This window comes from Phaseolus vulgaris, chromosome 1 (assembly GCF_051622355.1).
Source record: "Phaseolus vulgaris cultivar YP4 chromosome 1, ASM5162235v1, whole genome shotgun sequence".
NCBI classification, from domain to species: domain Eukaryota; kingdom Viridiplantae; phylum Streptophyta; class Magnoliopsida; order Fabales; family Fabaceae; genus Phaseolus; species Phaseolus vulgaris.
In genome coordinates, this window is record NC_143498.1 from 34,912,676 (window position 1) to 34,984,764 (window position 72,089).

Below are 72,089 nucleotides of genomic sequence, written 5' to 3' on the forward strand. Positions count from 1 at the left end.
AAAAAAAAGTGTGAAAATTCAAAATGCAATGGGTTTGAAAATGGCGCCTAAATGAAGTCACATTGCAAGCATGACCTAGGTGTGCTTCATGTGACTAATTTAGGTCTAAATGACCGGTCTAGGTTAATTAGGAGTCTTAATGAAACCCTAATTTAACCTAGGTTGATTTTTAGATGCCTAATTTCAACCCTAATTCAAATAAGAAAAATTACAACTAAATTTCCTACTTTACTTGAGCAAGACAAATAAATTCTACTCTAGAGAAACTACACTAGGTTATGGCATTTTTTAATACATATAAAAAGGTTTCTTTGCCATCAGTAGCAGAGTCTCAACCTTCTTGAATCCTCCTTTCCATTGACCTACTGGTTGGTCCTGAGCTAGACCTTCTGATCAAGCACGAGCAACGCAAATTGTGTGGGCCAGACCGACATAAAAGCGACATAATATCATCGACTTATGTGTGGGCCAAATCGACGCAAATGTAATGCATATGCGTCAGTTTGGCCAACGAAGAACTGAAAAAAAAAATGGCATCAGATTTGGCATCGGCCAGGTCGGCTCATAACTTGAGAAAAAAAATTAAAAAAAACTTGTGTGAGCTTGGGCGATGCATTAATGGTTTAAAAAAACATTTTTTTTCTAGCAATTTTTACCTATAACAGTTACATAATAGAAAATCTCAATCAAATTCACAATTCAAAATAACAAATGCCCATCATCCCCACCACATTCACAATAGACAAATCATCCAGGTAAACAAAGCCATTTAAATAATTTCATCCATCCAAATCATTCAAATTGAATAATAATACATAAAATAGAACTTAGAATTAAAATAAACCATAAAATAAAATTGTACTTTAGAAATAAACTAAAAGTACTAGAACTTAAAATATTCAATAATACAATTACATAAAAAGAGTGCAAATGAAATATAAAATGCATCCCATGAAGTAGAAATAGTAGTGATGTGATCTGTAAAAACCTGTAAAAAAATACAAACAATGTGAATAACTAAAATATTTAGTATATAATAAAAATGTGAAATAATTAAACTTACATTCTGGGATGCACTTTAAGGAAGGGGTTGCTCATCATGGGCTAGATCATACTACACTACAAGAAAATCATGAAATAGAAACCATTTTTTAGAGACCAAAAAATAATTAGTTGCTATAGTGACTAAATTAGAAACCATTTTAGAGACTAAAAAAAATTTGGTTTCTAAATTAGTTTTTATTATTGTTAAATGGTTTCTAAATTGGTACCTAATTAGCAACCAAGGTTTTTGCTACCAAATTTAGAAACTAAATAATTGGTAGCTAAAACCTTAATAGCTAATTAGATACCAATTTAGAAACCATTTAACAATAATAGAAATTAGTTTAGAAACCATTTTTTTTTAGTTTCTAAAATGGTCTCATTAACTAATTATTTTTTGTCTCTAAAATTGGTTTCTATTTCATTTTTTTCTTGTAGTGCTAGTGGTGGAATTGACTTGTGCTAGTGAAAGCATTGTCATGTTGCAACACTGAGACAAGTTGTTCCTTTATGACCTTCATTTCGTCCTCTAAGTGTGCATACTTTTGACCCCATATATTAAGTTATGTGCAAAGTTGTTGATTTTCATACAATTGATTAGATTCTGAAGCCGAAAGCAGAGCGTTGAGTGAGGGAAGAGACTTCTTGGTAGAAGTTACCAACCAAATTTGTCGTACCATACACTCGACCTCTACTCTTTCCTCTGGCAGCTTCCTTCCAAGTTTGAAGCGTTGTTGTTGGATCAACTTAATGGACATCAATTCTAGAGTCTTGAGAGCTATTTACTTGAAGGGTCCTCAAGCGCTCATGATAGCTTTCCTACATAGGTCATTAAGAGATGGAAATGCTACGAAATTAAAAAAAAAAAAAAAAAACTTATAACAATAACTTAAATAAGTTTCACGAGCACGAGTATCAGCCCAATCACCCTTTTTGTTTGTGTGGGTGACATAAATAGTTCATCAAGTTCATGGGAACGACCATATTGACGTTCCTAATAATGTTGTACAATTAGAAGCAGTATATGTTGCAAATGTAAAATGAATTCCATGTAAGACAGTGACGAATACTTACCAAGGTCACTACAATATCTGAGTGTGATTTTTGACTTGTGGAGTGCAATGCTCCACCATGAGCAGAAGCCCTATTCACTTTATTCTGAGTTGATTTTGTTAGAAAAGATGGCTTTAAACTAGAGGGGGTGAATTTTTTAAAGGGGTTTTCGCAAACTTTTCAAAGCTAGAATGAACTTATTTCAGAAACCAATTGATTCAGCAATTCAGTTAGCCAAAACAGCAAGCAAAACTGTAATACTAGAAAAAAACAATCGGTTGTTTCTTCGAAACAATCGGTTGTTTATACCAACAAACAACAAACAAACTGAATTTAAAGAGATAGGGATAGAGAGATTGTACACAGTTGTTTATACTGGTTCACTCCAAACTAGAGCTACATCCAGTCTTCTCAGAAACCCTGAGGATATCCACTAAGCAATCACACCTTGATCACTTACACCACAACCAAGAGAATGACCTTGAAAACCTCAAGACACACACTCTCTTTGGCCAACACTAAGATTGCTGATCTTGAACACCTCAAGAACACAGCCAATCTCAGCAGCACATACAAACGAATTGTTCAGCAGTTTACAAATATTACACTTGTTATAGATGAAAATCTGAAATCAATACAAGTAGAATCCTATTCAACACCTTGATCAATCTCTCAACTCTTTTGCAATCTCAGAACACTTTGAAAAACTCTTAGATTAAAAACTTTGTTTCAAGATTCTTGAAACTTAAAAACAGTTTTTCAGAATATATCTAAGAATATAGTTTGTTATCAAATCTTAACAAACTCTTAATTGCATTTAAAATAGATTGGTCAAAGCATTTAATGACTGGAGCGTATTCAGTTAAAGCATTTAAAGCTCAGTCAAAGAAAACAGTTTTTCTATTATGGTTTTAAAACAAACAATCGATTGTTTCCTCGAATCAATCGGTTGTTTTGTTACTTAACAAAATACACCATTCAAAAACAGTTTTCAAACTTTCTCAAAACATCTAAGTGTAAACAATCGGTTGTTTCGACAAAACAATCGGTTGTTTCAACTTAGTTTGAAAAACATTTTGCTTTGTTAAAAAAGAGATGCTAATTGCTTTGAGATTTAATCTAAGGGTTGATTACAACATTAACTACCCCAGAACAAAGCTTAAACCAGCACAGCAGCATCAAGCAAAGCAGAGGCTTCATCATCCTTCAAGGGATTTAGATTCTTCAAAACATTGAACACCACTTGGTTCAACAATTTCCCCCTATTTGATGAAGACAAATCCCTGATGCTTCTGTTGTTCTTGATTAAATCTGAAGCAGTTCCTGCAATAGAACTTTGAACAATACATTGAACTTCTGATATTCTGTTAGTATACAGATAAACAATTAAAGCTTAAAACATCTAATATCAGAACCAAATAACATCACCCAAACAGTTTTTAACAATATGAAAAACAGAAACTTAAAACAAATTGAAAACACAACATATATCTCCCCCTATTTGTCTTCACAAATAGACAAAGATAAGAGATAAAATAAGACATTGTTCCCATTACATCAGAATAAACCAGCAACAGCAGAAGGAAAGAAATTTTAAAACCAGAAAAGAGAACAGTAAAAAACAATCGATTGTTTCGATGACCAATCGGTTGTTTTTCTCTCAATCTTCTTCATCAGCAAACTGAAGATCAAATATTTGATTCTGGACAGCTTCAATCTATTCGTCCAGAGTCATAAACCTTGCATCCATGTTGTCAAACCTTGTGTCAATCCTCTGAAAGTTGCTAACACACAGATCATGAAGGCTTCTTTGATTTTCAGCAAAGCTATCTAGCCTATTCACCATGAGTCTTTCAAAAGGAGACATGGTTTGCATTCTTTCTCCTTGATGTTTAGCATCAGCACTAGGTCCTGCATCTTGAAAATCTTCAGCTGGATCTTCATGTTGAACATCCATGTCAGCAGGTTCATCTTGTTCAAGATGAGCAGCACCACTTGATGAGGCACCATGATCACCATCCTTACTTAACCATTTTCCACCTATTTTTGTAAAGCCCATCTTGCTGAGTGATCCATTGTTCAACTTTTGAGTTGACTTGACCAGCTCAGAAGTTTCATCTTCAAGATTAACTTCAAAATAGAGTAGAAACTTAGATATTAAAACAGCATAGGGATAGTGGTAATCGCCTAACCTCATGGCTTTTTGCATATGTTCCTTGATTATGTGAATCCAATTGATCTTCACTTTCTTGGTGATGCATAAGATGTAAACCAGATCTTCTTCAGTCAACACAGAGTGATTACTCCCCCTTGGAGTTAGGATCCAAGTTACAATGAGAGCAAACAACCTCTCATCAAGCTTCAAGCCTCCAACCGAGCAAGTGCTAACTTGAGATTGATTATTCTTCAAGCAACTTTTGTAGAACTGGATTTTGTTGAAATCTTCTACCACACCAAGGTTTCCTTTGTTGATTCTTAATCCAAAGAACTTAAGTCCAGCTACAGCAGCCCAAACCTCATGGGTTATCTCCATCTCCACACCTTTCACATGAGAGACTAAGTTGTTTCCCTCAAACTTCAAGTTGGTGTAGAAAACCCTCACCAAATCTGGATATATGTTCCCTTTGAGCTCCAGAAACTTTCTGAGTGATTGGTCCTTGAGAAGCCTCCTCACTTTGTCAAGCTTTTGACTTTTCAGCCAGTCAAAGCACACAACCTTGGGGTTGTTTATTTTCTTGACACTTGTTTCATATCTATACTTCTCAATGAGATCGGTGTCACCAGAAAACCAGTTTTCAAGCCTTCCTCCAGACCTTACAGCTCTGGTTTTGACTCTTTTAGAGGTGGGAGGGGTTGATTCCATGACAGCAGAGACGAAAACTCACTGATTTTCAGAGAGAGGACTTGACTCTGTTCTGCACTGAAAATGTCAGAAAAAGCTGAAAATCACATGGTCTTCACATGTGATCTTTGACTAGTCATTAAGGCTCTTGAATTTCCAAGATTTTGGAATATATTCCTTTATGACTGTTGTGACTTCTTTCTGAACGTGATCAGCTTTCAACACAGATCCTTTGACCAAGATTCTCCCTTTGAAAAATATCTGCAACGGCTAGAAATTCAAAAATCAGTTAAATCAATTTCTTCACAGTGCTGTCAGACTCAAAACAATCGGTTGTTTCGAAGAAACAATCGGTTGTTTTTCTGCAGCAGTTAAAAACTTGATTTTGTAATTTTTAACCATAAACAGAAACAGATTAAAGCACATGACATTGATTAAAAGACAATTAATCATAAGAAAGAACTTTGAAACAGAAATTGAGAACAAATAAAAGGAGGGTCTTATCCTTGTGTTGTTTCTTCAATGAGCCAATTGCTTGTTGATCAAGAAAACTTCTTTTCACTGTTTTGATCTTTTGCATAGCATTGATCCAGCTTCAATGACTTCATTTTTCTTCAACAGCTTGATCAGATGGCTCAATTCTTCCTTTTCTCTTCATTTTTCCTGCATAAACAAATTCAAGTTGCAAGATTTGGTCCCCTTACAAATTTGGGTCCATTTGGCTTTTCTTTGCAGTTAGAAACATCACATCCCTTTGGAATCCATTTCATAAGACCTTTAGGAACATAATATTTTCTAATTTTGCAAAATCTAACAGAGTGGCCTTTCTTCATGCAGTAAAAGCATGTAACAACCGGATGTTTCGTCTTAACAATCGGTTGTTTTTCTGATTTTCTCAAAAAGCTTTTTGAAAACCTATCTTGCTTGTTCTGTGGATTGAAGCCTAAACCAGCCTTTCCAAAAACACAGCTTTGAGATGCTAGGACATTCTCAAAGTTTGACTTTCCTTTTGAAAGCTTGTCCACAGTTTCAACAAGATAGTGAACCTTTTTCTCAAGATTTTCACAATTTGTGCAATTGAGAGTATCACACTTGCAAGAGGCATTTTTGAAATCTTTTTCCAATTGTTCAAAATCACTTTTTGCTTTTCTCAGTTCCTCTTCAAGTGATTTAACTTTCTTTTCAAGCCCATTGTTAAGATCTTTCAATCGGTTGTTTGAAAGAACCAATCTATTAGCTTCATCATGTGTTTCTTGAAAAGCTTCAAGCAATTCACTATAGTTTTGTTCATTTAAGGAAGCACATGAACTTACCTCACTTGAACTGCAAGAATCATCATCATCATCCTCAGCAACTAAGCATATGTTGGCTTTTTCATCTTCACTTGATGATGATACTTCATTTTCATCCCAAGCAATGTAGGCTCTTTTTGTCTTGCCTTTCTTCTCCTTGTAGCTTGTCTTTTTCTCTTTGCTCTTGTTGGGACAATCAGCCTTTATGTGACCTTGCTCACCACAACCAAAACAAGTATAGTTATTTGAATTAAATTCATTGGGTTTCTTGTTTCCATACCTATTCTTGTTGTTGTCTTTGTTGCGGTTTCTCTTTAAGAATTTGCTGAATTTTCTTGACAGCAAACTAAGATTTTCCTCATCACTTGAATCTTGCTTTCCCTTATGTTTGGATGCTTTCAAGGCTATGCTCCTTGTGTGCTTATCTTCACTCTCTTGAACATTGAGTCTATTCATCTCTAGCTCATGTTCCCTAAGCTTTCCAAACAAAGAGGCAACACTTAATGATGTTAGATCTTTAGATTCGGAAATAGCAGTTACCTTTGGTTGCCATGCTCTATCAAGACATTTTAAGATCTTGATGTTCAGCTCTTCTTTATCAAACGTCTTGTCTAGGCTCATAAGGTGATTGATGATGTGTGTAAACCTTTTCTGCACTTCAGCTATGGTTTCACCTTTAAGCATTCTAAACATCTCATACTCTTGGATGAGAGCATGCTTTCTAGCTCTTTTCACCTCATTTGTTCCTTCATGAGTGACTTCCAAAGTATCCCACATTTCTTTTGATGATTTGCATTGTGAGACCCTGAAAAACTCATCAGAATTTAAAGCAGAGATTATAATAGTTTTGGCAATGCAATCGAATTTGACCTTTTTACTTTCTGCATCAGTCCATTGAGACCATGGCTTCTCAATGACAGAACCATCTTTTTCAAACTTTGGGATAAAAGGGTCATTTTCAATTGCATCCCAAATTCCTTTATCAAGAGATTCCATAAATATTTTCATTCTAACTTTCTAAAATTGGTAATTCAAACCACAAAACAAGGGTGGTCTGTTTATTGAGGCACCTTCCCCAAACGGTAGTCTATCAGCCATTTTGAAAGATTTTAGGATCAACTTGAATGACTTTCAAGAACCAAGCTCTTTATGCCAATTGTTAGAAAAGATGGCTTTAAACTAGAGGGGGGTGAATTGTTTAAAGGGGTTTTCGCAAACTTTTCAAAGCTAGAATGAACTTATTTCAGAAACCAATTGATTCAGCAATTCAGTTAGCCAAAACAGCAAGCAAAACTGTAATACTAGAAAAAAACAATCGGTTGTTTATACCAACAAACAACAAACAAACTGAATTTAAAGAGATAGGGATAGAGAGATTGTACACAGTTGTTTATACTGGTTCACTCCAAACTAGAGCTACATCCAGTCTTCTCAGAAACCCTGAGGATATCCACTAAGCAATCACACCTTGATCACTTACACCACAACCAAGAGAATGACCTTGAAAACCTCAAGACACGCACTCTCATTGGCCAACACTAAGATTGCTGATCTTGAACACCTCAAGAACACACAGCCAATCTCAGCAACACATACAAACGAATTGTTCAGCAGTTTACAAAGATTACACTTGTTACAGATGAAAATCTGAAATCAATACAAGTAGAATCCTATTCAGCACCTTGATCAATCTCTCAACTCTTTTGCAATCTCAGAAAACTTTGAAAAACTCTTAGATTAAAAACTTTGTTTCAAGATTCTTGAAACTTAAAAACAGTTTTTCAGAATATATCTAAGAATATAGTTTGTTATCAAATCTTAACAAACTCTTAATTGCATTTAAAATAGATTGGTCAAAGCATTTAATGACTGGAGCGTATTCAGTTAAAGCATTTAAAGCTCAGTCAAAGAAAACAGTTTTTCTGTTATGGTTTTTAAACAAACAATCGATTGTTTCCTCGAATCAATCAGTTGTTTTGTTACTTAACAAAATACACCATTCAAAAACAGTTTTCAAACTTTCTCAAAACATCTAAGTGTAAACAATCGGTTGTTTCGACAAAACAATCGGTTGTTTCAACTTAGTTTGAAAAACATTTTGCTTTGTTAAAAAAGAGATGCTAATTGCTTTGAGATTTAATCTAAGGGTTGATTACAACATTAACTACCCCAGAACAAAGCTTAAACCAGCACAGCAACATCAAGCAAAGCAGAGGCTTCATCATCCTTCAAAGGATTTGGATTCTTCAAAACATTGAACACCATTTGGTTCAACAAATTTATCTTTGAAAATTTGTGTATCCTAAATAGTTCATAAGCTCAACGAATGTTTGCTCGCCTATCCAAGTAGGTCAGCCACCCTTTGCCCTGGATTTGGTCAACATGTCACAAATTCGTTTTATGAATTTAGACTCATAGACCTTTTTAATCTGTCACTCATCCTGAGGTGCCCAAGTGACTCTACTCTTTTAAAAAGAAGAAAATATTTCGTTTCAGTTTTCCCATTTTGGTTGATTTGTATGAAATTGTAATTAAAATATGTGTGTGATGAGGTGATATAGTGGGGTGTGGATAAGCATATTGAAATTGTCCATGGCTAGAGGAGGAGTGGGTGGAGGAAGACGGGCTAGAAGATGGTGTCAAGGAATGGGATGAAATATATGGACTACCAGCATCGGATGTTGGTTAAATACAAGAATAAAGGATGCTTCAAGGTCTATAGCTAGCTGACCGTGCATCCATGTAGAAACTCCACGTCTCAGCTGGCCACGCCTAACCATGGAACCATCCCTCCCTCTAGTCCTAACCATTTTTCCTAAAAAATTATTTGTTCATAATATTAGTATAATTATCTAATGATGATATGTTTGTTTATAATTTATTAAAAGTAATATATGTTAGTCATCATTGTTATCAAACTCTGAATCGATATTGTTTATGTGATGTTCCGAGTAATCTTCATTTAAAAGGTCAACATCTTCATCATCGTCATGATTATGTGCTTCAATATCATCATCATCATCATCGTGATTATGTGCTTCAATATCATCATCGTCATCAATTACTTCAACAATAGATGTGTCAGCTAAACATTGTAAATGTTCAATTCTTGTAACTGGTAACACATTAGATGTCTCATCAGCTTGATATGGCAATTCATTGTTGATGTTGTCAACTTGCACATATCCTTGGGGTTTTGTTTTAATTGGAACGCACTATCCACGAAGGTTTTTACATATGTTTGAGTAAGTGACATAATAAACTTGTTTGACCTTCTGTGGAATAATGAATGGATCATAGGGTCCATATCTTCCACTTAACTTGATTTCAACTAGATTATATTGTGCATGAAATCTAGTCCCAACATTAATTGTAGGGTCAAACCATTCACAGTAGAATAGTGGGATCTTCTTATTGAGAGCAACATACTTCAATTCATATATATAATGAATTGTTTCGTAAAAGTCGTCTTCTCCTCCGCCAGTGACACCTTTAACATACAACCCACTATTTGTTGTTTTCTTACCTAGGTCCCCAAGAAAGTTCCTTCAAGTTTGGGTTGATTACATTCCGTTCATCATGAACTTGTGTTGTAATGATAAGAAAATATTACATTTATTTATGATATTGCGATTTAATAAGAAACACGTATGGATTTAGGTTACACTTACATAACTCTTAAACCATTCAGGAAAATTAGCATGTATGACTGTCAAAGCATCTTCGTCATTGATTGAGTACACTTGTAAGAACAATCTTTGAATATTAATCGGAATTAGTTAGCGAATTACACAACCTACAGTAATTTAATTCAAAGTATGTACAATTAAACTTACTCAGAAATGGTTTGACCTCATCGCAAGTGATGAGGACATGAACATGGGAAAAACGGTGTTCTTTATCATTGAACCAATAGTCTTTGCTAGAACCACTTGGGCGTCCACATTTATTAAAAACTGTCAATGTGTATGGGTCTTCCTCATTTGTAAATGTTCGAGGATCATTTCTCAAACTTCTATTTGACAACAAGTTGAAACGTTTGAAATAATGAGAGCAAAAATATGTTATCTCTCAATATAGGTAGAATGCACATATTGATCCTTCTACTCGTGCCAAATTACCCACCGATTTCTTTTCATCTCCCGTCATCCTAAAGCAAAGCAGTAATTATTATAAGTTGCACACCTTCTTAAACATTAAAATAATTAACATAATGCTTACCTTTCAAAGGGATACATCCAATGATACTGAAGAGGACCACCAAGTATTGCTTACATAGGAAGATAAGTGACAAGGAGTTCCATTGAATCAAAGAAAGCTAGTGGAAATATTCGTTCTAACTTACATAAGATGATTAGTATGTTTTCTTTCATTCTGACAAAATCATTCATCCTCAATGTATTAGAATATAAGTCTTTAAAGAATTGACTTAAGTCAGCAAGGGCACTCTACACAAATTCTAGCAATAACCGAAAACATATTGGGAGTATGAAAACGTGACAGTTATGACTTTTCATGCCATGCATACTTCCTTATCTTGGTTTGCACACCTTGAAATGTTAGAGGCATAACCATCTAGCATCTTCAACTCGGTGATCCATTTGTAAATTGACTTAACATCTTTCTTTGAGAATGTGTAGTTGGCCTTTGGCTTTGCTATCTTTCCATTTTGTAATTGAACCAACTCCAAGTCTAATGTGAGTTGATTTTAAAATTGCACATTTTATGGGTGACACTTTGTTTATGAATTTTTGTTTTAAGCAGAATATGGTTTCAGTATTACCTTGTTGGCTATATGTAACTTTTTTTGTCACGCATTTCGCTAGCCTGATGCGCTAGAAACAGTTTTGTCACTGTTTACTTAACCTTGACATCATTTGCGTTCATGAACAATCTTGATTTCTACATTACAATTTTTAATCCCCGTAGCAAATAAAGCATATTCCTCAGGTTCATGCACAATAGATAAGAGGAGGAAGGATGATGATAAATAGATGTTTTAATAATTCAGAGTCACGCCAACTGAAATTGGAGTTGAAAATTGGATTTCTACAAAATTCCAAAACAAGAGTGTCATTGCTAAGGAAAATCGAGCTCTTGAGGATGGAGCATCAGCTTATTGTGGTGGTTCCATATCTACAACATCTCACTTTAAGAAAATGGTAATGTTATTATATTTTTATATTTTTTTCTATATTTAATATAAATACAATATATTAGACTTAGTTATTTAATTATATATTTTTCTTAAATTTATGTAAACTAAGGAGCTTGAACGACAACCAATCGTTTGGGAGGTTGTAGAGAGAACGAAGAAATTGAAGACTAGACAATGGATCAACGACAAGACCTGCAACCTTGCATTATATTTAAACTTTCAGTTATAATTTAATTTTTACTACATGTTTTCTTCACAATAATCAATTTGACTTCATTTTTAGGGGAAATATAAGCAATGCCAAGAATAAGCCAGCAACAACAAATGCTTAAAGACTCATCTTTGTAGAAATCTTATGTTACCTCCATTGATAACAATCTTATAACGTATTTATTTTTCTTAAATAATTATTAACTTATATTAAAAATCTAAAAATGCGTACTTTAAATATTATCAATATTTCTGGATATCTCTTTCATTAATAACTATATTTATAAATATTTATATTTTAGAAGTTTTTAAATAATTTTTCTAATGTTTATTATTTTTCTACATTTTAATAGATTACATAAAAAAATGGAAAATATAAGTGATAAAAGATTAACACTACAAAGACAAACTTGGAGACTGAATATTGCAAATAGAAGACGAAGAATGATCATTCAACTAAGGACAAATGAATTATCTACACTAAGAAGAATTTATATAAAAAGGATATTGACATGTATTCCACATTTGGGTCGATCAATAGTAAAATTAAAAAATTGAATACATAATAATAATAATAATAATAATAATAATAATAATAAAAATACAAATACACATTAATAACAAAAATAAAAAATCGGATTGATTAATTTATATTTTCTTAAGTTCATTCCTTTGTTTAAGATTAGGAGGTAATTCCTAAATGTATAAAATGAAATTTCATAATAAATATCTAAAACTCATTGTCAGGTAAATATCCACACTTTTTATTTTGATTATTATGTTGTGTATTATGTATTTATATTTATTTAAATAAAATATAGATAATATATTAATTTTTTTGGAACTATGAATAGTTATCCTCCATTAATATTATGATCAGATTAAATTATATCATAACCATAAATGTAATATTGATATATGATACCCAATAATATATATAGTTTAAAATTAGAATACACATAATTGTCCTGTAAATCTGTCTTCGAGAACCGTATATCTACATATACAAACACAACATAAGAAAAATTATGTTTATGAGAAATAATTGAATGAAGTTGTCCTTCATCCAATGTCTTCAAAAACAGTATATCCATAAATATAAACACAACATAAGTGAAAGATTTCATTTAAGAAATAATTGAATGAATGTGTCCTTCATCCAATGTCTTCTTCAAATCACTGGAGATCATTCTGACTCAGAGGAGTAAGACCATTCTCTGTTAAATACCATTGTATCCTATTTTTGTGTTCATTATTGAATCTTGAACTCATTGGTTTTAATTTACAAAGAAGTTTAGAGATGAGTTTTTATTAGTTGCTTTTTTATAAATTAAAAATATTTAAGACACCATAATATTTAAATTAATTATTGGAGCAAAATATTATTACATATTAATGCAAGTATGACAAATGAGTATCAAATTGGAAACAACTATGAAAAATGACTAAAAGAAAAGAATACCCAAAATTATTAAAAGAGAAGAAGACCTAGCATAAAAAATCAAGAATGTGATGTAAAAAACAATACATACGACATATATTAGTTTTAAAAAAATAGAAAATTAATTTTTTTTTAAAAAGCAACTTTCAAAACCAAATCTCATAAAAATTATAGGTTATTTAGTAATGGTTCAAAAAAAATGATGATATGACTGAAATGTCCAAGATAAAATACTAAAATAAATATTGATATAAGAGTTAAACCAAGAAGTATGTAAACCAAAAGAATAGTTAAGAGGATAATTATCTTTATACATAAGTATAGATGTCTAATTCTCATTTAATTAGGAATGAAAAATTCATGTTAGACAATCTAATGATAATTACATTCCTCATCTCATTGTGATGGTCTAACTCATGTGATTCAAAGTATGTTAAATAATAATTACTTTTTATCATATTTATGTATATAAAATCAATATTTAATATAATCTATTTTATTTATATAGCATAAATTATAAATTAACAATAATAAATTAAGTATGAAAATAAAATGTATTTTTTTTCATATTTTATTATAATGTAGTATGAAAAGGTTATATATTTTATTATTCCCATAAGAATCAAATTAAATAAATAATTAGGTTTTTTAAGACAATTAAATTTCATAAATATTTTTAATTTTATCATATTATTCATGCAAAAAATATGATTAGTTAGGTTACCATTCAACTTTATGTGAAATTCTTCTTCAATATATTACTATTTTAACATAATTCAAATATATATATATATAATAAAATGTTTTAATATTTAAAAATATTTATCTAAATTGCACATCTCTCACTCATCAAATCCATGTTTCTAATTATACTATTTCATATGACACATCACCAATAAAAAAATATATAAAAAATAATTTTTTTATTAAAATTTAAAAGTTATTATTTTTCAAAAACACACCAGTCTCATAAAATATCTCATTAATAAAAAAATCAATTTTTTTATATTTTTTTATCCTCCATCCAGTTTTATATTTTTTTTCCTAATAAACCAAAAATAAATAATATTTTACAGCCTTTATAAACTTATTATGGATTTAAATTTAGTTTAAAAATACATTTAACATTTAGCATAGTTAAACTTTCACAATCTTAATATTTTATCATTATTTGTATTTAACGTACACATTTATTATTTTTAAAACAAATTTAGTGTGGGCTTTATGTTTATTACATCCACGCTTGTTTTGATATTTCATTGTTTTTTTTAAAAACATGTTAGTGTGGACTAAACCTTCACAATATTAATATTTTATTATTATTTGTATTTAACGTACACATTTATTAATTTAAAAAAATTAGTGTGAGCTTTAAGTTTATTACATCTACGCTTGTTTTAGTATTTTATTGTTTTTTTAAAAATGCTAGTGTGGGCAAAATCTTCACAATCTTAATATTTTATTATTATTTGTATTTAACGTACACATTTATTAATTTTTAAAAAAAATTTAGTATGAGTTTTACGTTTATTACACCCACACTTGTTTTAGTATTTTATTGTTTTTTTTTAAATATTAGTGTGGGTTAAATCTTCACAATCTTAATATTTTATTATTATTTTTATTTAACGTACATATTTATTAATTTTTAAAAAAAAGTTAGTGTAAGTTTTACTTTATTACAACCACGTTTGTTTTGGTATTTTATTGTTTTTTTAAGAAAAATTGGTGTGGGTTAAAACCTTCACAATCCTAATATTTTATTATTATTTGTATTTAACGTACATATTTATTAACTTTTTTTTAAAATTTAGTGTGAGACGTTTAATACACCCACGCTTATTTTAGTATTTTATTGTTTTTAAAAAAAAATGTTAGTGTGGACTTAGTATGGGATAAACCTTCACAATCTTAATATTTTATTATTATTTGTATTTAACGTACATATTTATTATTTTTTTTAAAAAAAATTAGTGCTACGTTTATTACACTCACGCTTGTTTTGGTATTTTAGGGGTTAATGTGGGTTAAACTTCCACAATCCTTATATTTTATTATTATTTTTATTTTATGTGCGTATGTTTAGCGAATGCAATACATTATTTTTATTTTTATTTTAAATATCTAAGCTTTATATTTACTATACCCACACTAGTTTTAGTTATTTATTTATTTGTTAGAAAAACTTAGTGTATGCTTTACGTTAACTAAACTCATGCTATTTTATTTTTTTTTCTCTCTCTTCCATTTATGGAAGACTTGGCCTTAGTAGCTACTTCACAATTTATTAGCAGCTAATTCAAAACTTTCTTGCGGACTTGGTGTATTAAGCAAAAGGTTCAATAGTTTTACAAGTGCTCACTCTACTACAAGTCAAGCTCTAATAGACCATCAAATAAAATAAATGTGTGAGACTATTCAAAAGTTAAATGTTGAACTTATGGTAAAAGATACAAAGGAGCTGACACTAGAAGAAAAGATGCAGCAATTGATGAAAAAACATGAACAACAAAGTGAACACACGCACAAACAAGATAAGCATATGCGTAAACAAGATGAGCAGATGTAACTCATCTTACAACACATTCAAATGAATAATCACATGTCAAGCCCTTTAGATCCTACTACAAATGAACATCATAAAGGAAACCAAACTATAGATGATAGTGTAGAAGAAGATTAATTGTATCATGAATTACATAACAATCTTGACTCTTTTAACTTGTTTACAATAATTTTTTTTTGTGTAATATGGTTTACTTTTAATTTGTATACATTCTTTTCTTAAATTATGTATTGAAGTTCATTCCTGTTTAGCTTTATTGAATTTTGAATATTTATAAGTAGGTTTGGAAATTGTTTATAAATAAGTTGAAATACCATTTAAAAATAGGTATTAATAATACATACAAAAATAGCCACTGAAAATGATTTGATGGTTAAATCTACAAAGTCGTTGTTTAGCGATCGAAATCGGATCGGTCGCTGTAATTAAAAAAAACAATATTTAGCCATTGAAATTAATTTCGTCGCTATAGGTCTCCAATTTAGCCACCGAATTAGCTACCAAAATTTTTTTAATTAATTATTTCAATCCATTATCGACCGAAAACGATAGTCGCTATCACCTTTTACTTTAGTGACTGATTTAGTGACCAATTTGCCATAAAAAAATTAGTCGTTAATTTTGTCTCTTGGAAATTTGGGACCAAACTTTTTGCTACGGAATAACAACCAAAATTTCGATCGCGAATTTGTGACTAATTTATTATTTGTTAAATGCTTTGCGACTAGAATTTTCACTTTCATCTTTATTTGGTGGCTATTTTGGTCACAAATGTGCTTAGCAATCGATTTTAATGTTTTCGCAACTGATTTTTGTACTTGCTAAAAGTGATTTTTTTTTTTAGTGTTGTAGGTTTCAAGATTTGGTTTCTTGAGTTGTTTGCTTTGATTATTTTTGTTGTTTTTGTAAAATTATGAAATTATAGCATGAGCATAGCTGGTGTGATTAAAGAACTCGATGTAACTTTTATAATACAGTGAATCAATATTAAAATTTGTTGTATTGATTTCTTTCTCTCTCATTATCATTTAGTTTCTTGCTATAATTTAATCTTATTTATGTGCATACATTTTTGTAAGCAACTAAATCCTAAAATATATAAATTTAATAAAATTTCATAATAAATTGGTGATAGAAGTGAGTGCTTAAAACTAACAATAGTTAGTCAAATTCTTTCAATAAATTAAATATGTTCTCAAGAAAATTTTGATCACTTCAACTTGCTCACAATGTACACTTATTTATTTTTAAACCATATATTGTAACTCCAATTTTATTTTATTTTTTGCATGATCCTTACGTGGTTATGCTTCTACCCCCATGAATCTAACACTTATAAGTTGTAACTAGTGTTCAAAGGAAATTAAATAAGTAGATACAAAGTTTTGATTAGTCTAACTCGTTTATGAATGTTTATTTTTCTTAGAAAAAGTCATATCTTTCCAACTAAAATTCCCTTCTTCATGACTATTTATTTTAGACTCTCGTCAAACATCCAAGTTATATCTAAGTTAGCTCATATCACATTTTCACAACATCCAAAGTTGTGTTTAAATAGCAAGAAATAGAGGGATTAAAACCTGACCTATAAAATTGTAGGTTAGAAACTATTTTCCTTAGAATATTCATAACTTGAGTTTGATAATTCCTTTTTTCTGTGATTCTTATTGTTAGGTTCTGACAAAAAAAATCTATATCATATCAGATTTTAAGGTGCTCAAGTTGTGCTTTAAACCATAAGAACTCAAGTATAACAAATCTACTCATTTTTTTTCGCTTGCTACGGAATACTTTTTTATAAAAAAGTTGTATCTTGAATCTAGAATACATTTTTTTTTTCTTTGCATGATTCTTGTTTCATAATATTTTTAACACGTAGGTCTGTTTGTTTGTTTTTATATATGTACTACTCACGAGTAAGGATTTCAGGATACATCACTTATTTGTATTCATGATTTTGTGAAAATAAAAATGAAAAATAGATATACTCATAAACAATAAATATTTTTTCTCCTTGAAATGATAAGGTCATGAAAAGTCAGTTTGGTTTTCCAGTTTTTTTTTGTTTTGCATGCACATGACCACAATGCTTCTTTCTAGAAAACCATGCATGATTTTATATTTCTTTAAATGCATTTTTCACGTTTTTTTTACATTTTTCATTAATTAAAATTATACTTCATTACAAATATTAGTTATTACATAAATTTAACTAACACAAATATTTTAATAAAATAAAATAATAATAATTAATTATGAAATAAAAATTTTATACAAAATATATAGTTATTTATAATAAAAAATTATATAATAATAATTATTATTATAAATATAATAATACTATTTATATTTAATATAAAATTATTTTCTATTTATAATTTTTAAATTTATAAATATTTAAATTACTTATTTATATATAATAATTTACAATTTTTACATATATTCATAATTTTATATGTAAAATATTTTTCTTCCAGGAACTCGTATTTTTTTAACGAAATTAATTATTCAACTATATCAGAAATAACTTACATAATTTTAATTCATCAAAATTTACACAAAAATACGTAATATTTTATTAGTCTATTTTTTAAAGATAATGGTAAATTTGTAATGTTACATTTTATACCTTTAAAAAATCAAAATATTGTCATAACCATTATATCACTCACAAACTTTAATAAATTTCCTTTTAAATAGATTCTAACATATCTCAATCCAAACATATTAATTTTCTTCATATTTTTCTTTCAAATTCTCACACATTCCCTCCCTCGAATCTTCACTCTTTCACTCCCCAATCCAAACACAACCATTAGTATGGAATCACAACAAGAAACTATTTTTCTTCCCTCAAACTAAATTTGTTTAGCTTAGTGCAATTCCTCTACGTTCTTTACAACGGCCACTCTACCTCTACCTCTAGTGTGTTGCGCTCATCATCATAGCAAGGCTTGCCATGACACTCATCACTCCATAAGGAGAGGGTTAAGGTTCTAAGACAGAGTCAAGGTGATCAAGGACAAAACATTTGAAAGATTTGAAACAACCATGACTAGGTTAAGAGTTTGGAAAGTTAAGGAGTTCCTACAACAAAGGTGACAAAACCTACTAGGAGATAGGAGATGCTTCTAACTTTAAGGTTTCCGAGCTAAAATTAAGGAATTGTTTAAGCCTGATTGAAGGTACATAAAGAAGAAAATTCTACTTACCTTACTGTTTATTTTCTTAAATTTTGGGAAAATGGACAACTGATATATACTTTCTAATTCCTAAATTTTCTGCAACTTTATCTCTACCATTCAGCCCCATTTTCTTGGAAGTTATGGTGTTAGGATCCTAATTTTGAGCAACTGAATTCAACAAGACAACCCCTTAGAAGGTGCAAATAAGGTGGTAGGGGTAGCAGAGCAAGAAAAGATTTGGGAAAATGAGAGGTAGAGTTCATGACTGGGTTATTAGATTGAAAATCTAGAGTGAGTTGGGGATGTGCGAGGGGAATTTGGGTTGGGCCTATCAAGGTTAGAGGGTGTGTGGATAGAATTTGGGCTGCTTCTTCTTCCACCTCTATATGTTTTTTGACACCCCATAAATTTGATAATTTCACAAATGTCTTTTTGTAAGAAAACTAACTTTTTCAACACACCATCACAAACGCATTGCAAAATTTATGAAACTGTGTTAAGAACCACCAAGGTGAAAGAAGAAAAAAGAAAGAGTAAGGTGAAAACTGTGTAGAGTCTTAAATTTTTAATTATTTACTTAAAGATAAAATTGTAATTGCACAATTACTATGGGGTGCCAAAAACATATATGGGTTGCCGGAAGAAGCACCCTAGAATTGGGTTGGAAGTATTGTGGTAGAATTTGGGTTTGAAAAGAGGGTGTAAAAAAGACTTTCTTCCTGCACCTCCATACCTTCTTCTCTCATCTCCATAAATTTTCGAATTTCCAAAAATGCCCCTTTATAATATTCCAGATTACATAATCCGGAAGTCATTTTTCAAATTTGTAATTAGCTTATGGATTATATAATCCAAAAGCTTTTTCAGATGCATGATTACTTTTCGAATTACATAATCTGGAAGTCTTATTTAGCTCTGGATTTCCATAAGTCTTTTTTCAAATGAGTTTCTGGATTACATAATCCAGAAATTATTCTATGGGAGTGACATAAGAAGGATAAAAATGTACTTTCATGTTGTGTATGAAGATGGGAGAAGAAGATATGGAAGTGCAGGACAAAACAATTTGTAAAAAATTATAGTAATTATATTTATAGATTTACTAATATTATATATATATATATATTAGAAAACTATATTTAATTTATGGTTTATGAGAATTAAATAATATATATATATATAAATAATTAAATATCTTGAGATTGGATAATATTTGTCTAAAACTCATTATTAGATTAAAAGTTACTTTCGCATACATTATATATTCAAAACTTAAATAATGTTTTTATTTTAATATTTGTTCATATTTATGACCGAGTTTATAATTATATTATTTTCACTCAACACATTTTAATAATGAAATTAGTTAAAAAAATATATTTAATCAAATACCTATTAAAATGATATTCTTACCTACACTTTGCTACTTTTGCTATTTTATACACATTCTAAATATTAACAACATCACATTATAAACATATTTATATAAAATCACTTGTTTAGATTATATTTTATTATAATAATAAACAATATATATATATATATATATATATATTATAAAAGTCATAAAGCTGAAGAAAATATCATAAAATATATAACGAAAAGATTTTAAAAGAGATTTATCGATGAAAATATTAGTTCAAAAATTGATTTTTTTTAGGGATAAAAATCCTTCACAAGAAAAACCTTATTACTTAACAAATTACTTCTATTATTTATAAGTTGTAAGAGATTTTGTGATGAAAAAATTAAAAACGGTCACAAAACATTTCAAATTTATTTTGCACGAAAAAAATTAATAACAAATATTTTCTGTCACAAACTTCATTATTAATGATGTTTCTAATATTGTCTATAATGAACATTTAGTAGCGACTCACAAAATTTATCATAAATTAGCTTAATTAATCATTCATCACAAATGATGATTTCGTATGACAATCTCTATAGATATTATGACAGTATTTAGATTTAAAGCTTAAAAATACAATTAGCAAAATGTTAAGGATTTAAAGCCAATAAAAGGAAATGAATCATATTTACAGAGATTTAAAATATATTTAAACCAATAAATAAACTAAATCTATCATTTATCACATTTTGATATAATAAAAAATAGTATAACTAAAAACATCTAACAATAATAAAAATAATAAAATTGTATTCTAAATTCTAAATAATGTATTTTATATATTTCTAATTTTAGAATTTTTAAACAAAGTATATTTTAAACTCAAGAGGTTGAAAAATCTATGAATTATAGAATTTAAAAATAACACAAATACACTTTTATCGAAGGTAGTGCTGAAATTAAAATATTTATGGAGTTTCAGAAATAAACTATAGAGGTGAAAGAAGATTTTGCCAAAATATTATACGCAAATTCTCGGTAGCCTATATCAATTCCAATTACAACTCAATCTGCTATTAAAAATATAAAAATACTCTTACGAAATAATAAAAAAAACCTTAAATAAAAAAAACGTGTGGATAAAAAAAATTTAGAATTTTTTTTTAAAATATTATAAATTTGAATTTTCTGAACACATTTTTAAATTTAAAAAATTCGTATATTTTAATTTTGTGTTTTAGATTTTTTTTTCTAGTATTTTTTTAACTTTAAATTATATTTATTAAATTTCGGATTTTTAAATCTAAAATAAGAATAATTTTAAAAAGGCAAATGTTTCCTACACCCAATATTTTAAACCTGCACCGGACATATTTTTTTAATTTCCAAAAATGTCATTAATTTCATAAATTAAAATCTAAAATTGAAAATAATATATTTCAAAAAAATAAATCAAGAAGTGGTTATTGAGTTTCGGAAATAAAAATAAAAAAACAAAAATTAAAATTCTGTTTCGGATAAAAAAAATTCGAAATTGAAAATAAAACATTCTGAAAAAAAAATCTGAAAAAGAAATTATTGTGTTTTGGAAAATCCAGAAAAAAATGAAAACATTCCAGATAAAAAAAATCCGAAATATAAAATTTCGTTCTGGAAAAAAAAAATCCAGAACACATATTTCGGAAATCATTTTTAAAGACAGTTTCGTCTTTTCCGCTGGAATTGGGTGCAGGAAGCAATTGTCTTGATGAAACTCACCTAAGCCTGATGTAATATTGGGCCTTCAATTACGGACCCAATAAACTGACCTATTGCCCAAAGTTCAAACCCACCAATAACCGTCTCTCTCAGAGTCGTTCTTCTCCGTCCTCCGTCCGCACCGGCGCCACAAGCCCACTGCGCCACCGTACTTCTAAACACTCTTGTCTCTACTTCACGTCCGAACCAAACCATGGGTAACCCTATTCCCTTACAACCTCTCAAAATTTCTAATTTTTCACTTTTCCATTCAATTCTTAGCAACTTCAATTTTTTATTTTGTGTTTTTGAACAAACTACGTTTCAGATAAACAAAGCGCAGAAAAATCACGTCGGGAACGAAGGAAAGAGTCCCGCTTGGCAAAGAATGCATCAAGACACCAATCCTGGCTCCTCCACCAGGTAATTCTATACTACCATGTCTTTCTATTTTTTAGTTTTATGCCTTGTTTTCTTACCAGAACAATGAGAATTTTAATTTTAATTTGTTGTTTTATAGAAATCTAGAGCTACGAAAAAACATGGCAGTAATTCAGAGATGGAACCTAAAAGCACACCTGACACATCTGTTAGTCCTAGTGTCAAGGAAACACAAGTAGAGAAGTTAGAGTCTTACTCTAGGAAACATGAGATAGATGAAGAAAACATAGTGTCAGAGGAAGATCAGGGTGGTTCTGTTGCAAAGAAAATGAAGAAAATGAAGAAGGGTTCTGGCAAAGGTTCCAGGAAGAGCATGTTTGAGATGGGCATGCAGGATGTTTCTATAGCTGCTGAAAAGGATCTAGAACTGGAAAGGAAACTTTCCAAGAAGCTAAAGGTGAAGGAAGGAAAATTGAGGGGAATGGATGATGGGCTTAACATATTAATTGAAGGAATGTCTTCTTCTTTTGATTTTATGGGAGAGGGGGAGGTTCCTGGTATTGATGAATTGCCTGTGAAGAGATTGAAGAAGAGCTTGTCAAGTAAGAAGGACAAGTTGTCGAGGAAAAGAATGAAAGCGGAAGCAATGGATGATGTATCAGGGCATGTAGAAACTTCTAATGAAGATGTAGAATTGGATGGTGTTCCTGGCAGTGAGCCTTCAAGGAAGAAGCATAAGAAAAGGAAATTGTCAGGTCGGCAGCAGGAAGACAATGAAGAGGATGAAGCTATTGGCATGTCCAAGCCTGTGGAATCTTGTGGAATGGAGGGGAAATTGGGCGACACTCCATCTAAAGTTCCGGAAAAGAAAGCCAAAGAAAAATATATAGCGCCTCACTTGAGAGCTCGTGCTGGCAATGAACCTGAAGAGCATACTCAAATTCGAAGACGTGTGCGAGGTAGGGAGGTCTGGCTTGTTTTGCCTTTTGCATTTCTTACTATTTATCATTGATTATTTGAATTTCTACTTGAACTTGTTTCTTCAGGTCTTCTTAACAGGCTTTCTGAATCTAATGTTGAGTCAGTTACTGGGGAATTGTCCTTGATCTTTCAGGTATGTTACTCATAGGCATATAGTAGTCTTGAAATGAATGCTTGTTTGATTTCTTTTAACAAAATTCAAATGATTTTGTTTTAAAATGGATAAAAGAAGAGCTGGGAAAGAGAATGTAAATGATTCTAGGAAGTCTTCAAAAATAGTTTGTTTCCCCTTTTTGTTCCTATTAATATTTTTCATTTAACATTTTATAAATTAAAAGAGGATGTCTTTTAGTATCATATGACCCACCCATTTCTATAGATAAAGTGATTAATCTTATAAAAGAAATTTGACCTAGTTTGTCATTTCAAGTTTGAATTAGTTTGGAAGTAAAGTGCCAAGACCTTTTGTGAACATTAGGGCATAGATTGATAACTTTGATAAATTAGACCAAGTTTCATTTTTTTTATTTCTGAAAAATCTTGGTTGTCTTCTCCCACAGAAAAATGGTTATCATTTTGTGCTACTACTTTTCCCCTACTGTTTATGCTTTAAAATTGAACCCTATAGCATCATATTAACTAATGGGAACTGCTATGATAGTTACTTAACTAAGATATGTAATCTGTTGCAGTCTGTTGCTCGTAGTGTTGCTTCACAGATCATGACTGAGGAAGTTTTGGCATCCTGTTCTGGTGGTCCCCGTGGCAATCAACAGTTAAGGATTTTTGTCCTTCTATTTTAATCTTATTTCCCTCAGTGAAGTTGCTAAATCCTTGATTTTTTTGTTTTCTATGTTCGAAACAATTTTATCATCTCTATTTTGGTTATAGGAGAAGGTCAGGAAATAAATGAAGATATTCAATCAAATTTAGTTGAGGTATTAAATGATAGGATAAAACCTTAGATTCAGATGCTCCAATCAGAAAATGTGAAGACATACAAAAATAATGACATAGGAAAAGGAAGAGGCTTAGGATATTCTGTCAGATGAGAAGGGAAAACATGGTTGAAAATGCTTGTTTGACAATGATGTCTAAGATATGATTAGATACTCCTGTGCAGGACTCTGTAGTTTAGAATAATTAATCTCGGGTGTTGAGGTTGAGGCCATTGTTATTTTTGTAAAGAATGCATTGGGACTCTGAAAATATTTTTTGGTCTTTGGATATGTTAGATTTTTCCTCCTTGATCCTCCACTAAATACTGGTTGTCCCCTATGTCAATCTCAACTCCTGTAATTTTTCCTGGTGTTGTGTTCATTGTAACTGACATTTTTCCTTATGAAGGTATGCTGCTGTTTTTGCTTCATTTGTTGCTGGGATGGCATGTTTGGTTGGTGTTGACTTTGGTGCAAAGTTTATGGCTTCCTTTGCTAAATGCTTTGAGGTATACTCCAGATCATCTTTTGCTCTTATAAGTGTTTTAGAGATTACAAAAGTTATAATCTTCATATGTTTTCTGCCCAGGATGAGTACAATAAAGAAGACAATCTCTCCTTGCGGAATCTTACTCTTCTTTTATCCTATTTATGCATATTTGGAGTCTGTTCTAGGTTGGTAAACCGGACTGCACCAATCACTTGATATGAACTTATTTTAACTACATTTTTCTTAAAATGTATCTTGCAATGCTTTTCAGTGATTTAATATATGACTTTCTGCTTATGCTGAGCAAGCGTTTAACTGAGACAGATGTCTCAATCATTTTGGCATTGTTACAATGTAAGTGTTCTATCATTTTTAATTCCATATTTTTGGCGTGTACTTAGTTCTAGTTAGAATTTCCGTGTATGTAATGGTAGAGGTTTATAGAGAAGTTACTTAGTGATCCTTATCTCTAACAGACTGCTAGATCATTGTATTCTTAAGCATTTAAAGGAAGTACCACATTGAAGTGATTACTGGTGAAACAGACACCTTCCCCTTAAGCTTTTTGTGCTTTGCTGATACCATTTGCACTTTGTTGGTGTTGCATGGGACAACTTTGATATTGATGCATATATTATAAATGTCTAATTTTCAAGTCTAAATTTTAGCTTTTGACCTGCTCAAAAGCACTTGTGCATGTGGCTAACTTTTAATATTGTCCGATAGCTACAGTCATATAGTTCAATCTTTGGTTTGTTCATAGAGCTAACCAATCTTGACTGTGGTTTCTTCACACTGAGACTCTGAAGCATCGTCTGAGTTGTCTAGCTGACACCACCTAGTGGGAAAAAGGCTTTGGTGGTGGTTGTTGTAAATTTATGTGTTTTTTTACCTCTTTCCTCCTCTCTTTGCTCATACATTTATTTCCTTTATCTCCCTGTTATCTGTGAACTGATGATCCCATGCAATATACAGTAGCATGGCTACTTTTGGTATGACTTACATAGGAACTTGATCAATGAGTGAACCATATGACTTATTTTTATTTTATTTGTCTGAATAGGTTGTGGGATGAAAATAAGGGTTGATGATCCAGCTGCCATGAAAGATTTCATTCTTAGCGTTCAGAATACATCAAATAAGTTGAAGACTTCTTCTGGAGATGACAGTCAAAAGAAAAATAGCAAAAGAGTGAGCATGCTTTCTTTTATATAAATAGAAAAGAAAAGTACTTTTTTCCTACAATTAGTTCAACTCTGATTACTTGGTAATACTTGTAGATGGACTTCATGCTTGAAATTATATGTGACATCAAGAATAACAAAAGAAAGCCAAATGAGGACAGTGCACATCACACTCGGATTAAGAAGTGGTTACAGAAGGTCCCATTCTCTAATTTGTGTTTTGTGGCATTGTCTATAGTTGAAGTTTCTTTTTCCAAATATTACCTGTTATGTTCCATTTTTTTCTTTCAAACTAAAATAAACCCCTTTAATTTAATCCATAAAAAATAAAAAGAAAGCTAAGTTACATGTGGGCTGTGCTTTGCTTAGACAATCCTTTATTATTTTTCTGGATAGCTTACTTGGTCATCTCAGAAAGGTTGTTCCTGTGGCTGTGAGCATCCTTGCTGCAAAAAAATGCTAATGTTTCTAAGATCATTCTATGTACTTTCTTTTCTTTAGAACTATTCAAGCAAATATAATCGAAGATCCAAGCTTAGGTATTATGTGGTTTAGCGTCTATAACTGTTTAAAAAACTCTTGGCTTGTTGAAAGACAATGTTGAGTTTAATTCTTATGATGTTGGTAGTTTCAAAGCACATGATATTTTGTATAATTTTCAAAGGTGTTCAGTTTCTTCACAAGATCAGCCTCAAATTATTTTGCTCATTTTAAAGAGAAGATTCTTATTCTTGTTTACTAACTTTCCAGAGTAAATCTGCCTGGTAGCTCTTAAGTTGATCTGTGCTTCTTTTAGTTGTTGTCTTCTGCTCAGCATATATGCAACGGGAAAAAAATTGTGATATTCATTTGAATTTCTGTTATTCAAAAGGCACTCATACGTCCATCAAATTCTTAATTAAAATTTGTTTTCAGTTAAGGGTTGATGACATTTTGATTAGAGGGCTTAAATGGAGCAAGCTACTTGATCCTAACAAGAAGGGCCAGTGGTGGTTGTCTGGAGATGCGGCTTCTTCAACAGTTAATGTTGAAGAAGTTGCCGACAGAATAGACAAAAATGTTCTTGAAACCCAAAGAATGCTCCAGCTCGCTGCTGCTCAAAAGATGAACACAGATGCCAGAAGGGCAATCTTTTGTATAATAATGAGTGGAGAGGACTATATTGATGCATTTGAGAAGCTTCTAAGATTGGAATTACCAGGCAAGCAGGTAATGCAATCTTTTATTCCCTTCGTCCTTTCTTTTCAGCTTAGTAATGTGTCTCAATTATATGGCTTTTCCTTCTTGTGATGATATACAGGACAGAGATATCATGCGGGTTCTTGTGGAGTGTTGCTTGCAAGAGAAAGTTTTTAACAAGTATTATACAGTTCTGGCTTCCAAGTTATGCGAGCATGACAAAAATCACAAGTTCACTCTACAGGTATTGAATTTCTGCTTGATGTGGGATTGAGACTTGAACTAAATTGTAGAATTATGTAGTATTTGTCTCATGAATCAACTTTATAGCAATCTATGCTTAGGAAGTGGAATTTGAACCACTTTATTTTACTTGATGGCATTGTGATAATAGACTAATTACTATTATAATTTTATTAATACTGGTTTAACCTGGGTTGAATCATCGAATTTAAAAACATTGATGATAATGCATTAATACTCCTGTGTCTGTATCAATCTGACATTGTTTTCCTATGCATTTTTTTGCAGTTTTGCCTGTGGGATCAGCTTAAGGAGCTGGAGTCAATGCCACTAATGAGGTCAATGCACTTAGCAAAATTTGTGGCTGAAATGGTTGCCTCTTTCACTCTTTCCCTTACTGCTTTGAAGACTGTGGATCTGAATGATATCACCTTGTTGACACCAAAAAGGATCATGCATTTCCGCATTCTGTTTGAGGCCATTTTGGAGTATCCTGAAAACTTGGTATGGAACATATTCACACGTGCAGCAGTGACCCCTGAACTTGAAAGTCTTAGGCAAGGCCTTGAGTTTTTCATTAAGGAGTACGTTGTGAAAACCAATAAAGATCTAACTCAAAAGTTCAAGTTAGCAAAAAAAGCTCTTAATAATGTGGAAGGAGTGTTGAAGTGAAATTAAAATTTGGATTCTACCCAATTTTTAGCTTAAAAACTCTATCCTTTTTTTTGTATCACGTGAGGTGAAGAGGAACTGTTATTATACAGGAGGAAAATTTGTATTGTCTTGCCTTGATTAGTTGTTGTAAAGTATTTTTGAATGAAAACTGCAGAGCATGCTAAAGCTTGCCCAGTATACTTACTTTAAGTACCAAAGCTTGAAACTGAGGTTTAGGATTTGTAAACATTATAGAGAAGTAATGTTATCTCTTGCAGAATCTCATATTATTTCTGTAGTTTGGTATAAATCCTTGAAGCTAAATTGAATGTAAAGATGTTGAAATTGGTTCTTGTAAAGATGTTGCATATATTTATGACAAAATTAAATGCTTAAGTAAAGTCTCAGCATGTTTTATCAAAAGATTTTTTCAACATGCTTAAGACTTAACGTTAGATGTTCTGAATTCTGTAAGATAATTAATGAATATTAATGATAAACATTTCACAAGTACATCTCTTAGTAGTGTAAAAAAAATGTGATACAAAATGACATGCAGTAGAACAATTTATACAACATAATGTTGTATTATGACATGTAATAAATAATGAGATAAAAAAAGTATTATACAAATAATTAATGTAAGTGCGTAAATTATGTTTATTTAAAAAACATATTTCACCTAGTTTGTTTTCAGGTTTTGAATTTTAAATATAATTTGTAAAGTGTAGCTTATTTAATTAAAAGAGTTCAATTAATTTTTAAAAAAGGCCTTCGGATTATTAGTTTTTAAATTATAAGAACTAACCATTCAATTCAACCATGTGATTCATTACAATTGTCAACATCACCCTAGTTACTTTCATCTTTTATTGCAATTGGTTTTGTTTATATTGTCATTTCTTGCTCTCACAATTGTATAACTTATCTGTTGTTATTGTCATCACAATAATTATCATTATTGTAAAACTAACATTGCTAACATTAGATGAAGACTTTCGCCTCATTATTCTGCTCCCCCATAGATGCGATATGTAATCTGACCCAAAAAAAAATAAAAATAAGAATAAAATTAGTTATAAGAAAGTGAGATGTATGTTTATATTTAGTTTTTATGTTGTCTAAACTAGTTATTTCCTTAATTATGTGTTTTAATGTATTTTATGAAGAACTTTTTGTTTAACGAGTATCTATTATATATAACTTTTAATTTAACATCTAATATTTTATAAAAAAATTATTTATTTGACGTCTTTTTCCCCATTTTTTTTAATTTGTAATCCTTCAAAATTTACTTTTATTTTTTTAATTTTCAAACTTACAAAATGGAGATAAATTGATATCATGTTATTTTATATAATTGAAACATAAATTAAACCATAAAATAACATTACAAAGTAGGCTACTTATTTAATACTAAAATCTAAAATATCACGAATATCAGAAGAAAATAATCGTTGAAATATGGAAAACGAGATTAAATCCAAGTAATTGAAATGTGGGAAAAGAAGTATTAACAAACGCTTGTAACATTGAGCACGAGCACGATGGTTAAAGAAAGTGAACCACACTACTTTAACACACTCGTGTTCGAAAATCTTGTTAGCCTTAATATTATTCCTTCTGCTGTAAATAGAAGGCTAACAAGATTTCCGAGATCGAGTGTATTAAGGCACTTAAGAGATGTGCTCAATATTGATGTCGTGGTCCATGGGGAACACCAGATACTCTTTATATCTACACAATACAGAAACATTGTTAGTCAATTGTAGTCGGAACAAAAAATACATTTCATACTTCCTTTTCCAATTTCTCTTTATCCTATTACTTAAGTAACTGCTTTTTCTTGGAGCTTGCTTCTTTTACCCTTCAATTTAAACACTATGCTTTGGGTAAATGCCTCAGTTGCAGAAAGAGCTGTGTTCCCATTATAGGAGGTCAGGTTACACAGGAATGTTTGAGGACATACCAAACAGCTAAAAAGGCTTATCATATTGGATAAAAAACTCGGGAAACCTTTTACTAAAGGTTTTGCGCAACCAGTTAGAAAGCTGCATTTTGAAATACTGAATTTAGATACTCATGTTATTTGCACAAAACTGGTAAAATTTCATATCGATAAGGGGATTGCGGCAAAGCCGCAAAATACAACAGAAATTAGGGAAAACGGGAGTTGGGAAAAAAGAGGGAGGGAGGGATTGAGGGGAGAATCAATTGCTCACAGAGCATATGCTAAAACATCTAAAATATTCCACACGCAGTTATTGAAACAACCAATATAGAAAATTTCCCTTTGTGGTGTATATGAAGCAGAACCAATGACTTGTGAGATTCTACTTCCTTATCCCATTCACTTGGCAAGTTCGTTGCGGATTTGTTTTGCTGCGGCCACCATGTTGGTGAGGGCTGGTTTCACCTCTGTGTACTTACGGGTCTTGAGCCCACAGTCGGGGTTGACCCACAAGATGTTCTTCTCCAGCACTGCAAGCATCTTGTTGATTCTATCAGCAATTTCCTCACTTGGTGGTATTCTTGGGGAGTGGATATCGTACACACCAGGGCCAATTCCAGCACCATACTTCACACCTTCACGGAAGACTGAGAGGAGCTTCTCATCAGAACGAGAGTTCTCAATAGTGATAACGTCGGCATCCATATTGATGATGGAGTGGATGATGTCGTTGAAGTTGGAGTAGCACATGTGAGTGTGGATCTGTCAAGAAGAAAAGTTTATTATTCAATGTAAAATAGGATGAAAAGGTAATAATAGTAATAACCCAGTGACTTGTGATGATTCCAAAGTACCTGAGTGGTGTCCTGGACGCCAACATTGGTGATTCTGAAGGAATGAACGGCCCAGTCCAAGTAGTCAGCTTGCTCCGATTTCCTCAGTGGCAGACCCTCTCTCAAAGCAGCTTCATCAATTTGGATCACAGTAATGCCAGCCTTTTCAAGGTCTTCTACTTCGTCCTTGATAGCCAGAGCAATCTGATAGGTGGTTTCAGATCTGCAGAAGGATTCATAAACTATAATTAGAAACAACAGTGTGGTGAATATTGTTACTACTCCATGTTTACAAGGGTGTGGACTTTATGCATACCTAGGTTGATCGTTTCTAACAAAGGACCAGTTGAGAATGGTAACAGGGCCGGTAAGCATTCCCTTCATTGGGCGTTTGGTAAAGCTCTGAGCCAGAGATGACCAGAAGACGGTCATTGCCTTTGGGCGGCTCACATCACCATAGATGATTGGTGGCTTCACGCAACGAGATCCATAGGACTGCACCCACCCATTAACAGTGAAGGCAAAGCCCGACAACTGCTCACCGAAGTACTCAACCATATCATTCCTCTGCAACGAATGGCTTTCACAATTAGTTTGGGGTGCAATTTTAGAATCAGCATTTTAACAGTAAGTACAGAAAATCTAGCAAGACTGGTTGCTCTACAGAAAAAAAAAAGTGGTGCTGTAACATTTAGACATTATGAGATGAGAGCTGACCTCTGGCTCTCCATGAACCAGGACATCAATATCAAGCTCTTCTTGAAGTACCACAACTTTGCGAATTTCCTCCTTGATTGACGCAACATATTCTTCCTCGGAGATCCTGAAGAAAACAGCATGATGGTCAATAAAAGAAAGGCACATTATCAATGAAAATAAGACAAAGATCAGCAGTCTCAGCATGCTCACTTGTTAGCCTTGAACTCACGGCGTACCCTCCTCAGTTCTACGGTCTGAGGGAAGGATCCAATGGTGGTGGTTGGAAGGATTGGAAGGTTAAGCTTCTTTTGTTGAGCATCCAGTCTGGCACTGACATTTGTTGCACGGCGATGATCTGAACCCTTCAATGCAGCAGCCTGAGAGGAAAGAAAATTAGAAGCCATGAGTAACAACAGAATACATCTTACAATATATCCATATTAACAAAGAGAGCAGTTGAAACAAGCACTCACAGCCTTCTGAACAGCCTCGTTATTCACTCTTGGAGAGGACTTTCTTGAAGCCTGAGCTGCAGCATTAGCAGAGAAGAAGGCCTGAAAATGAAACCATGGAATATTTTATATTAGTGAATTGTGTGATGAAACAATATTTATTCTCATGGTTCCAAATTAATCATGACGAATAGTAGATATATGGCCTGCCGCTGGCGCTGCACATTACAATTGTATGCTGTTTTAATTTACAGCTGCTAAGGTACCCAAAAACTGAATTTTCTTAATTGATTCTAATGCTAATGCATGTAGTACACCTTTCTTTTCTCTCTATTTAATTCCAATGATAGATCCACTCTTTCAATTCTTTTTGAAATAATAAGAAAATCCTACTCGCCTTTTTATAAAATATGATTTTATTTTAACTTAGTATTTATAACGAAAACCTTCTGAGGGCATGTTGAGACATTTGGCCACACTAAATAACAGTGCATTTCTCAGGAAACAAACATAATCAAATAATATTAATAAAATATAATATTTCATTAAATTTCAGATGAATATTACCTCATCCTTGTTGCCAGACAAGGCCTTAGCCAATGCATTAACTTCAACAATTTTTTGGGCAGCAAAAGCTAGCCATGACTTGATCTCATCATCCAACTTGGTCTCATTAACAAGATCAACGGCAGTGTGAAGAAGGGAGGAGGAGGTAGACACAACAAGCTTATCTGCATACAGTTTAAATAATAGATACATCAAGCAACTATATTAACTGTAAAAGCATCCCAAAATTCAAAGTGAAATGCATGCCAATAAATACCTTTGCCCACGACGCCCTCAAGACCCTGCAATGTAGCGAGAGAAGCAGCAAGGTCGTTAGCCCAGATGTTCCTTCCATCAACCACTCCAGCAAAGAGGTATTTTCCACTTGGAAATCCACCCTTGATCAAATCAACAGTCTTGGTTCCACGGACTAAATCAAATCCATATGCAGTGACGCCGTTCAGAGATGTGAGAGTCTTGTATGTCTCAGCTGGGATGTCAGCAAAGTAGGTCTCAATAAGAACATTCAAACCAGACAAAGCAGGTGCAAGTTCTGCATATGCATCGGTAAATGCTTGCAACTTGTGAGACTCAAGGTCCAAGACAAGGGTAGGCTCATCAAATTGAATCCATGAAGCACCAGCTGCCTTAAGGTCAGCAATAACTTCCCTGTGTTATTAGTCATATAAGCAAGTTAGACAAATAGCATGAATATACAAAGAAATAATAACACCCAACAAATTAAAACTCTTACTTGTAGACAGCAAGAACTTTGGGAAGGAGAGAGAGGAGAGAAAAGGATTTCTCGACACCCTTGGCAGGCTTGGAGAGCAACAAGTATGTGACTGGGCCAACGAGGACGGGAATGGTCTCCACTCCAAGCTGGAAAGACAAACAAATATTCGATGATAATGTTGATATACACAAACACATGAAATGAGCAAAGAAATAAATTTTATCACAATGACCAACACAGGACAACGTACGAACACAAAAACTATGCAACGGAACAATTCCCTGTCAAGCACTGGCTTGGCCAATGTAAACCAGAAATTCAAAAAATACGAAAATTAACAGTCATTTCTCACATTTCACCCTGATCTAAATAACATCTCATAAAAAAACAAAGCTTCTCTATGATAAGATAACGCAAATGGCCTTTCAATTTTAACACATACCGCCTTGGCCTCCTTGTATTCCTCAACAGCCTTGTGAGAAGCATAGGTGAAGTTCACATCAGGTCCCAATTCAGGGACAATAAAGTGGCTGGATCAGCACAACAACAGTTCAGTAATCAGATCATTACAATACAACATTAATAACACAACAGTCGCAATATCAGTAGGCATCATCACTTACTAGTTGGTGTCGAACCACTTGGTCATCTCCATAGCAGGCACGGTAGCATTACCTCTGGCCATGGAGAAGTAGGTATCAAAACCAATCTCACCACCGGTCCAGCCATACCTTGGAGGGACGGCGCCAAGGGTAGCGGTGGCATCAAGCACCTGATCATAGTAAGAGAAAGTGTTGCTGGGGATGTACTTGATCCCAGCATCAGCCATCTGCTTCCAGATGGATGCCCTGAGACCAGCAGCCACCAACTGCAAAGCCTCGGCGGTGCTCTTGCCATCCCAGAAAGACTCGAGAGCGAACTTAAGCTCTCTCTTGGGACCCATGCGGGGGTATCCGACGATATGAGATGCCATTGTTCTGTCGGAACAGATCAACTCCCAAATCAGCTATACACTCCAAAACCGATAACACAATACACATGCAACAATACTAAAAAATCATTTCACTAATATCCGTGATAATACATTTTGCAATATTCATAGATCAAGGCTATAATTTCTCATATCAAGTGCTATAAACACACTGCCTATAACACTCTCTTCTAAGAAAGTTCTTACTTAAAATATACTGAAAAACACAAAATTATAAGCAAAAAGCATTATATAATAAATAAAACACACATAATTTTATGATTTATACTAAATTTCGGTCAATAACAGAAAACTTTGGTTAGTGCGTGTATATGGATGTGCTTGCTAGCATTCCTCATATAATGACACATACAACAACATTCGGAGATCATTAACAAGCTGACACTAACACGGTATCATGGACGACTATAAAACGAGATTCGCACTCCCTATAGACATCATTTCAAACTCATTCCGGGGAAGCACGGTATAACACATGCGTACAAGTTTGAGCAAGTTCAGAGAAGTTCACACTAGCACGAAAACAACGATTTAGTAGCAGATTTAAAGAGAGTGACAAAAACAGATAGAAATCATAGCAAAATGGATTCAGATCCAGTAGATCTAGGCATTAGGAGAAGAAATAACAGCAGATCTAGGACTAGCACAAACATTGAAAGCCGGTGAGCATTACGTTTTATTATAGATCTGAGGAGAATTAGGGAGCGAAATTGAAGTGGTTCATAGAAGAAAACAGAGTAACGGAAACCGAGAAGTGAAACAGAGTGTGATAATAAGAGGGAGAGAGTCTCGAACCTTGAGAATTAGTGTACGAGACTGGTTCTGTGTGTGGCTTCTTCTTAGCTTCTAATGAGCAAGTTGAAGCCGAGAACAGAGTGCGAGGTATAAGGAATGGTTTGCGGGTTTATTTATAGGCGTTTAACGCCAGATCTGAGTCGGTTCCTTTTCTTTCACATTTTCTTTTCTCTTCTTATTAATTACTTTCTATTATTAAGTACGAATTAATCAAATAAATTTTGAAAGGTAATATATTATTATTTTTTTTTAATTTCTTTTTGTGCTGGTGTTTGTTGCATGCTGAACGGTGAAGAATTTGTGGGTGAGAAACGGTTTTATATCTACTGGCTTTTGTGGCTATTAGCAGCTGGTGAAAATGTGAGAACGCGCATATCACAGTGCAGTCTTGGGAACTTGCCAGAAAAACCACAAACACCCTTTCCCACGCATTTTCTATTTAGCAGAATTTGTTGAATATTTTAAACAAACCTTTCTGCAACTTTTATATTTCTTCTCTTATTATTTAAAATTCAAAATTAAAAGTGATATTACATTATTACTTTTTAGTTTGAAATATCAGTAATTAATATTAATTAAGCATCGTCTTATTGACAGACATTATAAAACATAAACGATAATGATTGTTTTGAAATATATAAACTTAAGATGGATTTATTGATTTCAATTAAATCAAACGTTTACAATTAGGTAATCTGGCTTTATGGAGTGAAACTCAAATAATAGTTTTTAATAAATTCCAATTAATATTAATAATGAGTGTGTTAGAAAACACTATCTCTTATCATATATAAATATCTAATTCATTCAATTATAGTTAAATTAATTAATATTGTAAAAAATAAATTGTATTTCAAAAGTCTTGTAAAACTATACTATTTAATTCATGGTTATATTTAATGATACATCTTAAAATTCTAAGAAATATTGTTTTTCAATGAATGGGTTTAGTTTATATAGCCAATAGCTTATAAGTACATTTATTTTCATGTGAATGAATTTACTATTGACAGAATTCACAATAATAATGGTAATTAATATTTTTCAGTACCAGGTTTCCTAAAGTTTAGACAAAAGATACTCTTATTTATTAATTATGTGTAAAAGATGAGAGACGATATTTTGCAAGCATTTTTTTTATAAACACATGCTCGGATTAATTAAAATTTATTAAAAAATATAAAATTAGAGCATCTCATATTTTTTTATATTAATAACTTTAAAATATACTGTTAATATTTTTCGTGAAAACTCATCAAGTGAAAGGCACGTGGATTGAACTAATGTTTTTCCCTAATGCCACAACGCCATACTGCCACATGAATAAATATATATATATATATATATATATATATATATTATCAACAATAAATAATAAATAATAAATTAAATTTTCTATAATATAAAATTTTCATTACCTTCTTTTCTTTTTCGTTTTCGAAATATAGATATTTAGGTTTGAGATATCACGTACTATAAGGCCAATCGTTATGAATAATCAAGTTGATATGTTTTTTTTATTCACTATTCAAAATTTGGTTTAAAGAAATGAGACTCGATATTATTTAAATAATTCAGGAAATAAAAAAAACATTAATTTCAATTGCGTTATATTAAAAAATTATATATTTTGCATCAAAAATTGTCTCGAAATAAAAGTCAAATTCAAACTTTATACGAGAAAGAGTACGCAAACAACCATTTCTTAATCAGTGTAAATTTACAAAAGTTTTTCATTTTTGGGTGCAATTAACTTTTTGGTACCTTGGTCTACAATTAGTTTTTTTTACAAGATTTACAAAATAATTGAAATTAAATACACAGAGAATATGCTGGGTACTTTATTAAAAGAAAAAGTCACATTATTATACCGTGTAATCTAAAATATGAAACTATTTCTATCCTTTTCCCTTTTTTCTTTATCTTTCCTTCTTCACCCATCACCATCACGATTAGTTTTGTGATCTTGTAAGGTTTACATTTTTTCGTAATAATTATTTATACAAAAGCTAAGTGAATGTCCGTCGGAAAAATCTCGAGATATAATTAGACTAACATTTTTCAAAATATTATTTTGTAGCATCTTTTGCCACTCTTATTTTAAATTTTATGTACGTGGGATTGGTGTGCAAGGGATATTTATCAAAATTGTCTAAAAAACACTGGTAATATACTTATCTATAATATATAATATATAAATTTGAAAATAGTGAAAAGTTTTCTCATCAATCCACACATATAGAATTTGTTTAAAACATCAATTGTATTCATATAGATGACAAAATAAAATATAAAAAAAATAGTAGAATAACTAATAAATTTTAATATGGTATAGGATAATTTTGAAAATATTGAAATAAAATGAAGAGAAGACTTTATTGTTTTTTAATATCCCTTTCAAGACATTTGAGCATTTTAAAAATAATTTGTTGTTCGAGAATGAACAAAACATTACTTTAGAAGAGTTACAAGTCTCAATTCAAACTAAGGAATTACGAAAACTTCAAGAATCTAAACGATAATGAGTTGAGTTTGAATGTTTTAAAGTCAAATAACAAGAAAATAAAAGATGCAAAATAGAAGAAGTCAAAGCATTCATTTGTCGATAGGTTAAATAAGAGACTTAAGTGCTACAATTATCATAAAAGAGGTCAATACAAGATAAATTGCTCAGAAAAGGAGAGGAATAAGAGGGGAAAGAAACTCCCATTTCAAAAAAAGAATCTATTGATGTTGCAGTAGCATCTAATAGTTATGAGTTTAATGGAATGTTAGTGACGTCAATGTCAGATACATAGAGGAGTTTCAAATTGCACTTACTACATGAATCAAGTGAAAGTGTTCTTTGAAACTTTAGAAAGAAAAAAAAATAGACGTAGTTCTTTTTGGAAATAATAAAGCTTGTAAGGTGCAAGGAATGAGGTTGGTCAAATTGAAGATGTTTCACAACATGAAAATATTGTTACCAGATTTGATTAAGTATGTTCTAGAGCTCAAAAAAAATCTTTTTGTTGATTAGTATGTTTTATCTTATGGATTTGATAACAAAGATTAAACGAGGTACTATAAATATTTTAAAGGGAATATATATAGTTGTTAAGTGAGTGAAAATAAGAGTCCCTACACAGTAGACAATTCTATAAACCTTGATTCATAATCAATAGGTAACCAACTAAAAGTACTTAGAACCGATAATGAATTGAAGTTTATATCAAATCAATTTAATTAGTTTCACAAAAAAGAATGTATAAGGAGGTATGATGCGCACAAGTACACCTCAACAAAATGGTCATGTTGAGATGATGTATACTAATAGGAGTTGGTTTGCTTAAGTCTTTATGGAGAGAGGTTGCAAACACTATTGTTTGTTTGATAAATAAAAGAAGACTATCATCTACTCTAAAGTTTAAGACACCCATGGAGGTGTGGAGTGAAAATCAACATATTATGATAATTTTAGGGTGTTTGAAAATGTCAAGAAGGATAAATTGAAAAATGGGCAGAGAGGTGTATTTGCATTGAATACACCAAAGGAGTGAAAGGGTATAAGTTATAGAGGTTGAAACTTGGGGAAGCTAGAGAGGAGGAGAACAATCAAACCAATACAACAATCTTAATATGGTAATTTTATTTGACACACTTTTACTGCAATTGAAGAGATAAAATGTTTAGAACCTATAAGCTTTAGAGAGGCAACAAAAGGATATGTTAGTAGTGGCATTGTGCAATGGAAGAAATTGAATATTTGAAAAGGAATCACACATAAACAGTTGTGGAATTTCCCAAAAATCGGGACGTGGTTGAATGGAAATGGGTATTAAGAAAAGGAAGGAATACCAGGTGTGGAGAAAATTTATTACGAAAAGGAAATATCATTTTTTTCATTAATGGTATAATCATATAGATAATACTTTAGCTGATAAGAAGCTAGAGAAGGTTCTTATATCAATTTTCAATAATAGAGGTAATAGTGTTTGTTTGATAATCAAATTAAGATGATTTTAGTGGAGATTGTCTAATGCAGTGCAAGATTGTCTAACGCCAAAAAGATGATAGTATAAATATGGTCAAAAGATGCCAAGTCGTCTTCCAACAATCCAATAATAAATATAGTCAAATAATGTTTAGAACATATCTGCAAAAAAGCAAGGTTAGAAATAGCAACAAAGATAAAAGAGGGGGGGGGGGGGGGGTTGAGTTGGTTTAGCAGAAAATAGAAAATAAAGTAGACAATAAAAACAGTAAAAGGAAACAGGTTGACTCTCAAGCTTTTCCAGTAATGAATTTCATCAGTTAATAAATATATTATTCATTCAATCATTTAAATATAATTAAATTGATCAAACATGTGTCAGCTAAAGACAATAGAATCTAATTAATGAAACATGTGTCCACTAATTTTGTTCAGTATCTTACTCATCTTCATGCATATACTTATAAGGTCTTTAATCTTTTACCTCTTGAATCATGAGCCCAAGAGATTCTTCAGAAAACTAAACAAGAGTTTAATTAAAGAAGAAATTAAGTTATCAACATGCATACAAAAATAATTCTCAAAACAACAATTAAACTCGAAAAAAACTAAATATTTAACACAATAAGATATTGAATAACAAATATTTAATTACACAAAACCTCATAATTCATTGTGAAATTACAAGAGAATCAACCCAAAGGTGTTTAGTATTCCATACGAAGGTAAATGAAAGAATTACAACAAATAAAATAAAGAAAAAATGAGGAAACTCTAATGCTTATTTTCAAACACCACTATGAAACTTACATCTTTTTATAGGTTGCTTTGCTCTAAGGATCTTAGAAATATATTTTAGTTTATATATTGTTCACAGTTTCTTAGTTTCCAACTTTTCAAAATTCTCAAGTTTTGTTTCCATTTTTTATCATGAACTTTGTTTCTTCGTGTCTTCACGAATGATTTGCTTCCAATTCTATTTATGAAATATTTTAGATTTTATTCTCTAATTCTTCTACTCAGATTTTGTTTTTCCTATTTTGATTTAGAGAAGCAACTTGGAATTTCGTATGATTTGACCTACTCGCAGTGGTAGAAACTTTATTTAGACCGTCTAGTCAAACGCTTCTATCATACCATCTAGTCAAACCTTATGCTTTGAGGAATATTAGATTGTCTATTGTGACTAAAAGTTAAAGCCAAAATAAACCTAATTAGACGAATCTCAATTAAATAGTAAATTTATTCATGATTATAGTAAAGGAATATATGATTAATGGTTTAAAGTGTGAAAAAAATTATACTCATCAAGGGACAAGGAGCCACCTTAATGTGAGAAATAAATGTTGGTCTTTTCCAATTGTATTTCCAATGAGTCGATTGTTAGTTTTTGTTGAAACATGCTTATTACGAGTCTCTTGGAAGACAACATTGTGTAACAAACTAAATTGTTTCATTGTATGTAGTTGATGATTTTTGTATTGTTTTATAGAAGTAATTGAGTTGTAATTTATGTGCTTTATTATAGAGTATGATATATATATATATATATAATTTTATAATTTGTGTTTTTTATTATTCAAGTGGTGTTTTGTTTGAGGTTGCAAAATCAAACCATGACGTCATCTTAATTAACTAAAACTCAATTAAAAAATATAAAGATTTTTAAATACTCAATAAAATATTTTTTAATAAAAATTCAATTGAATATACTAAAATCTATGAAGAACTTAAAATTTAATTAAGTATTTATTTATTTATTTTACATGTAAGATATATAAAATAATAACTATGCAATATAATAATTATATTAGTTTTACTTGATAACAAAATCAACTGTAGTTACTAAATTAAAAACTATAATAAACACTCCATAGAATAAACATTTATAATAAAAAATCAATTAAATATATATTTGCAAAAGACTTAAAAATTAATTAAATCTATTTTAAATAAATGTATCACCAAAATGGGAACTTATGAACATTACGTGTTTAAAGATTAAACTGTATTTATACATTATATATGAGAAATTATTAGTTTTACATAATTAAAATAAAAATAAAAACTAATTTCAACATTGGTAGTATTATATTTACATGGGTTAAAGGTTGAGTGTCGGAGAGATGTACTTGTGGACATTGTCTTTCATTACAATTGAACAGTTTGTTGTTGATTGGCAACAGAATAATATTGGTGGCTGACATTTGTTTAGAACAAAAAGGAGATATTGCTCGCAATAACCATTTGGTTTGGTGAGTATTTTTTATCACTGTTGTTTTCTCATTCATTTCTTACACAAGGCTCAACCACAACTCATGCACTTTCTTTCTTACTTCATCCGCTACCAACATGTGACTCATAACTGTGGTCATACTCATTCCACAACAATTCATTTCCCTTTACTTGTTACTCCTCTCCCACACCTTCATTAACTACCAACGGAATGGCTACACTTCCCTCACTTTCCACAGCAAAATTATGGAAAATAATCAAACATTTCATATGTAAAAACGGAAAATAATCAAACATTTCATATCATTTTTTACATTTTTCTAAAAAATAATACGTAGATTAAAAATAAAAATATTTTATAATATATATTGCAAATCTTATCTTATAAGTTTGATTTGTAAGATTGAATTAGATTTTTAATATGGTATCAAAGTTATCTAAAGTTTATAGTTTATCCTATTAGAAATTTGTTGGACTTATCAAACTATTCATGGTAATATATAGTTACACGCATGAGTTGGTAGTCTTGACGTGAGAAAAATGAGTTAGAAATTCTATATAAATTAGAAATAAAAATATTTCATTGCATATAAGTATATAAAAATTTTATATGAACTAATTTTATAAGATTAAGTTAAACTTAAATTTTGATTCTTAATATTTTTTAGTACTATATTTTATGAGTAATAATATCTTAACAATTTTTATATTGTATAAAAAAATTATGATGATACTGTAATAATAGGAAAGGTCTCTTTCTCACTGTTAGAGTAATGAAAGGCATGTAAAATTAAATGAAAAAAAAATGTTGTATAAATTAATTAATGTAGAAATGAGTATTTGGGAAGTGAGTGGGGGAAGAAGGGGGTTGGTGGGGAATTGGTGGTGAGTCCCACTGTAAGAACCTCTTTGCACGATTTTTTTAAGATTGAATTTTTAAAATGATGCTAATTATTATTTAGTTGGCCAACTCTAGGTGAAATACCTAGATTGCCCTGCGTTTGGTGCAAAAATCGCGGCTTGGGCACTGGGTAGGTGAGTAAGGTTATTTTTTCATTATTTTATTAAGGTGCCTTTGTTTTGTCACGTACATGCAAGGATTGGTGTAATTACAAAAGCCACGCAAGTGTGATTACACCAATAAAAACTTATGACTCACAAGTTTTAACATTACACACTTTCTTAACATCTTTTTAACAGAATTTTTTTTTCTTCATATTTATGGTTTTTTTTTTTTTTACTTTGAAAAAAAATCACTACAATATTTTTTGTTTTAGTTAGCACAAAATTTTTAATAGGTATAAAATTTTGGTCTAAAAAGAGAAAATGCAACATTTTTTAAACATGGCTTATGTTAGAGTTTTATTTATCTATTTGTTCTAATTTTCTAAAAGATCGTTGCTTATTTATTTGAGACAACATGTAATAAACCATGAACTTTTAAATGCTATACATAATAAACCGTGGACCACTAAAGATAACATTTAAAAAATTACGAACCACCATAGGTAACACTAAAAATCATGTATCATTAGGCAATAGTTAAAAATCGTGGATGCAAAAACATTTTAGAACATAAAGTTTCTTCATGTTATACATATTCTTTCTTCTTCATTCTTTAGTCTCCATTCCTCCAAAAGACATCAAGTTTCATTTCAAAGGTTTATATGTTTGCTCCAAATAAGTAAGCTATTTTTGTTCTTCTATTTATTTTTGTTCCTTTCCTATCTTTCACATTTTAGTGTTTAAAGGTTTAGTTGTTCGAAGGTTTTCACTATTTTGCTTTACATTGTCGTTATTTGGGTCATTCAACATTTCAATTTATATGGCTTCAATGTTCACATTGTGTTGTTTGATGTTTAAGGTTTTCATCTTCCATTTCTAATATGTAATTTTTTATGACATTTTAATTGATTAATCAAACCAGGTATGTTGTCTGCTTTTTAATGGGCTTGAAGTTATGGTTTGATTTTCTGGAATGGAATTTTGATTTACATTTGTTGCGTGCATGTTACAGGTGGAGTGAGGTTACCATATGTTGTTTGTGTTCACTTTTACTCTTGTTTCAGGAAGCATCAAATGCGTTTTGATGCTATGATCAAGAATTATGGATAATAAAATTAAACAATAAAGAAACATGAAATATGTTTCGCCATCTCTTGTCACAATTTCAAAGTAAAACAATAACCATGTGATAAAGACCTAAGAGATAGAGTATCCACTGACCAAATCCAACCTTCTAGAAGGATGACCAGAAGTATGACACAGGATTCATGGCTAGGTCAAGACCAACCACTAGCCAGTGCCTCAGAGCCCATCATTCATCAGAGAATCACTAGGAGTAGAGCCCAAGTAATGGAAGCTAAGCACCAACTAGTCTTTTTGTTTTTAATTTCAGTAGAGTAGGTTCATATAGCATAATAGGGGGTGCATTTATCAAATTGGGCTTGTGCCAAGTCCATTAGGTTAAGAAGGTAGCCTTACCTTCTAGAAGCTAGCGACATTGACCATGGTCAACCCTTAGACTACCCCGTTCATCTTCCTTTTCTACCCCACCCCCATCTTGCCCACCAAGGCACCCCTTCCTATAAATAGGGTGCCTTGCCTCATGTATTGGGACATTGGATTTGAATAGTAAAATGCTTGATGTGTCCTTAGTCATCTGCTGGTTGTTGTGGTTTGTATGAAACACCCACCACCAGATCCTTCTTTTCCTTTTATTAAATTACCTAGTTTTAGTGGGGAAAGTGATCCCAATGTGTATTTAGGAAGTGAGTCTAAAGTAGAACAAATCTTTAATGTGTATGAGGTCCAAGAGGACAAAAAGGTTAAGTTAACTTCCCTAGAATTTGTAGATTATGCCATGCAGTGGTGGCATCAAACTGTAATGAACATTGGGCTAAACAAGTGGTCTGTTGTGGTCTCTTGGGACGATTTAAAGTTATGCATGCGCGTGCAATTTGTTCCTCCTCATTGTAGGAAGGAACTCTTGTTGAAGCTCTAACGACTTCATCAAGGAACTAGGACGGTAGATGAATATTTTAAAGCTTAGAAACTTTGACCAAAATTAATATGCATGATAGTGAGGAGTCAAAGATAGCTAGGTTTGTGAGTGGTTTAAGGAAAGAAACTCAAGATATTATAGAATTATATAAGTACTCTTCTTTAGAGAAATTGGTTCACCTAACCATCAAGGTGGAATCACAACTTTTGAAGAAAACAAGTTTCAAAAATACTCATGATGATGACTTTTACAAATCTTCATGGAAGGATAAAACAAAATTTCTACAAAAAAATTTCCTTCCAATTTTTCAAAAGAAACCACTTCTAACCATAGGGTTTCTAAAGACAAACCTTCCAGCTCTACATCTAAGTCCCCCACCAAAATCTCAAATACCAAATGTTTTTAATGTTTAGGTTTTGGGCACATAGTTGAAAATTGTCCATCCAAAAGAACAATGATGGTAAAATGGGGGGTTGTAGTGAGTGACCATAGTTCCTAATCCTCAAGGTCTTGCTCCCCTACCTATTCAAAAAACCAAAGTGAGGATGATAATGAGTTACCTTGTGAAGGTGAATTGTTAGTAGTAAGGCGCATGCTTGGGCAAACTCAAAAACCTTTTGATGAAAATCAAAGGGAAAATATTTTTCATACAAGATGCCTTATTAATAACAAATTATGTTTACTAATTGTAGATAGGGGTGTTGAATCAAGTGTGTTCAAGCTTTGAAGAATCCAAATCCTTTGAGTTTGATGGAAGGCTGGATGTGCTTGCTGTTGCTGAGGTGTTTTAGAATAGGATCTGGGGTAGATTATCTGTATAAATGCACTCTTGATTGAATCCAAAGCTTAAGTATTCTCAAACCTTTTGAATTGAAAGTGTTTTTCAAACTAAGTGAAAAACAACCTGTTGTTTTGTCGAAACAACCGATTGTTTTATACTTAGGTGTTTTTGAGAAAGGTTGAAAACTGTTTTTTATGGTTGACTTGTAGTCAAACCCAAACAACCGATTGATTCACACATTCAACCGATTGTTTGTTTTGAAACCATAACAGAAAACTGTTTTGTGTTTTGACTAAGCTTTAAATGTTTTTATAACTGAATGCACTCCAGTTTTAAATGCTTTGACTAGTCTTTGAAAGCAATAAATAGTTTGTTAAGCTTTTGTAACAAACAACTAAGATTTAATCATAAAAAAACAGATTTGAGTTTTTCACTAATTTGGTTTTTTCAAGAGTTGAAAGATTGCTTTTGAGATTGCTTTGATCAAGAGAGAGTGGAATAGGATTTTTATCTTGTATTGATTTCAGATCATTCTATAACAAGTGTAATCCTTCTATACTTTGTGTAAACTCTGGTGTGATAGGCCGAGAAGTGTTGTGTGCTCTTGAGGTTGTTAAGATCAACATTCTTGGTGGTGTATGTGCTGAGCCAAAGGAAATGTGTGTCTTGAGGGGATCAAGGTCACTTCTTTGGTGGTGTTTGTAAGTAATCTAGGTTTGATTGCTTAGTGGATTCCCCCAGTGGTTTCTGGGAAGACTGGATGTAGCTCTTGGTTTAAGAGTGAACCAGTATAAACTGTGTGTGCAATCTCTCTATCCCTTAAACTCTTTAATTTCAGTTTATATTTGTTAACTGGTATAAACAACCGATTGTTTTTGCGAAACAACCGATTGTTTCTGCGAAACAACCGATTGTTTCTGCGAAACAACCGATTGTTTCTGCGAAACAACCGATTGTTTCTGCGAAACAACCGATTGTTTCTGCGAAACAACCGATTGTTTTTCTGGTGCTGTGCTAAATTGCTTTGTGTTTTTGGAAAACTGAGTTCTTAATCAAGTTTTCTTAAAGGAATTTCATTTTAGACTAAATTTTTTTCGAAAACCCTCTTTAAACCATTCCCCCTCTAGTTTAAAGCCATACATTCTAACAAGGGGTAGTTGCACAAATGTGGCAAGTACAAGAGTGGTGGATACACTTGGATTAACCACCATTTCTCATACAAAGCCCTACAAATTACAATGTGATGTGAGTTTATTTTAGGATTGCACATTTTAATTGGTTGCTCTTGTTTATGATTTTTGAGATTAGCAATTTAAGGTGAGAACCCTAAGAAGATTCCCACTGGAAACGAACTTAACCAAGTTGTTAAGTAAGTGTGAAGGTTCACTTCAGAAGGGCAAAGAGATGAATAAGGTGATTATGATGCAAGGGGTGGAAATTAAGAACAATGGAAGTAAAAGATGAATGAAGATGACCAAAAGGAAATGACATAAACAAGTAACATAAATGACGCAAGGAAGGATGGAAAACGAGATGAAATGAAGGATGCTTATGGTGAGGATGATCACGCAACTTGGAGGGTGGGAAACTCCAAGATAAGTGAGGGAGGAATCGCCACTTGAAATGCTCACACACTCAAGATAAAACCCAAATCATTTAGGAGATGAAACTCACTAATCACTCAAACAAAGTTTCTTTACTATATTCAAAATCTAGGTGAAAATACATGAGGCAAGGCACCCTATTTATAGGAATGGGTGCCTTGGTGGGCAAGATGGGGAAGGGGGTAAAAAGTCATAAGAGAGGGGCGGCCTAGGGGTTGACCTAGGTCAAAGTCGCCCCCTAGTCCTAGCTTCTAGAAGCTAGGGCTACATACTAACCCTAATGGACTTGACACAAGCTAATTTGTAAATATACCCCCATATTATGTTAAATGGACCCTACTCTACTGAAATTAATAACAAAGAGACTAGTCGGTGCTCAACTCCCATGGTTTGGGCTCTGCCCCTTATGATCCTCTAAGGAATGATGTGCTCTGAAGCACTGGCTAGTGGTGGGTCCTGACCTAACCCTGGATCCTGTGTCATGCTCCGGGTCATCTTTCTGGAGGGTTGGGCTTGTTTAGGGGATGCTCTATCTCTTAGGTCTTCATCATGCTCTTCGGGTGGGAGAGAATTCATCCATGAATTTGCAACACCTGCAGAGAAAGGAGTTAGATCACTAACATTAAAAGAATGACTCCTTAAATATGTGTCAGGTACATCTAACTCATAAATATTATCATTGATCCTTTTGATGATCTAAAAGGGACCATCACCACGTGGTAGGAGTTTGGATTTCTTTTGAGTATGAAATGATCATTCCTCAAGTGAAGCCAAACCCAATCCCCGGGTTCAAAGATCAATGCCTTGCGCCCTTTATTGGTGTGTTACGCATACTTGCCTACCTTCCTCTCAATTTGACACTTGATGTGGTGGTGCAAGATTTTAATAAAATATGCCTTTTCAAAATCATCCTTGCACAAAACCTCATCAGGTACAAGAATAGGAAGTAGGTCAAGGGGTGAGGGTATTAAACCCATACACAACCTCAAAAGGGGTGTGAGAAGTAGTAGAGGAGTTGTATGCCAATTCGGAAAAATGCGTCTTTGCCATATACCGTATAGAATTCCTAGGGTTTGTAGTGAGTTTCAAAGGGGTGCATGTTGATTAGCATAAGGTGGCAAAAATTAGAAATTGGCCTACACCCACCAATATTAGTGAAGTACGAAGCTTTCATGGATTAACTAGTTTTTTTTTATAGAAGATTTGTGAAAGACTTTAGTACTATTGCCGCACCTCTCAATGAGATAGTAAAGAAGGATGTAGTGCTCAAATGGGGCCAAGAACAAACAAATGCTTTTGAAACCTTGAAGGACAAATTTGTTAGAATGTATGGCTTTAAACTAGAGGGGGGGGGGGGTGAATGGTTTCTTTTAAGCCAAGAATGAAATTACTTCGAGAAGCAGTTGATAAGGAAATCAGTTTGCCAAAACACAAAGCAAAAACACAGCACCAGGAAAACAATTGGTTGTTTATACCAGTTCACAAATGTCAAAATTGAATTTAAAGAGATTAAGGATAGATAGAAAGCACACAGAGGTTTATACTGGTTCACTCTAAACCCGGAGCTACATCCAGTCTTCCCAGAAACAACTGGGGAATCCACTTAGCAATCAACCCTAGATTACTTACAACACAACCAAAGAAGTGACCTTGATCCCCTCAAGACACACACTCCCTTTGGTCCAGCACAACAACACTAAAAATGCTTATCTTGATCCCCTCAAGAACACACAACACTTCTCAGCAAACACACAAGGTTTCTTTCAAAAGATACAAAGGATTACACTTGTTACAGAACAAATCTGAAATCAATACAAGATGAAAATCCTATCTCACACTCTTTGTTCAAAGCAATCTCTAAGCAATTCTCAACTTTTCAAAATCTCAATCTCTTGAAAAACTCAAATATGTTTTTTCTGTATATAATCAAAGTTGTTGTTTGTTATCAAATCTTAACAAACTATTCATTGCATTTAAAGATTGGTCAAAGCATTAAAAACTGGAGCGTAAATAGTTAGAAAAACATTTAATGCTCAGTCAAAGCACAAAACAGTTTTATGTTATGGTACCAAAACAAACAATCGATTGTTTCCACGAATCAATCAATTGTTTTGGTTTTGACAGCAAGTCAACCATTGAAAACCGTTTTCAACCTTTCTAAAAACTCCTAAGTATAAAGCAATCGGTTGTTTCGACAAAACAATAGGTTGTTTTTCACTTAATTTGAAAAACACTTTTCTTTTAAAAGGATTGAGAATGCTTATGCTTTGGATTCAATCAAGAGTGGATTATACATAGAATCTACCCAGATCCTAACTAAAATACAGCTCAGCAACAACAAGCACAACTAGCCTTTCATCATCCTTCAAAGGGTTTGGATTCTTCAAAGCTTGAACACACTTGGTTCAACAATCTCCTCCTATTTGATGAAGACAAATCCCTGATTGCTTGTGTTGGATTGATTGAATCTGAAGCAGTTCCTGCAAGACATAGTTTTCAACAAAGTATAGAACTTCTGATATTTGGTTAGCACAGAAACAGAGACAGAATATCAGAGCAAAATATCATAGCAAAAACCTATAAGTCTTTAACCAACCATACAAACTGTTTTGCAGAAATTAATAACGAAAAACAAACACACAACATAAATCTCCCCCTATTTGTCTTCACAAATAGACAAAAAAAAGATGATAATGGGACACATCAAGTGCCAAGTCGAAAAGAAGGTAGGCAAGTATGTGCAACATGTCAATAAGGGGCGCAAGGCATTGATCTTTGAACTTGGGGTATGAGTTTGACTTCACTTGAGGAAGGATTGTTTCCCTACTCAAAGGAAATCAAAACTCCTACCTCGTGGTCATGACCCCTTCCAGATCATCAAAAGGATCAATGATAATGCTTATGAGTTAGATTAAACTGACACATATTTAGGGGGTCATTCTTTTAGTATTAGTGATCTAACTCTTTTCTCTGCAGGTGTTGCAAATTAGTAGACAAATTCTCTCCCACCCGGAGAGCATGATGAAGACCTGAGAGATAGAAAATCCACTAACGAAGCCCAACCTTCCAGAAGGATAACCTGAAGTATGACACATGATTCAGGACTAGGTCAGGACCAACCACTAGCCTCAGAGCCCATCATTCCTTAGAGAATCACCAGGAACAGAGCCCAAGAAATGGGAGCTGAGCACCAGCTAGTCTCTTTGTTTTTAATTTCAGTAGAGTAGGGATCATATAATATAATAGGGGGTGTATTTATCAAATTGGACTTGTGCCAAGTCCATTAGGTTAAAAAGGTAGCCCTAGCTTTTAGAAGCTATGACTAATGGACGACATTGACCATCGCCAACCCCTAGGCCACCCCCTTCATCTTCCTTTTCTACCCCTCCCCCATCTTGCCCACCAAGGCACCCCTTCCTATAAATAAGGTGTCTTGCCTCATGTATTGGGACATTGAATTTGAATAGTAAAGAAACTCTGGTTAAAAGATTAGTGAACTTTGTCTCCTAAAGTTCTTGGGTCTTATATTGAGAGTAGTGCACCTCAAGTGGCGGCTCCTCACCACTCATCTTGGAACCATCCACCATTCCAAGTGGTGTGACACCTCCATAGTCATCCCTCCGTAAGCTTTCTTTCTCTTAATCCTTTCATATTTTTCTCTATTCCATTCCGCCATTTCTCTTTCACTATTTTGCTTATCCTTGTCTTTTCCTTTATTTTGGTTTTCATCATGCTTTATTCCATTTTATGTTTTTTATATTTGCAAGTCTTCATCATCATCTTCACCATATATATTGTGTTTTTCTCTTTGCCCCCTAGAAGGGAATCTTCACACTTACTTAACCACTTGGTTAAGTTTGTGTCCAGTGAAAATCTTTTTTGGGTTTCTCACCGTATTCTACTTAAAACAAAAATTCATAAACAAAGTGCCACTATAAAATGTGCAATCCTAAAATCCACTTACACCACCTTGTCTTTCTTTGCTCAAAATTTAGTAACTTATGCCTGATGAACCAAATGTTCCTTGTCCATGTTGTGTAAGTTATTTTCTAGAGTTTAGTGTTGAAAATGTGTTAAAAGAACTTTGTTACAAATTTACGTTGAAAGTATTTTAGCATATTAGTCCAACTATGTTTGTGTTTGTTAGGACGAATGTGATGACTTGGAAAGACAACTCTAGTAGTTAATTTATTAGCACTGCTTCCATTTGTATTGTACCAAATTGATGATAGCATTACTTTTCATTTCAGTTGTTTATAATTAGTACAATTTAAGTAGAACGTATGTTAGTGACTAGTAGTGGTGATAACTGGTGTTCACCCTTAAACATCATCTAAATTTGTTTAAATTTTCTTTTTTTCATTGTGAAGAAATATACACAAGATTAAGTAACATCTTAATATAACACTCAATTAAAGTCATAGACCTAAATATATCATTGTCTATTTTAAATCATATCACATACAAATGTCATAAATCAGTTGCAGTTGTAGTTTTTACCAAAGTATTCCACAAATCCATCTCACTACTTAAAACGACTAGTATATTTGTCTAGAAGATCCTATTGGTGCTAACAGGTGTAACATTTTGTACATAATATGTGGTATAATTCACACCAAGAAAGTCAATCAATTTTCTTAGACCTTCAAATTTCGCTATTGGAATTATTCATTTGTTTGATCAAAGAGTGAAAAAAGGCAGTATTCTTGTTTCTATCTTTAAATCAAAGCACATGAGCCTTCTCTTCCCAGAAAAGATGCTGACAAAAAAGAGCTTGATCTAACTCCTTTTTGGCCAGTTTTTCTTGAGTCAAAAGAACAACTTTCTCCTTATTGATGGCAGATTCAAGCTTCTGTTGGATGTCCAGAAGATATTTCTGCTTAAGAGCCACCATAAAATGAGTATTCCCTAAATCAATCTTCTTTCAGCCCTTTAGCTCACTTTTGAAACGTTTGAGCTTATGCTGAAGAATAAGGATAGGACATCCAACAACGATTCAGTCCAAGACTTCTTCATTAACTCCAAGATGCCTTCTGCAACCACATTTTAAAAAACCTAAAAGAGGCATAATTGAATTTGTAATAGCTCTAATATAGAAATATTTATCAATAAATATAATAAGAATTTATACATTGAAACTCGAGACTTAGAAAAATATACACTCTTAACGTACATAACAAAATTGTTATGTCACAATAAATTCTCTAGATATTACAATTTATCAGTTGATAATTTTTATGATAATTACAAATTATTTTAAATTCTAATATATATTACAAGTGTTTTAATTAATAATTTCAATTTCTTTATTTTATTTTATTTTATTTCCACCACATTAATAAAATATATATGTTATTTAATATCTTTTAAAAGAAATTCTATTAATATAAGATTTAAAATAGGATCACCTAAATGTATAAACAAATTTAATCATATAATTTTCTTTTGAATTATGAGCGTCACTGTGTATAATTATTGTGAGAGAAAAAAAAACAGACTGCTAATTATTAAAAGGTGTTATGTTATGTCATATATGTTTGAAAGTCTTAGGGAAAGTTTGTAAGCAAAGTAATGTCAAATTTAATTTATTAAGGTTTATTTGTTTGAATTTAGGAAAGGAAAATCATTGATAACCACCTTTTTCAAAAAAAAATAAAATAGAGCATCTTTTAACACCTTCTTTTAATAATAAATATTATATTTATATGATAATAAACATAAATAAAATAATATTATATTAAGTAATCAAAGATTGTATAAAATATATGAACTGTGAATCTGTGATTGTCCTGATAAATTAGTTTAATGATGACATTACATGAAAATTCATTTAGTTTTTTATTCAATTGGCACAGTCAAATATGCTTACGAAGCCAGCTATTCAAACTGGATATTCCAAGATAAAAATGATGACGTAAAAGTTATACATTTAAAAAATATATGCACATGCTAATATTTTTAAACTCATGTGATTTAATTAGAAAATGATTTAAGATTTAATTATGATACTGGAAAAAAGTATTTAATTATAGTTTAATAATATGCAAATCAATGTTAGTAAAATTATAAATATATAAATAAAGTAAAATAAAAGAGTGAAAATAAAATAGAGAATATCTAATATTTATGTTATATAATTAAAAATTATAATAAATAAATATTTTAAATGTTTAAATCTAATATCAATACATATGTTTAAATACATATAATTATATTTTAGAAGTGTAACAAAAAATTTAGGTTGAAATATATCATATGATAATTTAAAAAAAACTATTTTTTAAAGACTAAAGATAACAATCATAGATTAAAAGAGACAATTAATCGAGAAAATTAAATATACAAAAATAATAAAATCCCTAAAAATACTCTTATCGAAAAATCACTCATAAAAATATTCTTATTTAAGATAACTATTTTAATTCTTATGTATAAGAGAACTATCTCAATAATAAAATTAATTCTTCGTCCTCTTCCTGTTAGATGGAAGTTTCTTTCATCCGGCTGGGTTAAAATTAACACTGATGGGGCTGTTAGAGGATATCCTGATCTTGCTACTTGTAGAGGTATTTTCTGTGGGAGTATGGAGGAGTGTATTGGTGCTTTCTCTGCCTTTTTTGAAGTTCAGACCACTATGATTGTGAGTTTTATGGTGTTATACATGCAATGGAGGAAGCTCAAAAGATGAGGCTTACTAATGTCTGGCTTGAATGTGATTCTACCTTGGTTTGTGCTGCGTTTACTGCTAGGACTAATGTTCTGTGGATGCTTCGTAATCGATAAAATACTTGTCTTAATTACTGTTGGAAAATCAGGTTTAGGGTTAAAGAAGATTTTCGTGAAGGGAATGCGTGTACTGATAAGTTAACTAATTTAGGATTTATTCATAGAGAATCATTTCATTGGTATAATAGGCTTCCATCTAGTCTGTTATTAGAATTCTTTATGAATAAGTATAATCTACCTATGTCTTGTTTTTGTTAACATATGGGTTTTGGTGTAGTCTCCCATATTTTTTTTTGTATTTTCTTTCTTTTTCTTTTTTTAATAATACTTTTTTCATGTGATGGCAGATGATTGTTGTTACTTGAGGTGTCAGCCCATGTGAGATGTCAAGTTGCATAGTGATACCTAACATGAAATCTTTTATAAAAATTTTTGGTAAACTAATAATGCTATAGGTTGAAGAAATGTTGTTAAAAGAATGAATTTTACTCGAGGAGATGGAATTTTTTTTATTACATGTCATATCAAAAGGTCGTTCTAGACTTCAGTTAGATAGAAGTAATGTTAAGTTGGAAATCACTAAATACCATAATCTAGATTAGAAGTTTCTTAGATTTAATAGATAATTATAAAAAATTATGAACAAAGTTATCAAGTTAATATTGTCATTAATTAAATTGATTAGGAATTTTGTATTGAATAAGAGTAGGAATTTTGTATGGAATAAGAGTTGTCTAATGAGCTTCCTATAGTATAAAGGAAAATTGGATTACATCATAATGTTAGTAATTTTTAATCTATTTTTTTAAATGTATAGTTGTTACTTTGATGTAAGAAAAGAGAGTTATAACTTGTATAAGTTATAATTTATGTCTATATGTAATTGAAAACTTAAGATTTCATATATTACGAAATATCACACCCTTCTCAGGTCAACAAGAGCTGCCAACTCCTGTGTGAGACTATATATTTAGGGATAGCAGGTGGTTTGATAAGCCTAACAAACTTTCGTTAGGATAGACTCTACATGACTTTGATACCATATTAAATAGTGGATTTTAAGGTTAACTCAATCTTATAAAATTAGTTCATAAAGTGAGGCTTGCACCCACTTATATGCTACGAAATATCATTATCTCTACTCGATGTGGGATTTGCAACATCATTTATATAATGTCAAGTTTGGAGTTTTTAGTTTGAAGTAACTTTTTAGACCCAAAAGAGTGGATGGAGTTGCTTAAAATCTCTCACACTAAATTGAAGTACCATTCCAAGACACTAAATTCAACGGCTGACATTTTATGTAAGATGTCCTTACTTTTATCTTCCCTAATGGTGCACAATATGTTGTTTATAAAAAATTTATGAACCCTAGTTTAAATGTGATGAGGTGGAATAAGATTAAGTTTTCTTATGATTTAAGAAAGAGGATTAGGGAAACCCATTATTAGACTTAAAAGTGCAAGCTCAGACATGGATTTTCTAAAACTAATGATGAGATAATTCTTTTTTAAGGAAGAATATGTTTTCCTAATGATGATAGTATAAGAAGTTAGTGAAATATTTGAAGAAGCATATACTCATCTTAAAGCTAGTAAGATGTAAGCTTTGAAAATGAGGTTTGATGATTAAGTATGAAGTGGTAAATAGAGTTTGCAACTAAGAACTTAGATTGTCAACAAGTTAAGACAAAAAACCAAAGACATACAAATTTGCTAAAATTTTAGATATCTTTAATGCTTTGTTTGGATTAGGGTGAGAATGGAAAGGGAAGGAAAGGAGGGAAAAGAGAGTGGAAAATTATGTTGTTTGGATGTAAGAAAAGTGAGTGGAAAGTGAGTATATATGAGTGGAAAGATTGTAGAAGATATGATTGATGTGATTGAAATGTATTTTTTTTTTATAATTTATGAATTTATCCAAATACCCATATCTTGAAATGGTGAAGGATTTGAATTAAAATAAATATTAATATTTATATATTAAGGTAGATACATATATAAATGGATTTGTGTTTGAAATTTGTAATTAAAGAAAAAAATAATAATTTATTTTTAAAATCAATATTATTATGTGAAGGATATAATTTTATTATTACTTCATTTATGAAAATACCCGGGATTTTTTTTTTATAATTTATTAATTTATTGCAAAACTAAAACATATATGTCCACCGCAGCCTAATTGATTAAGCTAACAATCTTAATTGATTACACACAAACCCTTAATCAATTACATGATACATTGTAATCAATTAGATAATGGGACACAATCGACTATGCATCCAAATCTAATCGCTTATGACCCCTTCCAATTTTTTTAATAATTTCAACTTATTACAATACTAAATAACAATATATGTACCATCTATTGACATCATTTGTTTACAATTAATAATTTTTTTACAAATTTCAATCATATATTTCTACCAATTGTAAAAATAATAATTAACATCATGCATACAACATTATCAACTTCATTACATCTAATTACAAATTATGAATGGATTTCTTTTTACAATCTAATTACAATATAAATGACAACATAATCTCTAAACCTTGTAACCTTCTTAGTTAAACTTAACATTTCATGCAAATCTTAACATATTGTACAAATAAATCAATACTTAATTTTTTATCCAATTTTACATGTACCATGGAGCGTAATAGATTACAAATTATGGTTTAATCAATTAAGGGCTAAAATCTAATCGATTAACTAGGTTATGTTTCAAAAAATGCAAAGGCATGCGTAATCACAAAAACAACAAACCACTTCAAATAAAATGCATGCACCATGATACATCGAAGTTGATGGCAAAGCCCCTAGCCACACACAACTACATAATAAGAAGGATGAAGACCTAAAGGTAGTTTATGGATTTATTTGCACATACGGGTCTAATTAGGATTTTGTTTATTTTTGTAAGCCTAATCAAGAGGACAACTCTAGGGTGAAGGAATGTACAAACATATACAAGAAGACCTCCAAGTCATCAAAACATAAACTAGAGCTTTGGTCAGAAGAACACAAGATGAGTTTCTGACTAGTCAACATTATTTTGGGCCAAACTTTAGCTTAAAGAAATTGTATAAGTGTTTTAGGATTTCATGGGCCATGTATTGGGCCTAGTAGTATAAAATAATTGGACCAAATATTTGGGTCAAGTAGCATAGGTTTTTTGGGCTTATATTTGTGCCAATAGTAAAATAGGTCTAGTTAGGGTTACAAGTGACTAGTTAGGGTAATAATTGGTTTTCTTTGAGCCCAATGTAACCCTAAAATGTCTATGGTACATTGGAGGACAAAAATTACCTTGGTATGCAGCAATTGGAAGTCCACATGGCAGCCTAGGAGTGGGGTGGATTTATCATGGAATGTGTGAGCTAAACATGGAAAGCATGACTCCACATGGCACCTTCTCATTGGAGAGTTTTATTTTAAATTTTCAAATTTTGGCTCCAAAATGTTAAGCCCTCTCTTCTATAAATTGAGGTGCTTGGCTCATGATTATTAAGATCAAATATATGAGTGAATTGTTGCCAAGTTTGCATGTTTTCTCACTCCCTTGCCTAGACTCTCTAGGATAGACACCTTGATCTTCTTCTTCACCCTTTTTCAAGTGATATGGCCCAACTAATCACTCTCCCTACTTCTCATGCACCCTCAAGGAAACCATAGCTCCATTGGAGCCATCCTTATTCCATCTCCTTCCTCAAGCTTTCGCCAACTCCAACAAAAATTCAAGGAATCCAATCGGTCATGAAGGCAACACCATCATTTGGTATCTAGAGCTTTGGTTCTTCAAGAGATAAATGCCTTCTTTTCATTTAATTTCTGTTTTGTATTCATTTCCATGTTGTTCATATGCTGTTTTAATTGTCTTGTGTTTTCAATTCAAGTTACAAATCATTTTATGATGTTTTTTGCAATTTTAATCTGTTCAAACTCTTCCAATTCTTGAATCGTCCATTTCAATGTGTTGTAGGTTTCCATTGAGTAAGTTATGCTGTTTTTTTTAATTGAGTTGTTCTTGTTGTTTTAATAGGTGCAAATTAATTGTGGTTGAGTCATTTTATTTTTTTGAATCCATTCAAGTATTGTCAATGTCATGTTCATCCAAAATTGTCATCAATTCTATGTAGTACTTTTGTTGTTATATTTGGTTGCTTGATTTTAATGAGTACAAGTTATCTTCTGAATTTGAGCTTTGGTGTCTTTTCTATTTTTTTTTTCAGATTTGAGTTCATACTTATTGTTAGCTCCATACAAGTTCATTTTCCACCCAATTCTATTATGTTTTTGAAGTTTCCAATGCTGTTTTTAATTCCAGTATATGTTTTTCTCTATTTCACAGTTTCTGTGGTGGCTGAAAACATTTATCAAAATTAATTGTGTTGGTGAAAAAATATGAAATTTTGGATTTGAGCAGTTTGATGTGTTAAGAAAAGTTTTAAAAAATAACTATATCAAAATTCAAAATAGGAAAAAAATGGTAAATGAAAAACGGAAAGCAAAAAAAAATTGACTTTGGAAAATTTGAATGAGTAGTGAATTTGAAAATATTATTGCAATTATTTGCCGCACTTTGTAAAATTCCAGTGCCTACATTGAGTTTAAACATTGAAGTTTATGTGGTTAGAATTTCAAATTAAAATTTGGAGTAATTTGTCCAGCATAAATTCGACAAGTTAAAAGAAAATTTATACAAAAATTCTGTAGTGCAATTTTGGTTTTATTTATCTATTCTAGTTCCATTCACTAGGATTCCATTTTGTGTGCTACATTTTTCTTGTGAACTTTAATTTATGGATTTTTAATTTTTTGACCACTCTTTCAAGTCATGTTAATTACCAATCCCATTTGAAGTAGTCCTTAATTTTAAATTTGAGTTTTGTTGCTTTGAAATTGTTTGACCTCTTTTGGTGCAAGTGACCTATTGTGCTTTGGTGAGTTGTGGAGCTGAAAATTTTTGGTGTAAGCTACATCACTAAAGAGGTAAAAACCGAATATCTAAGGTTGAGTATCCTAAGGAGACAAAGCAAGGGACAACAACAAACTCACACAAAAATATACACAAATACCAAATGGAGTTACAAGTGAAGGAGTGCATAGAATAGGTCTTTAATTTTTTTGTGCATAAAAATTTGTTGACCTAATTTTCTTTGTATTTCTTTGAGTTCTAATTTGCAAGACATTGATTAATTAGTGGATTAAATTCGTCTTAGTGGGTAAGTGTGTCTTCAAGGTTCAATGTTCCAAGAAGCCTCACCTTAGGAAACGCCTAGTTTTAAAAGCTTTCTAGATAGCGATTTTCAATTGTGTCTTTTATTGATTTTCATATTTCTTGCATCAAAATTTTGTTTTCATCTTTGATTGTGCTCTAAGTAAATTGCTTATAAAAAGGTTTGTGAAAGTGTTGTGGGATGGTATTTGGCAAGGAAAGGCTTTAAGAGATCCTAGTGATCCACCTCCCTTTCTTGTGAAATTACCTACTTCACTCCATCTATCTTTCTTTTTGGAAATTACTTTTATCACACAACTCTAAACATGTGTACTCATTCTTCAAGTCATAGTGAAAGTGATAGAAAATCCACAAAATCTCTTTTGAAACAATTGGCTAGAGATTAATTTTCAATCACTATCACTTAGACAATTGCAACATGGGGCTAAATTTTGGAAGATAAAAAAGAAAGAGATGCCCATCTTGTAATATTGTAAGAAGAGTTGAAAATTGTTAGAGAAAAAGATGAATACATAAGAAAATTAAAAAAAATCTTCACATGTATCTAGTTCTAGGTCGAGTGACTCACATACTGAGGGGAGTCTTAGAGTGAATGAATATTATCAACCTCCACTTAGAAGAACTAGAAGGGAAATCCAAAAAGAGATTAGGGTAGACTTACCTCATTTTTATGGAAAGGAAAATGTTGATACCTAGATTGGGAAATGAAAGTAGAACAATTTTTTTCTTGCCATCATGTTAGTGAGGAGAGGAAGGTACCCTTAGCCACTTTAAGCTTTCAAGGAAATTCTATGTATTGGTGGACAACCTTAAAGAGAAATAGGCGCCTCCACAAGGACCCTCCCATTGAATATTGGAATGACCTTAGGAGAGCCTTGAGACACCACCATAATCCTTCTTACTACAATAGGGAGTTGATCGACAAACTTCAAACACTCCAACAAAAGAACATGACTGTAGAGGAGTATATGTTAGAATGTATGACTTTAAACTAGAGGGGGGGGGGGGTGAATGGTTTAAAGAGGGATTTCGAAAACTTTTAAGCCTTGAATGAAATTGCTTCGAGAATATCTTGATAAAGAATTCAGTTTTTCAAAACACAAAGCAAAAAGCACAGCACCAGAAAAACAATCGGTTGTTTATACCAGCAGCAAATATTAAAACAGAATTTAAAGAGTTAAGGGATAGAGAGAATGCACACAGAGATTTATACTGGTTCACTCCAAACCCAGAGCTACATCCAGTCTTTTCAGATACCACTGAGGAATTCCACTAAGCAATCAACCCTAGATCACTTACAACACAACCAAGAAAGTGACCTTGATCCCCTCAAGACACACACTTCTCTTGGCTAACACACCAACACTAAGAATGCTGATCTTGATCCCCTCAAGAACACACAACACTTCTCAGCAAACACACAAAGGTTCTTGTTCAACAGATACAAGGATTACAATTGTTACAGAAGCAAATATGAAATCAATACAAGAGAAAATCTTAGCTCACAGTCTTTGATCAATCTCAATCTCTAAGTAATCTCAACTTTTCAAAAAGTCAAAATCTGTTTTTTCTGTATATATCAAAGTTTGTTGTTTGTTATCAAATCTTAACAAACTATTAATTGCCTTTAAAGATTGGTCAAAGCATTAAAAACTGGAGCATAAACAGTTAGAAAATCATTTAATGATCAGTCAAAGAACAAACCATTTTTCTGTTATGGTACCAAAACAAACAATCGGTTGTTTCCTCGAATCAATCGGTTGTTTTGGTTTTGACAGCTCAATCATTTGAAAAACAGTTTTCAACCTTTTCTAAAAGCACCTAAGTATAAAACAATTGGTTGTTTCGACAAAACAATCGGTTGTTTTTCACTTAGTTTGAAAAACACTTTTCTTTTAAAAAGATTGAGAATGCCTATGCTTTGGATTCAATCTAGAGTGGATTACAAAACTCAATCTACCTCAGATCCTATCTAAGACAGCTCAACAACAGCAAGTACAACCTTCAACATCCTTCAAAGGATTTTGGATTCTTCAAAGCTTGAACACCACTTGGTTCAACAATCTCCCCCTATTTGATGAAGACAAATCCCTGGTGCTTGTGTTTGATCTGATTGAATCTGAAGCAGTACCTGCAAAAGAAAAACATATATACCATCCAATGCTTCTTACAGCAGCAGGTTAGATTTTCACACATTGAAAACATAAATGATAAATCCTGATAAACAATCGGTTGTTTACTCGAGACAATCGGTTGTTTCTATCAGCAGCAGCAGAAAACAGTTTTATATCAGAGATTTTAATAGAATTAAACAGTTTCAGATAAGGATACACAAGACCAAATAATTCTCCCCCTATTTGTCTTCACAAATAGACTTTAACAGTAACAAAACAGATTTAGGAGAGATTATTAAGATCAAGGATACCTAACTCATTTCTTAGGAAGAAAAACCTCTCTTTTGGTAGTGGTTTCGTGAAGATGTCAGCTAACTGCAGTTTGGTCTCTACAAACTTCACTTCACAGTTCCCATTGTTTACATGATCCCTGATGAAATGATGCCTTATCTCAATATGTTTGGTCCTTAAGTGATGAATCTAATTTTTGGTAAGATTGATGGCACTTGTGTTATCACACATCAAAGGGACTTTGCTGATCTTCAAACCAAAGTCTGCAAGTTGTTGTTTGAGCCACAAAATTTGTGCACAACAGCTTTTAGCAGCAATATACTCAGCCTCAACAGTAGAGAGAGCAACACAAGCTTGCTTCTTGCTATGCCATGAGATTAAGCTTGAGCCAAGAAGGTGGCAAGTGCCACTTGTGCTCTTTCTATCTAGCTTACAACCTGCAAAGTCAGAATCGGAATAACCAATTAAATGAATTGGAGAGTGAGAAGGATACCATAACCCAATAAATAATGTTCCTTTGAGATATTTCAGAATTCTTTTTACAGCTTTGAAGTGTGACTCTTTAGGATTTGCTTGATATCTAGCACATAAACACACCGCAAACATGATGTCCGACCTACTAGCTGTTAGATAAAGCAAAGAGCCAATCAATCCTCTGTATTTGGTTTGATCTACACTCTTTCCAGTAGTATCAACATCCATGTAGCAGCTTGATGGCATTGGAGTGTTTGCTTATTTGCAAATCTCCATTTCAAATTTCTTGAGAATCTCCTTGTAATACTTTGATTGACACAGAAAGATCCCATCCTTTGTTTGCTTAACCTGCAATCCAAGAAAGAAAGACAGTTCTCCCATCATAGACATTTCAAACTCACCTTTCATTGAAGCCACAAATTCTTCACACAAACTATCTTGTGTAGCACCAAAGATGATGTCATCAATATAGATTTGCACAAGAATTATTTCTGAATTTGACTTCTTGATGAAGAAAGTCTTGTCTACCATTCCTCTTTCATAACCATGAGATAGCAGAAAGTTGCTAAGCCTCTCATACCACTGCCTTGGAGCTTGCTTCAGTCCATACAAAGCTTTCTTCAACTTGAAGACATGGTTGGCATGCTTATGATCTTCAAAAACCCGGTGGTTGATCTACATAAACTTCCTCATTGATGTAGCCATTCAAGAAGGCACTCTTGACATCCATTTGGAAGAGTTTGAAACCACTCATACAAGCAAAAGCCAACAGCAGCCTCACAGCCTCCAACCTTGCAACAGGGGCAAAGGTTTCACCATAATCTATGCCCTCTTCTTGATTGTAGCCTTTGGCAACTAGCCTTGCTTTGTTTCTTGTGATCACACAATCTTCATCCAACTTGTTCATGAAAACCCACTTCGAACCTATAATGTTCATTTCATCTGTTCTAGGGACAAGAAACCATACCTCATTCCTTGCAAACTGATTCAACTCTTCATGCATAGCTTCAACCCACTTCTCATCCTTGAGAGCTTCATCAATTGACTTTGGTTCAATTTGTGAGACGAAAGCTATGTGCCTGCAGAAGTTTGAGATGGAGCTTCGTGTGGAGACACCTTCCTTTATCTGCCCTATGATACTGACAGATCTCTAGGAATCCTCCACTCTTTTGGCAACTCACTCTGTTGCAGAATTTCAATCAGTTGTTTATGCGAATCAACCGGTTGTTTTTATGCACAGATTTCCAGCTTCTCCAAACTGATGCTCTGTTCATCCTCTTCAGCTCTGGTCTTCGGGATTCGGATGTTTCTGTGATCTACCTCATCAAAGACAACGTGAACTGATTCTTCTACAGTCATCAACCTCTTATTGTAGATTCTATATGCATGACTTGTGAGGGAATACCCTATGAAGATGCCAAGATCTACTTTCTCATCAAACTTCCCCAAGTTTTCCTTTCCATTGTTGAGAACGAAACAACTGCAGCCAAAAACTCTGAGATGGTTGATGTTAGGTTTCCTTCCATTGAAGAGTTCATATGGAGTCTTCTTCAAAATGGGCCTAATAAGCACTCTATTCATAACATAACAAGAAGTGCTCACTGCATCCACCCAATAGTACTTAGGAAGAGATGATTCACTAAGCATTCTCCTTGCTAGCTCTTCAAGAGACCTGTTCTTCCTCTCTACCACACCATTCTGTTGTGGAGTTATTGGAGCAGAGAAGTTGTGCAGAATCCCCATCTTCTCACAGAACTTGCTAAACTTCTCATTTTGGAATTCTCCTCCATGATCACTTCTAATAGTGTCTATGTTGCAGTTCTTTGTATTTTGCAACCTTCTTGCTAGCTTTTTGAATGCAGAAAAGGCATCACTCTTTGATTCCAAGAAAAGAGTCCAAGTGAACCTAGAAAAGTCATCAACAATAACAAGAGCAAAATAATTTCCACCAAGACTCAGTTCTTGAGGGTCCAAAGAGATCCATGTGAAGAAGTTCAAGGGGTTTTAAAGAAGAAACAACATTTTTTATTTTAAAAGAACTTTTCACTTGTTTCCCTTTTTGGCACGCTTCACAAATGTGATCCCTCTCAAACTTGAGCTTTGGTAGCCCAATCACAAGATCCCTTGAAATTAACTTGTTCAAGTGATTCAAGTGAATATGAGCAATTCTTCTATGCCAAAGCCAAGATTCATCTTGCTTGGATAGAAGACATCCAATTGAACATGGTGAAGAGATATCTAGAAGATACACATTATTGACTCTCTTACCTACCAACATTACCTCTTTGGTGTTGGGTAGACAGATTTCACATGTGTTTGACTTGAACATCACTTGATATCCCTTGTCACATAGTTGGTTAATGCTCAGCAGATTGTGCTTTAGACCTTCTACATAGAGCACATCATGGATGACCAAAATGTCTTTGTCTCCTATGGATCTTCTCCCAAGAATCCTTCCTTTGTTGTTGTCCCCATAGGTGACATGCCCTTCTTGCTTAAAGGAGATGCTCAGGAACTTTGATTTGTCCCCTGTCATGTGCTTGGAACATCCACTGTCAAAGTACCATTGTTGTTTGCTCTCCTCCAAGGTTTCCTACAAAGAAGATTTTCAAGTACAAAGATTTGGTCCTCTTATGAATGTGGGTCCATTTGGTTTACATTCATCAATTGAATCTTTATTGCACTTAGGAATCCACTTCATAAAGCCTTTAGGAACAACATATTTTCTGATTTTACAGAACCTCACAGAATGGCCTCTTTTCATGCAATAGAAGCATGTAACAATCGGTTGTTTCGATGGTCCAATCGATTGTTTTTCTGGCATTTTCGAAAATGATTTTGAAAATCTATCTTGTTTGTTTTGTGGCTTAAAACCCAATCCAGCTTTTCCAAAAACACAGTTTTGAGATGCCAAGACATTCTCAATGTTGGATTGACCTTTAGAAAACTTATTCGTAGTTTTAACAAGATAGTGGACCTTCTTTTCAAGATTTTCGCAATTTTCACAAACAAGAGTATCACACTTGCAAGAGTAGTTTTTGTAAACGATTTCAAGGTTTTCAAAATCTGTTTTTGAATTTTCTAATTCCTCTTCCAGTGATTTTACTTTGATTTCAAGCCAGCTATTCATTCCCTTTAACCGATTGTTCAAGAGGGCCAATCGGTTGACTTCTTCATGCGTTTCTTGAAAGGCTTGAAGTAATTGACTATAATTTTCAGAGTTTGAGGAGTTAGATGAACTTACACTACTTGAGTCATCCTTCTTTCTGGCCATGAAGCAGAGGTTGAGGCTTTTCTTATTTTGCCTTCTTTTCCTTCTTGCTTGACTCTTTGACCTTGTCTCCTTTGGTTCATTGTTTCCATGAGCAGCCTTGAGTGTGTCCCACATCTCTTTGGCAGTTTTGCATTTTGATACCTTGAAAAACTCATTAGTATCTAGTGCAAAAGCTATTATGTTTTGAGCAGTACAATCAAGCTTGGCCATTTTACATTCATCATTGGTCCATTGATACCAAGGTTTTGCAATGAAAGAACCATTTTTTTTTAATTTTTGGAATGTAAGGACCATTCTCAATTGAATCCCAAATTCCTTGATCAATAGATTCCACAAAGATTTTCATTCTGGCTTCCCAATACTTGTAATTCAATCCACAAAATAAAGGTGGTTTGTAGATTGAAGCACCTTCCTCAAAAGATTGTTTTCCAGCCATAGAAAAAAGTTTTTTGGATCAACTTGAATAACTTTTAAGAACCAAGCTCTTGATGCCAATTGTTAGAATGTATGGCTTTAAACTAGAGGGGGGGGGGGGGTGAATGGTTTAAAGAGGGATTTCGAAAACTTTTAAGCCTTGAATGAAATTGCTTCGAGAATATCTTGATAAAGAATTCAGTTTTTCAAAACACAAAGCAAAAAGCATAGCACCAGAAAAACAATCGGTTGTTTCGCAGAAACAATCGGTTGTTTATACCAGCAACAAATATTAAAACCGAATTTAAAGAGTTAAGGGATAAAGGAAATGCACACAGAGATTTATACTGGTTCACTCTAAACCCAGAGCTACATCCAGTCTTCTCAGATACCACTGAGGAATTCCACTAAGCAATCAACCCTAGATCACTTACAACACAACCAAGAAAGTGACATTGATCTCCTCAAGACACACACTTCTCTTGGCCAACACACCAACACTAAGAATGTTGATCTTGATCCCCTCAAGAACACACATCACTTCTTAACAAACACACAAAGGTTCTTGTTCAACAGATACAAGGATTACAATTGTTACAGAAGCAAATCTGAAATCAATACAAGAGAAAATCCTAGCTCACACTCTTTGATCAATCTCAATCTCTAAGCAATCTCAACTTTTCAAAAACTCAAAATCTGTGAAAAACTCAAATCTATTTTTCTGTATATATCAAAGTTTGTTGTTTGTTATCAAATCTTAACAAACTATTAATTGCCTTTAAAGATTGGTCAAAGCATTAAAAACTGGAGCGTAAACAGTTAGAAAATCATTTATTGCTCAGTCAAAGCACAAACCATTTTTCTGTTATGGTACCAAAACAAAAAATCGGTTGTTTCGACGAATCAATCGTTGTTTTGGTTTTGATAGCAAGTCAACCATTGAAAACAATTTTCAACCTTTTCTAAAAACACCTAAGTATAAAACAATCGGTTGTTTCGACAAAACAATCGATTGTTTTTCACTTAGTTTGAAAAACACTTTTCTTTTAAAAAGATTGAGAATGCCTATGCTTTGGATTCAATCAAGAGTGGATGACAAAACTTAATCTACCCCAGATCCTATCTAAGACAGCTCAACAACAGCAAGTACAACCTTCAACATCCTTAAAAGGGTTTTGGATTCTTCAAAGCTTGAACACCACTTGGTTCAACAGTATTGGCAAAAGATGGAGCTTTACATTATGAGAGCCTCTATTAGGGAGGGAGAACCCACCACCATAGCAAGGTTTCTTAGTGGTCTCAATCTTGAGATAAGAGATAAAGTAGAACTCTTACCATACATGGACTTGAATGACTTGATCAAACTTTGTATAAAAGTTGAACAACAAATTTTGAGAAAAGGGTCAAGTCTCAAGGAGAGTTCATACTCTAACTCTTATCCCAAGAAATAGTACAAGAAAGAAAGGGAGGATAGTTTGTCAAAAGATAAATCCAAAGAAACTCCCAAAAATATAGGAAAAGATGTGTCTACCCCACAAACCCGCAGGAGGACATATAACATCCCAATGCCCAAATAGGAGAATCATGATCTTAAGAGGGAGGGATGAGTATAGCATCCAAGATGATGAGTCTAGTGGGGGAGAAGAAAAAGAGAAGTGTGAGGGGCATATGTTAGAATTATAGACCTTTAAACAAGAGGGTGGGTGAATTGTTTAATGAAAGATTTTTGAAAATTCTGGACAAGAATGAATATTAATGCAAAATCACAGAAGAAGCAATCAGATAAGCCAATCAACAAAACTGTTTTAATTTGATTCCATAAAATCAATTGATTGTTTATACGAATTAATCGATTGTTTTTATCAGTACTTTGGAAAATCATAGATCAAACAGTTTTAAAAGTAGTGAGAGATAGAGAGATTGAACACACAAATATTATACTGGTTCACTCTTAACTTGAGATTCAAAATATGAAAATCAGGGGCCAAAATAGATTTGAAATAAGAAAAAATAGTTTTAACAAATTTAACCAATTTTGTTATGTTTTCAAAAAATCAATCGATTGAAATGGCTTTGACTGTGAGGTCAGCCAATTTCAACTTTTTCAAATCCTTTCCAAAACTACCAAGTGTAGAAAAAACTGATTGAAATGATAAATCAACAGGTTGTTTTTCACTTACTTTGAATAACCTTTGGAACTTAACGAAGGTTAGAAAAAACTTCATTAATTAAATCAATTCCTAGGGTTATATTAACCTCCATTAAATAATCTCCGTTAAAACTTGTTTTTCTTGTAGTGTAGCAAGAAAGAAAGCAAAACAACAAAACAACACAATTTTTTTATACTTGTTCACCCTAACACCTAGGCTACGTCTAGTTTTTGTTGAAATTATATGTTGAACAAGATACTTTGATGTCTCGAAATCCAAGTGGAAAGCTAGAAGACTGTTGTTGTGTGTGTATGTGTCTAGTTGTTTGAAACTTGTTAATTCACTCATTAAGTTGATCCAAGTTCATTTGAATCTTTAACCTTTTGAAAAGATGGGTTTTATAAAAAGCTGTTGAGATTTCAACAAGTTGCAATTTCGAAACAACAGGTTGTTTTACCTTAGTAGTTTTTGAAAAGGTTTTGAAAAGCTAGACTTTGCTGTCAAGTCAATTCAACCGATTGTTTCGACAAAACAACCGATTGTTTTTCTGAAAACATTAACAAAAATTTGTTAAGTGGTTTTAATATGTTTTAAATGATGCTAACTACCTGGGCTCCTTTATTAAATGTTTTTGACCACTTGGTTGATCTATATAAAGGTGGTTTTACGCTCTTAATCTTGGAGTAAGAAAAAAAGTTTATCAAAAACAATTTTTCCAAGATTTAAAAGAGTTTTGGATCATTCTTAAGTGTGTGGAATAGGATTGGGTTGTAATTCTGAACTTTAAGCTTTGTAATACCCAAGTGTATTCTATTCCCTTCTTCCTTGATTACTGTATTTCTGTATTTGTGTTGCCAAGGAGTGTTGTGTGTTCTTGAGGTGTTCAAGATCAACACTGTTGGTGTGGTTTGCCAAAGGTAGTGTGTTTCTTGAGAGGTTCAAGGTCACTACTTTGGTGTGTGGTGTTTGTAATCTGGTTTTGATTGCATAGTGGATTACCCAATGGTTTCTGGGGACTGGATGTAGCTCTTGGTGTAAGAGTGAACTAGTATAAATATGTTTGTGTGATTTTCTCTTTCCTTTATCTCATATATATTTGTTTTAAGTTGTTTTTATTAACTACTGATAAAAACAACCGATTGAATCGCAAAAACAACCGGTTGATTTTCTGGAAATCAACTAAAACAACTTTGTGCATTGTTTTCCATAGTTTCCTTGTCTCTGATTCTTCATTGACTTTCATTATACCTTCAAAGTTTTTGAAAATCTTTCATAAACAATTCAGCCCCCCTCTTGTCTAAGGTCATATATTCTAACAATTGGCATCAAGAGCTAAGTTCTTGTAGTTACTCAAGTTTTCGATCCTAAATCTTTTTTCTTATGGTTGAAAAATTACCCTTTGGGGAGGGTGCATCAATAAACAAACCACCTTTGTTTTGTGGTTTGAATTATCAATTTTGGAAGGTACGTATGAAGATCTTTGTTGAATCTCTTGATAAAGGAATATGGGATGCAATTGAAATTGGCCATTTTATTCCTAAGTTTGAAAAGGATGATATTTTTATTGAAAAGCCTTGGTCCCAATGGACTGATGCAGAAAACAAAAGAGCAAAGTTTGATTGCATTGCGAAAAATATTATCACCTCTGCCTTAAATTCTAATGAGTTTTTCAGGGTCTCAAAATGTGGATCTGCTAAGGAGATGTGGGATACACTTGAAGTAACTCATGAGGGAACCAATGAAATAAAGAGAGCAAGGAGAAGAAGTCAAGCAAGAAGGAAAAGAAAGCAAAATAAAAAAGAAGCCAATGTGTGTTTGATGGCCAAGAAAGAAGATGATGCAAGTAGTGTAAGTTCTTGTACTTCTTTAAATGCTAAAAATTATAGTAAACTTCTTCTAACTTTTAAAGTAACACATGAGGAAGCTAACCGATTGGAAATCTTGAACAACCGGTTAAAAAGGTTGAATAACTGGCTTGAAAACAGAGTCAAGGCACTAGAAGAAGAGTTGGAGAATTCAAAAACTGATTTTGAAAATCTAGAAATGCTTTACAAGAACTCTTCTTGCAAGTGTGACTCACTTGTTTGTGAAAATTGTGAATCTCTTGAAAAGAAGGTTCACTACCTTGTGAAAACTGTGGATAGGCTTTCAAAAGGTAAATCCAACTTTGAGACTATCTTGGCATCTCAAAATTGTGTTTTTGGAAAAACGGGTTTAGGTTTTAATCCACAGAGCAAGAAAATTGAGTTTTCAAAGTCTTTTTCAAAACTGTCAGAAAAACAACCGATTGAAAAATTGAAACAACCAGTTGTTACATGTTTTTATTGCATCAAGAGATGCCACTCAGTTAGATTATGCAATATTAGGAAGTTTTCCGTTCCTAAAGGTATTTTGAAATGGGTTCCTAAGGTTTCTAAGGTTCCTAAGGCTCCTACTAACATCATTGGACCCAAATTTATAAGGCGACCAAATCTTGCTTCTTAACCTTTCTTGTAGGGATTTTTGGCGGGCAGAAATCACCTTTGAGCTTGAAGAATGACTACTAAAGGGAAGAACATCAAGAACAAATTCAACCTTTGTACCTACACTTTTCAATTGTATATTGTTAGAATATATGGCCTTAAACAAGAGGAGGGGGGGTGAATTGTTTAAAAGGGGTTTTTGAAAAAATTTTCCAGGTTTAATGAAATTCTTCGTATAAATCCAGAGCAGGAATCAAGTTAACCAAGAACTCAAGCAATTATGCAGCAATACACAGAAAAAAAATCTGTTGTTTATTTGAAACAATCGGTTGTTTATATAAGTTAAGTATAAAACAAAATTAAAAAGAGTTCAGGGTAAGAGAGAATCACACAAACAACTTATACTGCTTCACTCTTAAACCAAGAGCTACATCCAGTCCCCAGAATACCACTGGGTAATCCACTAAGCAATCAAGCCAGATTATAAAACACAAACCACCAAAGTAGTGACCTTGAACCCTTCAAGAAACACACTATCTTTGGCAAACCACACCAAGAGTATTGATCTTGAACTCCTCAAGAACACACAATACTCTTTGGCAACACAACACCAGAAATACAGTAGGTTTAGAAAGGATTACACCTGATCATAGTACAATCTGAATTGAATACAATTGCAATCCTATTCCACTCTCTTTTGAAAATCCAAAGCTTGATGTGAATCTCAAATCTTAAAATAAAATCTGTCAAACTGAATTTCTCAAAGTTGTTTCTTACTTATTTGAAAACATAAACAAATCATTTATATTTTCCAAAGATTGGTAAAAGCAATTAATGAAGGAGCGTATTCAGTTAGAAAACATCTAAAATAGATTCACCATTCAAAACTGAATTTTGTTACGATTTTCAAAGAAACAATCGGTTGAAATCACGAAATAACCGATTGTTTTGGCTTAACAGTTAAGTCAACCAAACCAACACCTTTCAACCTTTTTCAAAAACTCCTAAGAGTAAAACAATCGGTTACAACAGGTTGTTTTTCACTTAGTTGGAAAAACACTTAATTTCAAAAAGGTTTTAATTCACATCAGTTTTATATTCAACAAAGGAGTGGATCACACTTTATTCTACCCAGATCCCACCCAAACACAACACCAACACCAGTCTTTCATCAAACACCTTGGATTTGAATTCTTCAAAGCACTTGATCATACTTGATCAACATATATGTCTTGCAGGGTTCTCTGAATGTCAAGGGACATCCTTGGCAAATTCATAGTGGTTGGTCAAAAGAGAAACTTCATGAATAAAGAGTATGTGTGTTTTTATTTCTCAATTTATGTAAGTGTGCCTTGTGACCATATGAACATCTCAAAGTCTTCTTTTTTGGTGAATCTATTGGGATTCTTTGTGAAAAGGTATGAATAAATTGCATACTGCATTTTCATCAATTTAAAAGGTAATTTTTGGTTATGAAAAATGTTCTTTTTCTGTCACAGTAAAACAACCGATTGTTTTTTCGAAACAACCGATTGTTTTTCCTCTGACAGCTTTGTATAATGTTGTCAAGTTTGCTTATGCATGATTAAACCATTCCTATTTTTCAAATCTTGCTTTTGGACAAATATACATTGAATGTGCCTTAGAATCTGATAATAAAATATTATATCCACTTGTTTTTTTGAAAGCTCTATGTCATGTTCTATTCTTGAAATGTCAACATTGTTTGTATTACTGGTCTACTGTATTATCATTCTAATTTCTGCTTTCTACAACCCTTCTCATTGTCTATTTGTGAGAACAAATAGGGGGAGAAGTCTATGCTTGATTTGGTTGTATAGATAGCTTTAAAATTGTGCATTATGTTGTTGCTATTCTGCACTTGAAAGCACTTGAACACTTCACTTTTTCTGCTAATGTTGTATATGCAGAAAACTAGTTTGTGTGTGTCATATTATCTTGCTTCTATACTTGCTTTGTATATGCATCAATTATGTGTTGCAGGACCTTTCAAGTACAGGTTCTATGATGAAGAATAATCAAAGTGATGCTTATGGTTCAAGAGCATACACCTTACTCAAATTCTTGACAAGTCAAAATTCATGATCTATGTAAAGTAAGCTGTATATGTTTATCCTACGCTTTTGGCTTCATAAGACCAAATGAACTTCTAAACATGTTGAGGTAATGCAAATGTATGAATGTATTTCATTATGCATTTCCCTTCACTTTGAAAAATATTTTGCTTTGAAAAATAACATTTTCTTTTTGTCTCAGAAAAACAACCGATTGTTTTCACGAAACAACCGATTGTTTTACCTCTGACACATATGAATAAAGCTGTTATGATTTCTTTTGCATGATTACAACTGTTCATTTTCTTTCATAACCCATTATGAGTCAAATATGC

At 32.3% G+C, this 72,089-nt stretch overlaps 2 protein-coding genes across 3 annotated transcripts; one reads left to right on the forward strand and one right to left on the reverse strand.

The window, feature by feature from the left end:
* Positions 1-21,860: 21,860 nt before the first annotated feature.
* LOC137813920 (MIF4G domain-containing protein / MA3 domain-containing protein) lies at positions 21,861-28,239 on the forward strand. Its single transcript, XM_068616402.2, has 13 exons — positions 21,861-22,097; positions 22,208-22,302; positions 22,400-23,219; positions 23,307-23,374; positions 23,934-24,016; positions 24,589-24,688; positions 24,769-24,854; positions 24,941-25,023; positions 25,733-25,860; positions 25,950-26,051; positions 26,769-27,062; positions 27,154-27,276; positions 27,564-28,239. Exons 1-13 carry the CDS (start codon positions 22,094-22,096, stop codon positions 27,945-27,947), a joined length of 2,370 nt encoding a protein of 789 aa, XP_068472503.1. The 5' UTR covers positions 21,861-22,093; the 3' UTR covers positions 27,948-28,239.
* A 1,778-nt stretch (positions 28,240-30,017) lies between these two features.
* On the reverse strand, positions 30,018-35,016 carry LOC137813921 (5-methyltetrahydropteroyltriglutamate--homocysteine methyltransferase). Of its 2 annotated transcripts, none has more exons than XM_068616403.2 (12): positions 34,933-35,016; positions 33,770-34,123; positions 33,589-33,676; positions 33,165-33,292; positions 32,688-33,079; positions 32,432-32,595; positions 31,886-31,966; positions 31,623-31,789; positions 31,431-31,536; positions 31,030-31,280; positions 30,735-30,936; positions 30,018-30,642 (listed from the first exon to the last, which is right to left on the reverse strand). In XM_068616403.2, the coding sequence occupies exons 2-12, from the start codon at positions 34,117-34,119 to the stop codon at positions 30,280-30,282; spliced, it is 2,292 nt and encodes a 763-aa protein (XP_068472504.1). In that variant the 5' UTR covers positions 34,120-34,123; positions 34,933-35,016; the 3' UTR covers positions 30,018-30,279. The 2 variants fall into 2 exon arrangements, with proteins under 2 accessions (XP_068472504.1, XP_068472505.1); XM_068616404.2 differs by having other exon boundaries at positions 34,811-35,016.
* Between the last annotated feature and the right edge of the window lie 37,073 nt (positions 35,017-72,089).

Coding starts and splice junctions, on each gene's coding strand:
- LOC137813920 (XM_068616402.2), top strand. Junction 25,861..25,949: donor AAAAGAAAAATAGCAAAAGA/GTGAGCATGCTT, acceptor TAATACTTGTAG/ATGGACTTCATGCTTGAAAT. Junction 26,052..26,768: donor TTAAGAAGTGGTTACAGAAG/GTCCCATTCTCT, acceptor ATTTGTTTTCAG/TTAAGGGTTGATGACATTTT.
- LOC137813921 (XM_068616403.2), bottom strand. CDS start 34,119: ATGGCATCTCATATCGTCGGATACCCCCGCATGGGTCCCAAGAGAGAG. Junction 33,293..33,588: donor AATACAAGGAGGCCAAGGCG/GTATGTGTTAAA, acceptor TTGTCTTTCCAG/CTTGGAGTGGAGACCATTCC. Junction 31,281..31,430: donor TGGTTCATGGAGAGCCAGAG/GTCAGCTCTCAT, acceptor CATTCGTTGCAG/AGGAATGATATGGTTGAGTA.